This window comes from Euphorbia lathyris, chromosome 7 (assembly GCF_963576675.1).
Source record: "Euphorbia lathyris chromosome 7, ddEupLath1.1, whole genome shotgun sequence".
In the NCBI taxonomy this organism is placed as follows: domain Eukaryota; kingdom Viridiplantae; phylum Streptophyta; class Magnoliopsida; order Malpighiales; family Euphorbiaceae; genus Euphorbia; species Euphorbia lathyris.
The window spans coordinates 21,244,344-21,307,190 of record NC_088916.1 but is presented as its reverse complement, the minus strand read 5'-3'; the positions used below and the strand labels follow the sequence as shown (position 1 = coordinate 21,307,190).

The 62,847-nt window shown below is 35.7% G+C and overlaps 1 protein-coding gene and 1 pseudogene across 2 annotated transcripts; both read right to left on the bottom strand.

The window, feature by feature from the left end:
• Window positions 1-8,894: 8,894 nt before the first annotated feature.
• LOC136200729 (putative receptor-like protein kinase At3g47110) lies at window positions 8,895-12,330 on the bottom strand. 2 transcript variants are annotated; one of them, XM_065991156.1, is made up of 4 exons: window positions 11,569-12,330; window positions 9,622-10,107; window positions 9,123-9,518; window positions 8,895-9,045 (listed from the first exon to the last, which is right to left on the bottom strand). In XM_065991156.1, the coding sequence occupies exons 1-4, from the start codon at window positions 12,041-12,043 to the stop codon at window positions 9,029-9,031; spliced, it is 1,374 nt and encodes a 457-aa protein (XP_065847228.1). In that variant the 5' UTR covers window positions 12,044-12,330; the 3' UTR covers window positions 8,895-9,028. The 2 variants fall into 2 exon arrangements, with proteins under 2 accessions (XP_065847228.1, XP_065847227.1); XM_065991155.1 differs by having other exon boundaries at window positions 9,622-11,685.
• A 22,144-nt stretch (window positions 12,331-34,474) lies between these two features.
• LOC136236033 (ABC transporter B family member 25, mitochondrial-like) lies at window positions 34,475-48,371 on the bottom strand (annotated as a pseudogene).
• Window positions 48,372-62,847: the final 14,476 nt, after the last annotated feature.

Genomic DNA, 62,847 nt, shown 5'->3' with positions numbered 1-62,847 from the left:
ATAAATTTTTTTCATAGCATGATATAAAATTATTTAAAAGTAAATATGTCAATTTATTTATTTATCTAAATTATATAAAAGTTCCATACCTCGTGCAACGCACGGGTTTTCGACTAGTATATATATAGAGGAGAGATCAGGTGTGACACATCTCTTATGGTATGACAAGGACCAATTTTGTAATTAACTAGGGGAAGGTGGTAAATTTATAAATAATAGGAAATAAAAATTTGTTTTATTTCTTTTCTTTAAAATGCATTTTCCCAACCTTTTCAATCTTGTTTTTCAAAAAAATTTATACCGTTGGACTCGTCTTAATTAGACGGTCATTTTAAGATCCCAGAAGTTCGGGTAAAAAAAATTTCGGTGAATGGAATCCGGAAGTATCCATAAAATTCTCAAAAAATTTTAGAAAATGTAAAACATTATTTGGAGAAACTTTAATTCTTGAGTCGAAGTAGGATTTCTTACGTTTTAGTCCCAATAAAACTTTTTCCTTAATTTTATCCATTTTACATCCTTCAATAATTTATTGGGTCAAAACCGTAAAAAATCCCGGTTCGGCCCAAGAATTAAAGTTTCTTAGAATAATGTTTTACATTTTCTAGAATATTTTGAGAATTTTCTGGGCACTTTTTTTCTTGCCAGAAAACGCCCACCCGGATTCCGTTCACCGGAATTTTTTTACTTGAGCTTCAGGGATCTTAAAATGACCGTCTAATTTAAACGAGTCTAATAGTATAAAATTTTTCAAAAAAACGAGGATAGAAATGTCGAAAAAATATATTTTAAAGACAAGAAATAAAACATTTTTCTGTTGGAACAATATAAGTATTATGTTGGAACAAATGGTACACTGATTTGGAACAATATAAGTAGGACAAAAAAACGTGTCCAGAAAATTATCAAAAAATTCCAAAGCATATAAAACATTATTTTAAGAAACTTTAATTCTTGGCTCAAAGCGAGATTCCTTATAGTTTTGACCCAATAAATTGTTGAATAATGTAAAATGGATAAAATTAAGGAACAAGTTTTATTGGAATTAAACCGTAAGAAATACCCCTTCGACCCAAGAATTAAAATTTCTTAGAATAATGTTTTACATTTTCTGGAATTGTTTGAGAATTTTCTGGGTACTTTTTTTCTCGCCAAAAAACGCCCACCCGGATTCCGTTCACCGGAATTTTTTTACTTGAACTTCAGGGATCTTAAAATGACCGTCTAAATTAGACGAGTCTATTAGTATAAAATTTTTCGAAAAACGAGGTTAGAAATATCGAAAAAATGTATTTTAAAGAAAAAAAATAAAACAATTTTCTGTTGGAACAATATAAGTATTATGTTGGAACAAATGGTACACTGATTTGGAACAATGTAAGTAGGACAAAAAAAACATACCCAGAAAATTATCAAAAAATTTCAAAACATTTAAAACATCATTTTAAGAAACTTTAATTCTTGGCTCAAAGCGAGATTCCTTACAGTTTTGACCCAACAAATTGTTGAAGCATGTAAAATGGATAAAATTAAGGAAAAAGTTTTATTGAGACTAAACCGTAAGAAATCACGCTTCGATCCAAGAATTAAAGTTTCTTATAATAATGTTTTACATTTTCTGGATTTTTTTGAGAAATTTTTGGGCACTTTTTTCTCGCCGAAAAACGTACACCCGGATTCCGTTCACCGGAATTTTTTTTACTTGAGTTTCAGGGATCTTAAAATGACCGTCTAATTTAGACGAGTCTAATAGTATAAAAAATTTCAGAAAACGATGTTAGAGATGTCGGAAAAATGTATTTTAAAGAAAAGAAATAAAACAATTTTCTCTATCATCTCTTTCATTTTATTTACAAATTTGCCACATTGCCCTTTTTAAATATCATCAAAACTACGCAGTTTTGTTATGTCACACAATAAGCTTTTTGTCACACTCCAACCCTTTGTCACACATATATATGAGTTCATTGTGTTTACATAATAAATTTCTATTTTCAGAATATATTTCTTCTTATGGAGAAGAGAAAAAGGTGTCTTGAAAATGAGTACTCATTTTTTTGAATTATCCTTGTAAAAAATTACTATTGTAAGTTTCCATTTTTTCGCACTAGGTTTTTCCTTTTCGTTTTGTTTTTTTTTTTTTGCCCTAGATCTGCGTGTTTTGGCGTGTGAATTTTTATTTGCATCTGAACTGCTTTTGTTTGTGTTTTTTTTTCTCCTATTTTGTTTTCGGTTGTAAGTTCCCAATTTTCCATTATGTCTTTTGTCTAGGATTTTTCGTTTTTGTTTTTTTTTTTTTTGCTCTAGATATGTGTTTTGGTGTGTGTGAGTTTTGTATTTCATTTTCAAATGTTTTGAAGATTATAGAGAAAATTATGAAGTTCTTGCGGATGCAATTTTCAAAGAGGATAATTTGAACGTGAGTATTAAGAATGCAGTTCGGCCGTAATGTTTTGTGTTTGATTTTTGTTAGAGATGATTCTATGGTGATTGTATGTTTTTTATTTTCGTGTGTGGTTTTCGATAATTAGATTTTTCTATATTCTGGTGTAAAAGTTTGAATGATTGTTGTGCATGGTGAACCTAAGAAACCACTAAAACGATCATGATCAATGAACCAATATGTGAAGATACCAAAGGAAGTAGAAATATCATATCGTGATCGTTTTGGAGAGTGAACCAGTTGATCATGTGAACCAATCAGATCGTGGTGTGAAATCACAATATCAATTGAAGCAATGGAAGATTGGAGGAAGTAAACGAAGAGTTGGAATTTATCAAACTCTATCTTTACTTCCTTTAGTTCTTTCGGTAGTTTTAGTTGATGATAAATGTAACAATGTGAATAGCTCAGTGATTGTTATTCATGTGTAAAACCAATATATACAGAGTATGTGATTACATTGTAGTGAAATACTCATCCTATATTCTAGGCTATAACTAAGGAGTTTAGTTGTGTATTGAATATACAGATAAGTGCAAATAATATACTCTAATACTCCCCCTTAGTCTTAAGGTTCGGAGGATGAACGTTAAGACTATCTCTAAAATCTTCAAATAGAGGTTGAGGGAGTCCCTTGGTAAAGATGTCAACGATTTGATACCGAGAGGGGACATGGAGGACGCGAACTTCTCCTTTGGCAACTTGTTCGCAGATAAAATGAATGTCCATCTCGACATGTTTGGTTTTGTGGTGTTGAACTGGATTTCCTGTGAGATACACGGCGCTGACATTGTCACAATAAACAACCGTGGATTTGAGAATAAGGCAGCGAAGCTCAAGTAGAAGGTTGCGGATCCAACACGTTTCAGACACCACATTGGCAACCCCGCGATATTCAGCCTCTGCGCTTGATCTGGATAGAGTAGGTTGTCGTTTGGCGAGATTGTCCCCAAGAAAAACACAGTATCCTGATGTCGAACGACGTGTGTCAGGACAGCCCGCCCAATCCGCGTCAGTGTAGGATGTCAATTGACTAGGGGAGGATGCAATTAAAGTAAGACCGAGGTCAATTGTACCTTGAATATACCAAAGTATTTGTTTAAGGGCAGCCATATGAGAGGTCTTAGGGTCATGCATGAACAAACAGATCTACTGAACAACATAGGAGATATCTGGCCGGGTGAGTGTCAGATATTGCAAAGCCCCTGCTAATTTTAGGTACTCTGTGGGGTCATGGTAGGCTGAACCGGAAGAAATGCTAAGCTTATGTTTAGTGTCGACAGGCGTGATCGCTGGATTGCATGATTCAAGACCGGCTTTAGCAATTATGTCAGAAGCATATTTTCGTTGTGACAGAAATAAGGAACCAGGTGAGTGAGTAACAGAGATTCCCAAGAAGTAGTGGAGCTGACCCAAGTCTTTCATTGCAAATTCTGATTGTAATTTGGAGAAGATAGAGGTTTGAAGCTTGTCAGAAGAAGTAACCAGAACAAGGTCATCAACATATAAGAGAATATAAGCTGTGTCGGTGCCATGGTGATAGACAAAGAGTGAGTGATCTGAGATACTGTTTGTGAAGCCCATTGAAATTACAAATGTGGCAAAGCGTTGATACTAGGCCCTCAGAGCTTGTTTAAGGCCGTAAAGTGATTTTTGGAGGAGGCAGACATGATCAGGATGCTTCGAATCTCAAAACCCTAGCGGCTGATGCATATAGACTGTTTCATTAAGGTTGCCATGTAGGAACGCATTTTTGACGTCCAATTGGCGAAGGTTCCAATTGCGAGAAACAGCAATACTCAAAACAGCTCGTATGGTTGTTGGCTTGACCACAGGGCTAAAAGTTTCACCATAGTCTACTCCAGCCAATTGTCCTGATCCATTTCCCACTAGCTGTGCTTTGTATCGTTCATATGATCCATCGGACTTGGTTTTGTGCCTGAAAATCCACCAACTATGAATAACATTAGCATTTTTGGGACGGGATACGAGTACCCACGTCTTATTTTCAATAAGAGCCTCAAACTCATCAGTCATGGCTTGTATCCAATTTGGGTCATGCAATGCAAGGGCTGGTGTTTTGGGAATTGGAGAAATAGCAGGTGACACAGAAGCTGACAAATTAAGCATACGGTGTGGTTTGTGGATGCCGTGTTGTGCGCGTGTTACCATGTTATGAGTATGTGGATTGGGAATGATGGGGTTGTAGGACTCGATAGTACTTGTTGTGCGAGTGGGAGATGATAAATCGGGAATGCTCGACGGGGATAATTGGGGAGATATGGTGGAAGTGATGGCAGGAGATACTAAATCAGACAAGGAACCGACTGACTGACGGGACGAATTTGTGGAGGAATTCTATTTTGACATGGACGAGGGAGGGGACAAGACCGGACTGGTCGACGCAGACGGACGGGGAGATTGGACAGAGATGGGTGACTCGGACGGACGGGGAGATTGGACAGACGAGGAAGACGCCGGGTATGAAACAGAGGGAAAAATAGGGGTGGACGACCGGGAAGATGATTGGACGGGCGACGCTAGGGACGGCAGTAGGCCGTCGGATTGGGACGAGGTGATAGGCGCCTGATGGTTATTTTCTGGTTGCGGGAGCAAGGGAAATCGCGTTTCGTCGAACATGACGTGACGAGATACAATGATTTTATTTTTAGATAAATCGAGACATTTGTAACCTCTATGATTTGCTGGATAACCAAGAAAGACACAGGGGTAGGAACGAGCCTCTAATTTGTGTCGAGATTGAGTAGGAATGAGAGGGAAGCACAAACAGCCAAATGTCCTTAAATGTGAGTATGAAGGGTCCCTTTGGTATAGTATTTTGGTGGGAGAATGGTACCTAGGATTCGGTGAGGGTAAATATTAATTAGATAGGTGGTGATTTCTAGACCATGTTGCCACAAATGAAACGGAACAGAAGCATGATTCATTATAGTGCGAATTACATTATTGATGGTTCTAATTGTGCGTTCTGATTTCCCATTTTGAGGTGAAGTATAGGGACATGAGAAATGAAATTGGATTCCATTGTTTTGACAGAACTGATGAAATGAATTATTATTGAATTCACCCCATTATCGCACTGAAATGTTTTAATGTCACGCTCAAATTGTGTGCGGACAAATGACCGAAAGTGAAGAAATACGGAAAATACTTGTGATTTTTGAGCTAAAGGAAAAGTCCATAGAAAATTAGTGTAATTATCTAGGAATATCACACAATATCGGTGACCACTAGAGCTTAAAACAGGAGATGTCCAGATATCACTGTGAATTAAATCAAAGGGCATACAAGCAGAATTATACGAGGACTGAAATGGTAATTTAACCTATTTTCCATTAACACAAGACGAGCAAACAGAAATATTCTTGATCCTATTACAAGAAATCAAATTTTTATTCAACAAGTTATGCAAAATTGGCGGTCCAGGATGTCCCAAACGATTGTGCCAAATATCGGAAGTTAAAGCAGGAAAAGATGAATGAAAGGACGGTAAGGTGGAGGAGGTAGACATGACTGGATAGAGGTCCCCGGTACTATTACATCTCATGATAAAAGTCCCCGTCTGTAAATCCTTCACAGAAAAACCCAACGGATCAAATTCCACAGAAACTTAGTTATCAACAGTAAATTGACGGACTGAAATAAGGTTCTTAATGAGTTTGGGTGCATGCAAAACATTGTTCAACTTTAATGGGTGAGATTTAGTGTTTAAGGATGCATTACCAGAACCACAAATAGGAATACAATGACCATTATCGACAATTATTTTATCATTGAGGCGCGAATCAAAATAAGAAGTGAGCGTACCTTTGTGAGTCGTGGCTCTTGTGTCCATGTGCCACTGATCAGGAGGTGGTGTGATTGACATAGTATGCATGGCAGCGGCAATATCAGCTGGAACATAAGCCGGATTGGCTACATTAAGATGTGCTTGGTGCATATTAGGCCGAGGACCAAGTATCCCTGGTTGAGATGGACTGCCAGAGGGCATTGGGTTAGCCCATGTGTTTGTAGGGTATGGGCATGGCGGGGTAGCCCATTGTTGTTGTGGTGGCCATGGAGAATATGAAGCCCATGGTTGACTGTATGGGTACCGCGGGTGGGATCCGGCGAAGCGGGATTGGTATCGTCCGCCATGTCTGACGCGACTATACCGCCCTCTATTTCTACTGTCGCGCGAATAATAGGGTGCACGGTGGTGCGGCGGCCGCGCAGGTGGCAGCAACCAGTGCGACAGAATCCGTAGGGGTGACGGATTTTCGGGCACGGGCTGTTTCTTCGAGAATCAGCATTGAACGGGGTCTCCGTGTCGGATCTGTGTTCCAACAGTATCATAAGCTTCGGTCAGTCCAGAGATGAGTTGCAGAACCATCTGATCATTAGTGACAGGGCTGTCGACGTTGGATAATTGATCAGAAATAGATTTGATGTGTTGACAGTAAGATGAGATGTCAGAAAAGTCATCTAATTTGATTTTGGAGAACTCTTGTTGAAGGAACAGGGCGCGGGAATGTTTGTTGTCAGAGAAGATATCTTGTAGGCGGGTCCAGGCTCTAGCGGCAGTGGAGTCAGGTTCTATGATGGTGTGAAGCAAGTCAAGAGAGATAGTGTTGTATATCCATTGTAGGACAACAACGTCAATTCGAGACCAGAGATCAGGGTTTGTGGTTATCATAGGGTCGGCGGAAGCAGGAGGGATGATGTGGTCCAGGACCTGGAAAGCTTTGGCATGAAGCTTAAACAGAGCAGCCCAGGTTGGGTAAGGTCCTTTTTCATTGTCTAAGGTAATTTTGATGAAGGTCGATATATTAGAAACTGTGAGGGATGGGTGAGTGTTGTTTCATGTTTCTGGATTTGTGTTTAGGGTTTCGGAATTGTGGGTTTGAGGAGTTTCATTGTTCGAGCTTGCGGAAGTGTTTGTCATGATTTTCGGTGGGGAGGAGATGAAATCGGCGACTATGGCCGAGAGGAGAATGGGTGATCGGCGACGGCGGCCGAGAGGGGATGAGCTCTGATACCATGTAACAATGTGAATAGCTCAGTGATTGTTATTCATGTGTAAAACCAATATATACAGAGTATGTGATTACATTGTAGTGAAATACTCATCCTATATTCTAGGCTATAACTAAGGAGTTTAGTTGTGTATTGAATATACAGATAAGTGCAAATAATATACTCTAATAATAAAGATCACGAAGAAGCAACAGAGTCATATATTTATTTTCTGTTGTTTAAATTGAACATTATTGTACAAAGTTGTATTTAAAAATAATATAAGTATTTGATAATTTTATTTAATTTGATACATATATAGGGTTAAGTAATGGTTACATATATATTTGTTTAATGTTTATTATGATTCGGTTTGCACTTTGTGTCATATATATATATTGTTTGTGTTTTTAGTCTTTATATTTTTATTTTTGTTTTTTGGTACATTTTATGACTTATAATATATTGTAAAATGCACAAAATAAAATCTAGTAAAATTCAAGTTCATTCCTCTTAAAGATGTGTTGCATGGCAAAGGCGTTGCTAGTGATAATGTGTGTGGTCTCTGTAAGGGTGTGTGCTCTCTGTAAGGAGCAGGGGAGCATACGGTGCACCTCTTTATGGATTGTGATTACTCAGCCCAATTTTGGCTTGCCATAGGGATTGACCACCATGTGCCTATAACTGATTTATTTTGTGGATTGGTTCAAAGGTTTTTTACAAACTTGGAACCTAAGGATTGTCATTTGCTTTGTATGGGGCTGTGGGAGCTTTGGTGCCAACAAAATTCCTTTTATTGGAGGGCTCATTTGCTTTTCCTTCTATTACTTCTCGCCTATGCATGGAATTTTTTCGAGCATTTTCTGAAGGCATCTGAGCCGAATTTGATGTCCGTCTCTATCCATTGTCAGAAGCATTGGGTGGCGCCAGGAGAAGGGGTCCTTAAGTTGATCATTGACGCTGCGTGTCGCTAGAATCAGGATCGAATTGGATTATGAGGTATTTTTTGTGACCACTCTGCAAGCTTCGTTCTTGCGTATGCTTGGCCGAAGGTGGGTTTCTTTCTTCCACGCCTTGCATAGGCATTGGACCTTCAAAGGGCTTTACAAATTATTATGGAGCAAGGATGGTTGAAGATTGTGGTAGAAATGGATGCGGAGGAGAGGAGGTATTCCGTCCAGTGCAGTTTCACCCTTTGAACTTTTTTGAGTTTGAGGTGGTTATCGATTCATGTCATCGTTTGCTTCTTAATTATGTAGATGTCTCAGTTAAGTTTGTTAAAAAGTCCGCCAACCAAGTTGCTCACTCTTTAGCTACACCTATGATATGGTTCTTTTAACGCTCTAATATTGTAGGATGTATCGTCCTTAATTTAATAATATCATTCCGGTTTCAAAAAAAATTCAAAACAATGAAACAATAATTGCCTATACAATCATCTTATTATTATATAAATCTTTCTTCTAACAAAACAAACTATTTGATAAGCATATGAAACTTGATACAGAGATGTCCATTTAGCTTCTTTCTAGTTAATGCAATCTCACTTCAATCAAGAACAAACCTCATTTACACAACCACGTTTTCTGCCAACAAAATCAGTTACAAAGATCAGTATAATTATCATTTACACAAACTAATTACCATAGCTAATTCTCTATACCTGTATATATGCTGTTGCGAGGCATTGCCATAGATTTTTCAAAAGTATCTCTAACCTTGAACAGCTTTTGGACAACCAAACTCATCTCCATCCGATCTATAGGTGAATCCATGGAGCAAGCTACTCCAATTTCAACCATGCTACTTATGCACTCTTCCAATATTCTTCCAGCATTTTGGTCGTTGGTCACTTCATTTTTATCATCTCTGACAATTGTAGGATCCACAATCTCCATAACATTTTGATCAGATAGAGCATTCATAGCAAATATATGTAGATTCAACCCATTCTCAAATATACTATCAGTAGGTCTCTTGCCTGTCATGATTTCCAATAATAGTATCCCATAGCTATAGACATCTCCTTCTCTTGATACTTCTCCTCCTAAGCCATACTCTATATGGACCAAAAATATCACATTAAACATGCACATTTTGTTAATGAAACATCAAACAACATAGATTATATTTAAGCTCATAAGATTGACATAACTGGTTACCTGGTGCAGCATATCCAATAGTTCCCTTTACTCCAATTGAGCTACTTTCATTTGGATTTGTGGTCTCCTGAAGAAGAATTTTAGCCAGCCCAAAATCTCCAACATGTCCGGTCATCTCATTATCGAGAAGAACATTGCTCGGTTTCAGGTCACAGTGAATGATTGGTTCCTGACATTGGTGATGTAGATAATCAAGTGCACATGCCACATCTATTGCAATGTTGAGTCTGCTACGAAAGTTTAGTTTCTGATCGATTTCGTGCAGCCATTTTTCTAAGCTCCCATTTGCCATATATTCATACACTAGAGCTTTGAAATGATTCCCTTGAAAATCAATGCTGGAGCAAGAAGTTGTGATCTTTACAAGATTTCTATGTCTAATATTTCTCAAAGCTTCACATTCAGCTACAAAACTTCTTGATGCACCTCGACGTTGAAGGTTAAGTACTTTGATTGCTGCTAATTCTCCATTTTCGCGGATACTGCCTTTATACACAGAGCCAAAACCACCAACACCAATCAAATTAGATGGAGAGAAGCCATCAGTTGCTCTAAGAATTTGGTCATAAGAGATTTGGGGATATGGTTCTTTCAAAGAAGTTACTGAAATTCGGTCTCTTCTTTTCTTTCTTAACCAACAAAACAGGATGGTTAGTCCAAGAAAAAGGCAGCAGCCTGTTATGATTGCAGACAGGAACAAAGCAGAAAATTTCTGCTTCTTTGTTTCCTTGGAGGGGCACTTAGGCAAGAGTAGCTCAGGTATGCCTCCACAAAGTCTAGCATTTCCAGCAACTGAGATAACACTACTGTTTCCAAAAAGCCCTTTCGTTGGGACCTCACCGTCAAAACTGTTAAACGACAAGTTCAAATATAATAGCTTAATTCTTTCTAGATAACCTGGAATTGGACCTGTGAGGTTGTTATGGGAAAGGTCAATGAATTGAATGCCCATCAAAGAACTAAAAGTTGAAGGAATGGAGCCTTGAAAAATGTTATGCTGCATGAATAACCGTTCAAGGCTTATTAAGCTTCCAAGGGTACTTGGAATTTCACCTGATAACTTGTTCCAGGAGACATCAAAGTCCCCTAAACTTTGTAGTTTTCCAACATCTAAAGGTAAGGAACCAGTAAGTTGACTGTGAGATAAATTCAATGAAATTGACAGAGATGGAACATTAAAAATTTGTTCTGGTATGCTGCCATTTAAATTATTAAGAGAAAGTTCCAACTGCAATTAGTTTTTGCAGTTGTCAAGGGTACTAGGAATAGGTCCTTGCAATCTGTTATCATCCAAGAAAAGCTTGCTCAACCAAGAGATATTTCCTTGAGAAGAAGGAATGTTTCCAGAGAGCCTGTTGGAAGCAAGTCTCAAAAACCTTAAGACTTGAAGCCGGCCTATAGAAGTTGGTATTGGTCCAGTAAGTTGATTGAAATACAGATCCAGGCTAGCCAAGTTAACTAGATTGCCTAAACCTGAAGGAATGATTCCATATAAATGGTTAAGTCCAATTGCAAGATCAGTCATTTGGATTGAAAGGTTGCCAATTTCCATTGGCAATGACCCTCCGAATCTGTTAGCATTTAGTCCTAATCTCTCCAGCTTACTGCAGTTTACCAAAGAAGCAACAAAATCCATGTCATTAGGTCCTCCAGTCCCAAGATCATTGTAAAACAAAACCAAAGTTGAGAGGTTCTGTAAACTCCCAAAATTTAGAGGTACTTTTCCAGTGAAATTGTTGTCCCCCAACCTAATGAATTCAAGTTGAGAAGCATTGGGTAATGATACTGGAATCTGTCCAGTAAATTGATTATCAAGAACATCAATATGTTGGAGGTGAGGGAACAAAACCCCCAAATTTGAAGGAAGGGTTCCTTGGATTCTAGAATTTAAAGCAAGAGAAAAAATTGTAATCAATGATAGATTATACACAGATGAAGGAACAATACCAGATAGATAATTATCACCAATAGCAAGTGTTGTTAACCTCTTCAATTTACCAAAAGAATCAGGAATACTCCCCTCAAGTAAATTAGACCTTGCAGATATAACTTCCAGGGAGCTGAGATTACCAATAGACTGAGGAATCTGTCCTTGCAATTCATTATCATTGATGGTCAGCACTTGAAGCTTGGACAAGTCACCAATTTCTGCAGGAATTTTCCCTTGTATCCCATTGAAACCAAGATAAAGACTTTGAAGATTGATGCAATGGGACAAGTTTGCTGGAATTTGACCTGTAATTGAATTATTTGTGAGTCTCAAAACTTGCAACCTGAACAACCGACCAATTTCTTCAGGAATTTGGGTGTGAAATGAATTATAGGAGAGTCTAATCTCTCTGAGAAAGCTGAGATTTCCAATGAAAGGAGATATGGAACCAATCAAGGCTTTGGAGGTTAGATTGATTGCTGTGACCCTCATGTGGCGGCGGCTGCAAGTGATGCCGGACCACTCGCAGAAATGGAGAGAATGGTTCCATGATGTCAATACTCCTGAAGGGTCCTCAGTAATTTTGGTTTTGATGGCCAGTAATGCTTCATAGTCAGTGTTATTTCCAGTGGTGGCTATGGCAGAAGGAGAATTTGAGAAAAAATGAATAATCAGAAGAAACTTCCATTGCAGGAGTGTAACGAAAATAAAGGATAGACAATGGTTTGTAACGAAAATAATTTTTTAAATGGGGTGTCTGAGTTTAAAAACTGTATAAAGGATAGGTAAATGTTTGTGATGGCTCTTAATCTACACAACGATCGATCATGATCAGACTTGAAAGGATTTGGAACGATCAATAAAAAGTGTCTGAGTCCAACGTCCTTTCTTCGATGCTTAAGTCAATAATGTACTTAAAAATAGTATGTGTTTGGAGAATGAATGTGTATCTTATGACGTTTGTCAATGAGCTATTTATAAAGATCTGAAAATATATATGAGATTGAGTACCTTTCCACGTGTAAGCAATTAATTGACTCTGGTACTATTCTCTTTTCACTTTTCCGTGAGATACTGTGTGTTATTGGGAATATAAGCGTACATTTGAAGTCCAGAAAGCTTATTAGTCCATGTGTCCAGTTAGTTATGCTTTATAATAAAACTTCTGATTGATACATGTATCCAGATCCATTCTTTTTATTTTGTGCTATATCAGTTTGCAAAATTTGATTTATTTTTGTACTAAAAAGTTTTTTTAAAATAACACTTTCTTTTATTATACATTATTAATAAACACATTCAATTTCACATAGATTTTTTTTTCACTTTAAATATGCAGTTATTGATACAAAATATTATCTATTAGCTTTTTAGATGCAAAATCATTATACATCAATATACTCTAAACGTAACATTCATATATATGTTTTTTTTATAAAAATGTTACTTTTTAGACCCTCTACCCTTGGATCGTGGATGTGTGTTGTGATTGTTTAGACCTTTGAATTATTGTATTTTCATCTTTTGAAATTTAATTCTATACTTTTTTTATTATAAAAATGTTACTTTTGGCCTCCTCTGCCCCTTTGGCCCTAGACAGACGCCCCTCCTGCTTTGGCTAAGGATCGACCTTGAATGGTGGGTGACTACTATTTTCAAAAAATTAAGAAGAAATGGAGTATGGGTCAAAATGCTTAGGAAAACGTTTTACTTTTTTTTTAAGAAGGTAAAACGTTTTCCTAACTTTCTTCGTATATTGTTCTGTTAATTAGCCTAAAATTTTCGATTGACTTATTTTCTAAACAAATAAACACCAAAAAATTAGAAAAATATTTTTCTGCCACAATATTTTCCAGCAAACAAATGGTGTCTTATATTACATGGATTACATTTATTACAAAAATGGCTTAATATATTAGGAGTCTATCGAAATTGGTTTAAAAAACCGATTGACCCATTAAACTTACAAAATGTTGTTAACCTTCTGAATTTGTTTAAAGTGACATGATTAACACTCTAAGTTTGGATTTGAACAAATTAAAATGTACATCACTTTACACGGCTAAAGATCAATATAAGCAAATTTATGGGCTAATATGTCACTTTAAACAAATTTAAGTAGCAAATAAGTTCCTTTAAGAAAGTTTAGGAAACTAACTAAATACTTTGTAAGTTCAGGGGGTCAATCGATTTTTTACGCCAAGTTCAGAAGGGTCTTAAGCCTGATAGAAACAAAGACTTAATTCTTAAAAGGGATAAGGTGCAAAAATATCATAACATTTACCATTAGGAACAATCCTAACATCTAAAATGATACAATTTTACCTTTAACGTGGACAGTCTAGAGCAAGTTTACCCCTAACGTTTACAAGTTGGGTCAATTTGGAGAAATTATTCATCAAATTGTCTTCTCGGTCATGAATTTTGTCATCTATACTTCACATGTGTCTCATTTTATCACTCATTAATAACAGATCACAAACATATGATTAAACGTGAACTTCTTTTTAAAAAATTTTAAAAATATATTGTATTTTGTACGAGTTGGACAATAAAAAAATTCAAATATTTCATCGAATTAGTGTATAATATTATTAAATCATAAAAAATATGAAATATTTTTTTTAGAATTAACTTACATGCAATTAGTGTATAATAATATACAAAATATCTGTGTTTTATAATAATTTCTGAAATTGACCAACTTTCCAATGTTAGAGGTAAAATTGCTCTTCGCTTTCAATGTTAGGGGTAAAATTGCATTATTTTAGACGTTAAGAGTAAAATTGCTCATACCCATAAACATTAGGGGTATTTTTATACCTTATCCATTCTTAAAAAGGAAAAGTATAAGGTGTTGTTTGATAAAACTGAAAATTAAGTGCTGAAAAAAATAAGTACTGAATTTTAAGTGTTGAATAATATAAGTGCTGAAAGTATTGAATGATTTAACTTTTATAAAAATATTAGTTAATGTTTAACTTAAAATGTTAAATTAAATATTTTGACTTATCAAAATAAATGATTTTTAACTTACTTAACTAATTTAAGTAACGGAGAAACAACCGTTATCAAATGCACTTAAAGTAAATAAGTGCTTAACAGTGTAATTTAAGTGATTAAGATGGTGCTTGTTTCAGCTTTTCGGATGAGCGTTTAGCATTTCATTCCAAACTGCAGGAAATATAGCGTTTGGTTATGTTTATATAACCGCAACGTTTAGCATTTTCTTTGAAAACTGCAGCGTTTTACGAAAAACTCATATTTGGAGCTTTTAATAAACAGTTGTTTGTAGTTATTTGTTCTTGACAAAATTATCCTTCTTATTTCTACAAAATATGTTTATTCTTTAACATTTTTTATATTTCTATAACATTTTTTTCATAGAAATTGGGACGAGACAGAACTTGGGCGGCGTGAGCACCCATGGCCTAAGAATTGTCAAACCCGCAATATATTAATAAAAAAAGTGAGTGTTTGAACAAGAGAGAGGAAGGAGAACAAACAAAAAGAAGGGGGGAGGAGAAAAGTTTAGGAAAAGTTAAGAAAAACGCAAGTGAAAAATACTATAAATATCATCATTGATAAACTTGTGGCAAAAAGCAGGAGCTGAAGACCACCAATTGATCACTGAGGAAGAGACTTCAAACTCTGCCAATGCATCAGTAACTCTATTTCCTTCCCTAAAGATGTGTGAAAAGAGAATGTTCATCCTAGAGCAAATACTGAGACAATGCAACCACTCTTGTCGAATACTCCAAGGAACATCCATGGAACGATGTCTAAGCAGACTAACTACGTACATTGAGTCTGACTCAACCCAAAGCTGATGCCAATTTTTCTCCCAAGCAAGTTCAATTGCGAAAATAGCGGCTCTCAATTCAGCCATATAAGCAAAAGAATGAGGGGTAGAAAAAGCAAAACAACCTTTGGAAAAGCCTCGATAGTTGCAAAAAATACCTCCGGCTCCTGCCTCACCAGGAGTGCCAAAAGCAGAGCCGTCCATATTGACTTTAACCCAGCCCGGAGGAGGTTTAAGCCAATGGACCAGAATAATATTGGGAGCAGAAGGCGGCCTAAGAGAAGCCAGAAAGCGGGATAAGATAACAACATCTCTCCGCGAAGAGCAAAAACCTTTAGAAGTGGCAAAGGACTCTCGAATTATTCGAAAGAAGGTGATCTTCGAGTGCTAAATAGAAGGAGAAACTGCCTTAAAGATTACTTCATTCCTGCAATACCAGATTAACCAGATGCAAGTGACAGCTGCAACACGCCAGATCATCGACACCTGTGAGCCAAAATGAATGCTACGAAGAGTGCTGAAGAAGTTGATGAATTGGGAATGACGAGGCAAATAGCAGTCAAAATAAATCTCAAGGACCCTCCAAAGAGAATCGTGTCAGAAGTGGGACCCCCATCGTCGATCCTCAAATGATGAATGTCAGTCCATGTCTTTCTACCTCTAATGTTAGCAGCCAAAAGCAATTTTACCCCTAAATGACAAGTTGAGTCAATTTGAGAAATAATTTATCAAACTGTCTTCTTGGTCATGAATATTGTCATCTTACACTTCACATGTGCACCATTTTATCATTGTTAATAACAGATCACAAACATATGATTAGACGTGATTTTTTTTTAAAAAAAATATCGTCTTTTGTACGAGTTGGACAAAAAAAAATTAAATATTTCGCGGAATTTATAAATATTAATTTTCAATTTCATTATTAAATCACAAAAGAATATAAAATCTTTTTTAGAACTACGGATATGTGCAATTGGTGTAAAATAAAAAATAAAATATCTACGTTTTCTAAGAATATCTAAAATTTATCCAACTTGCCAATGTTAAGGGTAAAATTGCTCTTAGCTGCCAGCGTTATGAGTAAAATTGCACCATTTTAGACGTTAAGAGTAAAATTATTCCTAGTTGTAAACGTTATGAATATCTTTTCATATTTTCTCTTTTATAATTTCATCGTTGATTAATTTAAAACATGTCCATTTTAGACATTTTAAATCCGAACAGCAACATTTCAATATAATTTTACCAAACACTAGTAATTAAACAGCTAACAATTTACTGCAACTGCAATCAGCTAACAGTAACCTTAACAACTATAGTTAAACCTCAATAAATGAATATTCGATAAAGTAATAACCTCGATTATATAATAAATTCTTCCGGTCCCGACTTGGGCCAATGGACTAAAGTAATAACCTCGCTAAATGCATTAAGTAATAAAAAATATTTAAATCCTTAAGGGCCCAATGAAAATATAAAGTAATAATTATTAAATTACATACTATATATATATATATATATATATATATATATATATATATATATATATATATACCAAAACCTTTTAATCAATCAACTAGAAGTCATTTTTTCTGAAAAAATGCATCTATAGTTGATTGTTTTTTCTTTCCACCTAAACCAAAATGAACACCATTCTTAACTTTTTATAGTGCAAACACAACTTCTGGTATATTTTGCTCATGTTGTAACAAGTAGTTGTTTAAGGTGATCGTTGCTTGAAAGCCCTCCTTTGACGATACATTTACAACAACACAACTATCATCTGGCTCTGGATCATTTTCATCATCATTGTTCATTATTGACTGGATAATTTCTTCGTTTGTAGGCGATTTCATAACTGCATCATTCTCGCTAGGATAGTTCAAAAGATGTTCGACATCCATCACATTTCTATAGCATAAATTAGAAATGACATCACTTAATCTTTGGATATCTTCATCTAATTGACTAACTTCTGGTTCAGGAACATTAGCATCTTCTGAACGAATCTTGCAATTATTTGATTGATTTGTAATTATGCTAATGTGATAATTACAAATCAATCAAATAATATATTTCCTAAACAAGATAATTACATACAGTTAAACCTCGATAAATGAATATTCGATAAAGTAATAACCTCGATTATATAATAAATTCTTCCGGTCCCGACTTGGACCAGTGGACTAAAGTAATAACCTCGCTAAATGCATTAATTAATAAAAAATATTTAAATCCTTAAGGGCCCAATGAAAATATAAAGTAATAATTATTAAATTACATACAAATATATATATATATATATATATATATATATATATATATATATATATATATATATATATATATATATCAATATAACTACCCAATGAAAATATATATAATTATTTGATTGATTTGTAATTACGCTAATGTGATAATTACAAATCAATCAAATAATATATTTTCTAAACAAGATAATTACATATCTAATGAATATTTATCGATAAATGAATAATTTATTAATTTATCGATAAATGAATAATTTATTCATTTATCGATAAATAAATAATCTCGCTTAATGAATATTTTTTTCCGGTCCTAAGGATATGCATTTATAGAGGTTTTACTGTATCTAATGAATATTTATCGATAAATAAATAATCTCGATTAATAAATATTTTTTCCGATTCCAATGATATGCATTTATAGAGGTTTTACTAGCTAACAGGCCCTAAGTAGGTTATCAAGCAAGGTCTAATTGTATAAATAATAGGGATAAAGTGAGAAAATAATAGAATTGAACATTAATATTTTAAATCCAGCGAAATAATGGGGTTATCATACAATATATTTTTATTATAATTTTTTTAATGTCTAATAATATATTTATGACTTTTTACTTATTACTTTTTTTTTTTAATTTGCGCAATGCGCTTACATTAAAGAAGGAAGAAAAATCTCTATCAGATCCGGATTTTTTACTTATTACTTATTTAAACGAAACATGTTTGAAATGTAGATAATAAACTAAAAAAGATAATTTGATAAATTATTTTTTAAATTCACACAACTTGTGAATATTAAAAAAAATTGTTATTCGCCACTAACATTAGAAATAAAATTATACCTTTAAATAGAGGTGTCAAAATGGCTAAAAAGATTGACCCAACCTATTTAATAAATGGGTTGACCCAATCCAACCCATTTAATAAATGGGTTGTAATAACCTATTTGTATAGAGGTCAAAATGACAACCCATTTATTAAATGGGTTATATGGGTTGATCCATTTAACCCATTTAACTAAATCTAATAAAAAATTAAACAAAAAAATACGTAGAAACATAAAAACATGAAAATGTAAAAATTACACGGATCGACTCATTTAACCCAATTAACTAAAATATAATATAATATCTGGTTATTCATCCTGTTATATGATATAGTCTCTTAGTGTAATTAAAATTCAATTTAAATTCAACTAAGTACAAAAAGAACTAGCGTAAAAAACCTAGAAATTTGTTCATTTGAATTTCAATTAACATACACGTAAAAAACTATTAGTCCAAATAATGTAATGTTCTATAAAATCAAACAACAACGTAGTAATCATCCAAATCATCAAGAATTTTTGAAATTCCAGAATTTTTGAAATTTCGGAATTTTCAAAATTTCAGAATTTTCGGAATTTCAGAATATCTAGAATTTCTGAAATTTTTGAAATTTCAGAATTTTTGATATTCCAGATTCTGAAATTTCAGATTTTGGAATTTCAGAATTTTCTAAATTCTAGAATTTTAAATTTTAGAATTTTTGAAATTCCAGAATTTTCATATTCTGGAATTTCAGAATTTTTGAAATTCTAGAATTTCAATTCTTTAGATTCTGAAATTCTAGAATTCTAGAATTTTTCAAAATTCCAAAATTTCTGAAATTTCAGAATATCTGGAATTTCTGAAATTTCAGAATTTTTGATATTCCAGATTCTGCAATTTCAGATTTTGGAATTTCAGAATTTTCGAAATTCTAGAATTTTTAAAATTTTAGAATTTTTGAAATTCCAGAATTTTCATATTCTGGAATTTCAGAATTTTTGAAATTCTAGAATTTCAATTCGTCAGATTCTGAAATTCTAGAATTTTTCAAAATTCCAAAATTTCTAGAATTTTTCAAAATTCCAAAATTTCTGGAATTTCAGAATATCTGGAATTTCAGAATTTCAGAATTTCAAAAATTCAGAAATTCCAGATATTCTGAAATTCCAGAATTTTTGAAATTCTAGAATTTCAGAATTTTCATATTCTAGAATTTCAGAATTTTTGAAATTCTAGAATTTCCAGATTTTGGAATTCTTCAGATTCTAGAATTGCAGAATTCTTCAGATTCTGGAATTCTAGAATTCTTTAGATTATGGAATTCCAGAATTCTTCAGATTCTGGAATTCCAGAATTTTTGAAATTCTATAATTTTTGAAATTCCAGAATTTTTGAAATATGAAATTTCAAAAATTCCAGAGCTATATAAATAAATAAATATATTATTTCAAAGGAAACTATATATAATCAATTGAAAAATCTACTAATATTAAAGAATAAGTATGAAAAGAATAATATGAAGAGAATAATTCTAATTTAGTGGAGGAATAATTCAAATTTCATTCAATAATTCAAATCTACTAATATTAAAGAATAAGTATTTGTGGTTGTTTTAAGATGAATAAGAAAGTAATGGGTGATTCAAAAAAAAAAAACTAATGGGTTATTAGGTTGATCCTGCCAAAAACCTATTCAACCCTTTTATTATATGGGTTAAATGGCTCAACCTCTTTATAACCCAGTCTACAAAAGGGTCAACCCTAACCTATTTAAATGATGAGTTAAATGAGTCAATAAATGGGTTATGACTCATTTTGACAGCTCCACCTTTAAACTTTTGCTAAAATTGCTACGGGTATATTTTTTTTTCTACTGAATTTTTGTAATGATTAGATATCCATGTAATTCAACGGAGATTAGATTTATTTAGGAAAAAAACAAAAACATTAAATATAGCAGGGTATTGTTTATAAGACAATTATGTGTTTCATACATAAATGTCAACCATAAATGACTTTTATGGATAAATATAGACCATACCCTAATATGAACCAAAAAAAATGTATTTATTATTATTATTGTTACATGTCAACCATAAATGTCTTTATATGGTTTATATTTTGCTGCGTTTATGCAGCTGGCAAGATTGACAATATGAATGAAGCCACACCAAGAGGAAAAAAAGAAAAACCTTATAGCAACGAGTCACTGTTCAAAACGAAGGCCACCTGGACCGTTTAAACGTTCGAAATTGAGAATCCGTCGCGATTTTCTCCAATTAGTCCCTTTAGATGTTTTATTAATTCCTAGGTGATTTTTAGCTGTCTTGCCTCCGCCTAGATCGTCTCGACGCTGCCTAGACCGCCTAAGTACCGCCTAAGCGACAATAAACAAAAGCATTTTTTTACTGTGAATTTGTTTTTTTGGATTATTATAATTCAATTTTGAGTTGTTTCAATGATATTATTGTTGAAATGTTGATGTTTGTACATTTTTAAAGATATGTGTTGCAAATAAACATGTTTTTCTATATTAAATAATTTTATATTATTATTTTTAGATAGTATAATACATATTTTAATTGAATTTATATAATAATTTGTTGATTAACAAATAAAAAATGTAAAAATACAAATCCGATTAATCCCCGATTAATTCCGACTAATCCCTGATTAATTTTTGAGGGCCCTGTCCGTCCGACTAGCGCCTAGCGTTTTTTACAACCTTGCGAGTAAGTTATTCGTGCGTAGTGACAATCTCAAATCCTTATTCGTTTATTTTTTAATTATTTATATTTATCTCATTATCCTAACATGTATACTTTTTACATCTCGTATCTGTCCTATTTAATTCGTTGGTACCCGTGGGTATCGTTATCTGTTAAAAATAATACATAAAATAAAAAATATTACAAATTTAACAAAGCATAAATTTAATAAATCATCCATCTAAAAATGGAACAAATTGAACCTTAATCAATAAGAATAAAGTAGCTTAATGATATCATTGAATGGTTAAAGAACAAAAGGTTGAGGCTTGAATCCGACATCATACATCTAAAAATACAATAATATTTTTTAAATATATAAAAGATTTCTGACGGATAACGGGTACCAGACAGTGGCGAATACAAGATTACTCGGTTGGGGGAGCCAAATTTACACGTGCGTTCGAAAAAAAAAATTTGCTAAATCGAATTTGCTCTTTTTTTTATATATATATGCGTGTTATAATTTAAGCTAGATTTTGTTTAAGATTCCTAACATGTAAAAAAAAGTTAAAAATTTTGATTTAAGAGAGCCTACCGGGCCAAAAAATTAATAATTTGGATTTAAGTATGACCTAACAGGCCAAAAAATAGAAATTTGGATTTTGGGAGACCTAACATGCTAAAAAAATGAGATATTTGGATTTAGAGAGACCTAATAGGTCCAAAAAAAAATTAGAAGTCTGGATTTAGGAATGACTAACAAGCCAAAAAATTTAGAAATTTGGATTTAGAGAGGCCTAACAAGCAAAAAAAAATAGAAATTTGGATTTAGAGATGCCTAACAGTAGGGATGCAAACGGGGCGGGGCGGGGCGGGGAATGCATTTCCCATCCCCATCCCCGACTAGTCGCGGATCCCCGTCTTGCGAGTTTTACGGTGACAAATTTGTCCCCCATGCCCGTTTAAAAACATTTTTTTCCTATTCCATATCTCAGTCTCCCACAGGAATCACTATTTATATATATTTTTTTGAAAGTCATCATTTATATTTTTAAAAAAATAAGTATATATTTCTTTTGTCATCTCCTTTCTAATTTTAAATTTTGTATGAAAGAATGACAGAGATAATATGCATTTCGTTTAGTTATTAGCTAATATTTTATTTATTCCATTTAATCTATAAATTATAATATTTAAAGTATAATTTTAATTATAATGTGAATAATTGGGGATCCGTCCGGGACGGGGATACCATTCCCCATCCCTGTCATGGGGGATAAAATTATCCCATCCCGTCTCATGGGGATTCTTACCAGTGATTCCCCGTCCCCATCGGGATGGGTCACCGATGGCGACGGGGAATGCCCACCTCACTTGCATCCGTGCCTAACAGGCCTAAAAAAAATTAGAAATTTGGATTTAGGGAGTACTTAATACGTCCAAAATATTAAAATTTTGAATTTTGAACAAACCTAACACTTAATGGACTATCTTGGGGGGCTAATTCAACACCCGATAAAAAAAATTGAGATAGGAGTCCGAAACTACCCGGGATCAAGGTGGTTCCGGCGGCCGGAGGGGCCCGGACCCAGGCCCCCCTGTCTACGCCCTTGGTACCAGGTACCTTGGGAGTATTTTCATATCCATCACGGGTAATGTGTTTGACTCATACCTTTTTATACAGGATACATGTAGTCCCAATAGAATCGGGTAGTATCGGGTAACTGCGAATACAGTACCCGTTGCCATCTCTAATTTAAACTATTAAGAGATAATTCAATTGATGAGATAAAATTTCATTTTCTACTTTATCTCTGTATGCATTTAATACCTAACCTATAGTATTTATCTCCACCACACCCAAAAGCTAGATTTGTGATACTGGAAAAATAGAATTTAGAAGAGAATGAGAAGAAGCTTAGAGAAAGAGAGAGGAATTCTGCTAATTTTCATTGATAAAGATGAATGTTTACACCCATGGCAGCTTAAGTAACCGTTAGACCTAGGGGCTGCATACAAACAAGCGGAAGGAGCCACACGTGTCCATTCCGTATAACAGAATTCACTAAACAACAAAATATGAAAACGCAGATATAAAAGCTAAAACGACAGCAACTAATTATTCATATATCAATCCATCCCCCTTAAAACCTTGTCCTCAAGGGTCAAGATTTGCCTCTGGAAAACGCTTCTGAATGTCGAAAGCGAACTCCCAAGTAGCTTCCTCTGGAGTCCGGTCAGACCATTGAACCAGCAATTTAGTGACAGCTTGATTGCCACGTTTCACCATCTTCCTTTCCAAGACTGCTACCGGAACAACCTTTGGTGCTTCAATTACAGGGAGTTGGGTTGAAACCCTTGCCTGAGTTGACACATTCTTTTTAAGCTGTGAAACATGAAATACAGGGTGCACAGAACTACTATCAGGCAGCTTGACTCTATAAGCAGTTGCTCCAATCCTATCCTCCACCTGATAAGGACCATAATACAAGGGAGCAAGTTTCTGATTTGTCCTTTGGGCTACACTTTGTTGCCTGTAAGGCTGGAGCTTAATAAATACCCAGTCTCCAATTTCAAATTGTCTGTCTGACCTGTGGGAATCAGCTTGCTGCTTCATCCTATGTTGGGCTCTTTATAACTGAAACTTCATAATTTGCAATGCTAGCTCCCTGTCCTTCAAGAATTTATCTACTGACTCGATTGATGAGTCTCCAGGAAAATATGGAATGTGTATGGGGGGACAGGTACCATAAACTAGTTCAAAGGGTGTGACTTGAGTGGAAGTATGGCAATTGGTGTTGTACCACCATTCTGCTAAGGATAGCCATTTCTCCCACATTTTAGGGTGCCCATGAGTCATGCACCTAAGGTATGTTTCCAGGCATCTATTGACCACTTCTGTCTGTCCGTCTGTTTGTGGATGGTAGGCAGTTGACTTCAACAAGGCCACTCCCTGTAATTTGAACAGCTCAGTCCAGAATGAACTTAGAAAAATTGGATCCCTATCGCTTACAATGGAAGCAAGCGTTCCATGAAGCTTATACACATTGTCTAAGAACAACTTAGCCACAGTTGCAGCAGTGTAGGGATGGGATAAACTCAGGAAATGTGCATACTTGCTTAGCCTGTCCACCACTACCATGATCACTTCCTTACCATTGGATTTGGGCAAACCTTCTATAAAATCCATGCTTATGTCTGACCAAATATTCTCTAGAATTGGCAGAGGTTGGAGTAGCCCGGGGGTGCTGACATTCTCATACTTGCAAGTCTGGCAGATGTTACAGTTTCTGATGTAGTTCCGCACGTCCCTCTCCATTCCTTTCCAGAAAAATAACAGTTGCAATCTCTTATAAGTTGCTTGCATACCCGAGTGACCTCTGTTGGTCCCTAGTAATTAGTTCCAAAGGGGGGATAGGAACTAATGTAACTTTTTCGCTTTTAATTATGCTGACTTAATGTTATTTTAAGAGTTTGTTAACTCAGCGTGTTGGTCAGCACGGCCGATTGATTAGTCAGACAGTTTTAGTTCTATGCTGACTAAGATTGCTTGACTTGAAAGTTGGGAATTGACTCTTGAGAGGTCAGCTTCCAACTCAGCACTCAGATTTACTCAGTTTGAGTTTTAACAATTTATAGGCTGAGTAAATGCCACAAGTAACACATGCACATATATATATATATATTGAGAGAAAGAGTTTAGAAGTTACTCAGCACGACTTATCCTGGTTCGGCCTCTCTGCCTACGTCCAGTCCCCAGTTCCTCCTAGGATTTTCAATCCAATACTGAGCTCTTTCAAGGTAGAGCACAAACCCTTTACAAGGCAGTGAGTATGCAAGAGTACGTCCTCTATTCGTCTACTCAGCTCCTACTAAGTACTACAACCCAGCACTTAGATTTTTCTACCACTGAATGCTTACAACCAAGCACTCAGCATACACTCTCAATATTACAATTGATAAACTTGTTCTTTCTCAATAGAAGAACACTTTAGATGATTACACAACAATCAATCTAGCATTTACATAAAGAATAGAAGATTTGGTGTAAGATCTTTGTATTTGAGTGCTTTGAAGATTTCTCTCTTGGATTTTTCTTCTTTGTAATTCGGCAAATGTCCAAGTGAAATCCTTGTCCATTTTATAGATGAATTCTGGAGATTAGACCGTTTGAATTTGGTGTGTCCGTTGATTTCAAAACGGCTCTTTTAGTAGACAGCTTCTGGTCAGCTTCAGTTTTGCAGGCTAATCCTGTCATCTGTTTTCTTCAGGTGTCAGCCTTGTCTTCTTCCTACAGACTTGTCTTTTTGTGGCAGTTGTCTTTTACCAATAATCCATTGACCCATGTTTCTTGGAATTAGTCTTCTGTGTATTTTCGAGGCTTCAATTATTGGTGCAGAAGATTGGCAGACTTTGTCCTTTAGTGATCGGATCCTTCATGCTATCCTGACTGTCACTCAGCTCCATTCGTTATCTTCGAATGTTCAACTTCCATGCTGAGTTCCTTCTTAGTCAGCTCCGTTCTGTTTATACAATTCTGAAGGAGTCTTCTAATTTAGTCAGCCTCGTTCTGGCAACATTGAAAGAGACTTCTGATACTGAGTTCTACTCCACTCAGCTTCTATTCTTTCATGCTGAGTTCCGTTCCACTCAGCTTGGCTTATGCTGACTTTTGTCCTGTCTAACTTTATATATATATATATTTTTGCACTCAATATTGAACAAACACATTAGTACAATTAAATCAAAGCATTTAAATTTAATTGCCTCTTAATCATGGATGATTTTGTCAAATCAAAATCTTGTGGAAAGGTGTTTCAACAACCTCCACATGCTGAATCATGCATTAACTGTAATAGTTTTGCCTTGAGTTGAGAATTGTTTCCCACTACTAATCTCCCTTTCCTTCTAAGTAAATTGCCTTGCCAAGAATATGCTCCCTTTTGAAGATTGCCATCCTTTAGACCTTTAAGAATGTCCTGCAAACCTTGGTCATCTTCCCAACTGGCTTCAATTTTAGGCAAAAGGCTTCCTACTGGTGTTGACACAGTCAAGGCAGCAAGCTCAGCTACAGGTAACCTGGAAAGTGCATCTGCAGCTGCATTTTCCCTTCCCTGTTTGTATGCAATCTCAAAATCATATCCAAATAGTTTAGCAATATACCTCTGCTGGTGGGATGTAGTGATGCGCTGTTCCAGCAAGAATTTCAAGCTCTTGTGGTCTGTTTTAATCAAAAACTTCATGTGGCCCACATAATGGTCCCACCACTTGACTGCATAGACTACAACCAACAATTCTTTTTCATATACAGAGAGATTGGTGCCTCATAGCTAGAGCCTTGCTTAGATAGGCTATGGGATGAGAATCCTGCATCAGTACAGCCCCTATGCCAATGTCACAAGCATTTGTCTCAATTACAAATAACTTATCAGGAGATGGTAAGGCTAATACAGGAGCAGAAGTGAAGGCCAACTTTAAGGTTTCAAAAGCTGTGGTAGCTGTTTCAGTCCATAGAAATCCATCTTTTTTTAGTAAGTCGGTTAATGGCTTGCTAATAATTCCATAGGACTTAATAAACCTCCTATAGTACCCAGCCAAACCTAGGAATCCTCGAAGTTGCTTAAGATTTGAAGGAAGAGGCCATTTGGAGACTGCCTCAATTTTCCTAGGATCAGTAGAAACTCCCCCCTTATGAATCGCATGACCAAGATACTCCACAGAACTACTTCCAAAAGTGCACTTACTTTTCTTAGTAAGCAGTTGGTGTTCTTGTAATTTAATGAAAACTTGTCTAAGGTGCTTCACATGAGTTTCCATGTCTTGGCTATAGACTAGTATGTCATCAAAGAACACTAAAACGAACTTTCTAAGATAAGGTTTAAAGATTTCATTCATGAGGCTTTGGAAGGTGGAAGGGGCATTTGTGAGGCCAAAAGGCATGACAACAAATTCATAATGGCCCTCATGGGTCCTAAAGGCAGTTTTATGAATGTCTCCAGAATGCATTCTAATTTGGTAATAACTTGAAGTTAGGTCTATTTTAGTGAAAACAGAAGCAGAATGTAGCTCATCCAATAACTCTTCAATGATGGGAATGGGAAATCTATCTTTAACAGTCTTACTATTCAGTTCCCTATAGTTTATACACATCCTCCAAGTGTTGTCTTTTTTCTTGACTAGGACTACGGGAGAGGAATAGGGACTCACACTATGTTGAATTGTGCCATTATCCAACAATTCTTGTACCATTTTTTCAATTACATCCTTCTGCAAGGAGGAATGTTTGTAAGGTCTCACATTAACAGGTGAAGTTCCATCCATTAGGGGAATTTTGTGGTCATGAGCTCTGTGGGGAGGAAGAGAAGTGATTTTATTAAAAAGGAACTGGAATTCTGTCAATAAGGGTACTAGTTCCTTGGCTGGTTCAATGGATTCATTTGTAGGTGAGGCTACCTGTATTTGGGCTAGGTATGCTGAATAACCATGGTCTAGCATTCTAAGTATGTTACTCTCAGAAATGACCCTAACTGAGGTGTTTGAAAGACCCTGTAAATGGTGTTTAACAGTCCCCAAAGTGAAGGACATGCTAAGGGAAGTAAAGTTCCAAGTGATATCCCTAAGTGTACTAAGCCATTGGACCCCCAAGACCATTTCACATCCCCCTAAGGACATAGCTAGAAAATCAGTTATGAATTGTTGCCCCTGCATTTCCCACTTAAATCCTTCACATATATGAGAACATAGTATTTCCTAGTCATTAGCCACAACAATCCGCACAGGAGTGATTGATTTCAATTTGCATCCCAAACTTTTAAGGACTGTAATATCAACAAAGTTATGGGTACTACCTGAATCAACAAGTATGTGCAAGGTCTTTCTCTTAAAGCTGCCTACCAACCGCATAGTCTGAGGTGAATTCTCTTGCAGCCCTCCCATTGCACAAAGTGAAATAGTTGGGATCTCCATGGTCTCAGTGCTCTCAGTTGCCAAGTCTACCTCGGGTTCCCCCTCCTCTTCAGGGCACTCTTGCACCATAATCATGTGCATATATTTTTTTTTACACCGATGGCCAGGTGTGAACTTCTCAACATACCAAAAACATAAGTTCTTAGCCCTCTTGTCTGCCAATTCTGCCTCCGTGAGTCTCCTGGCTTTAGGTTGGTTATTTGGGCGAGTAGGTTGTGATTTAAGGTTGGTACTGGAGTGAGGATAATTGGTCAATAATTTTGGGGCATTAGGAGTGGGTAGGAGTGGTTGTGATGGTTTTTGGGTTGAAAAGGAAGGGTTGGTGTGTGTGTTTGATTGAGTAGTGAAAGTCTTGTTACTGACTGATCTTCCAAGTTTGGTAGAGTTGAGATAAGCGTCCCCAAACCTTCCTTTAACAGAGGTGACATATTCTTCCTAGGGAGGCTCAGGTCGCATTCCCCTGTTCTTCAGATAAGACTGATGCCAGTCTAATGCCTTTCCTTCCAAGTGCAGTGAAGCTAATTTAACTCTGGTACTAGGTGGTGTGGAATCGATTTGGAATAACCGATCACAGCGGAAAAGCCACCCTTCGAGATCTGAACCATCAAATTTTGGGAATTCTACCTTAGTGAAACGGGTTGCCAGATGGTAAGATTGATTTTCAGAGTTGTTTCCATTCAGGCCTGAGTCACCATTTAAATTGACTCCCTTGTTTGGCTGGAAACTAGAGCCTGTGTTGTTAAATAGAGTTTTGAACTCCTCCATCATCTAGCTCTGTTGTTTGAATATTTCTTCCATGATTGTCCCTTACTGCTTGGACATGAGATCTGTTAGAGCTTGTTCCTGTTTTTTATTATTTTCTGCAAGCATATTCTTCACCATCATTTTGGATATGGCGGGAGCTAATGGGTAAAATAGAAAAGGGATCGAACTGCTCTGATACCAAATGATACTGGAAAAATAGAATTTAGAAGAGAAGGAGAAGAAGCTTAGAGAGAGAGAGGAATTCTGCTAATTTTCATTGATAAAGATGAATGTTTACACCCATGGCAGCTTAAGTAACAGTTAGACCTAGGGGATGCATACAAACAAGCGGAAGGAGCCACACGTGTCCATTCCGTATAACAGAATTCACTAAACAACAAAATATGAAAACGCAGATATAAAAGCTAAAATGACAGCAACTAATTATTCATATATCAATTTGGAGTTCGTTTTGGTACCTCCTACCTCTGTATGTATCAACATTGTTATTCATTAGTATCTATCAATACAAGTAAATATACTTTCAATTATTCTTCCCTAAAACTTATATTTTTTTAAGCAATCAAACTAAAAAAGAAACAGCAGCAAAAGAAGAAAGAAAAACCGAAAGGGCAAAAAAACTCAAGCAATCAGGCTGCCTTCAGCCTGGTTAAGGCGTTACCCATCAGATCCTTTAACAGAACAGTTTGCATATCAGCAGCAGCAGGAGCAGCAAGGATAAAACATATGCACTTTGATTTCCTTCTCGAAGAACATGACTTAGACGAGCATAACTAAAACCGGACAGCAGCATTTGAATAATCATTTTGAAACAACCATGTAAGTTCAGTGACCAATAGTGCATTTAACCCCTTGAATTGCTTTGAATACATTCCTTCGCGAAAGTTTAGCATCTAGTTCACTTTGGGAAAGATATCTAGGAAGACACACTAGAGATATTGCATATCCAGTCGTTGCCCAAGAGGTTGGTAGTTGAATCCTTTTTTTCACACCAGGATAGTTTAGCCTCATAGTATCAAGAGGTTGGGAACAACAAGTCAAACTTACCAAATAATCCTTAACCTTTCCAACAATGCATATTTGTTAGAATTGCAGAGATATACGATTGATTTTTGATATGGAAGGGAAGAGCATTTTTTTATTGAAATATGATGTGCAGTTTTATACTGCTAAAACACAGTTACAAGAGAGTAAAAAAAGCCTAAAAAGTAGCATAAAAATCTTCCTAAAAAACAGTAAGAAAATCAGAACTAATAAACAAGAGAATCAGAACTGATATATGACTATTTTAAATTAAAAATAATCTGCAGCAATAAGTCATAAAAATCAACACTCCACCTTGACTTGATAGCTGCATATTCCAAGCTTCTGCCTGAGATATTCAAATCTTGCTTTAGGAAGTGGTTTTGTTAGAAAATCAGCAAGCTGATTCTCTGTCTTGCAATGAATCAACTTCACCTCTCCTTGTTCTTGCATCTCTCTTAGAAAGTACAACTTTATCATGAAATGCTTTGTCTTCCCATGAAACACTGGATTTTTAGCAATCGAAATTGCAGCTTGATTATCAACAAGTATCAGTGTGCTATCTTTCTGCTCCATATTCAAGTCAATCATGAGTTTTCTGAGCCAAAGAGCTTGATTTGCTGCTGAAACAGCTGCCACATATTCTGCTTCCGATGTTGACTGTGCTATGACTTCTTGCTTCTTTGAACGCCATGAAAAAACTCCAGAACCAAAACTGAAACAGTATCCTGAAGTGCTTCTCATGTCATCAACACTTCCAGCCCAATCACTATCAGAGTAGCCATAGAGACTAAAGTTTCCATGAAGACTGAAATTGTTTACATGTAGGAACTTAACACCATAGCCAACTGTGCCCTTGACATATCTGAGGATCCTTTTAGCAGCTTTAAAATGAATTTCACTAGCGCAATGCATGTATCTTGACAACAAACTTACTGCATACGTAATGTCGGGCCTGGTTGCCGTCAAATACATCAGACACCCAATTAAGCTTCTGTATAATTTTTCATCAACTTTGTCAGCTCCATTTTCTCTGCTGAATTTTTCATTGTGATTCATTGGAGTTGCAGTTGGCTTGCAATTCTCCATCTTGAATTTCCTCAGAATTTCCTTTGCATACTTTTCTTGGCATACAAAGGTTTCACCATTATTTTGATGCACCTGCATACCTAGATCAGTCATTTCAAAAACATCTTTCATTCTTTCTTTAAATTCCTCAATCAGCTCCTTTGATCCTCCTGTAATCAATAAATCATCAACATACAAGGAGACAACAAGCATTTCATGACCAATCTTCTTGACATATAAAGTGAACTCACTTAGACTCTTTTCAAAGCCTAAGCTGATCAAGTGTGCATCAATTCTACTGTACCAAGACCTCGGGGCTTGTTTTAAGCCATACAAGGCTTTCTTCAAGTGATAAACTTTCTCCTCTTGTCCTTGAACAACAAATCCCTCTGGTTGCTCCACAAATATTTCTTCTTCCAAGTATCCATTTAAAAAAGCCGATTTTACATCCATTTGATGTACAACCCAGCCCTTTTGTGCAGCAAGAGCTAATAACATCCTTATAGTATCCAGCCTAGCGACTGGAGCAAAAGTTTCAGAGAAGTCTACCCCGAACATCTGAGCGTAACCCTTCACAACGAGTCTCGCTTTATATTTGTTGATAGAACCATCAGCATTAAGTTTGGTTCTATACACCCACTTGACTCCTATTGCTTTCTTATCTTTTGGTTTCTCCACTAACTCCCAGGTCTGGTTTTTTTCAATCATATTCAGCTCCTCCTTCATTGCAATTAACCATTTCGAGTCAGTAGCAGCTTCTTTGTAATTTGCAGGTTCCATAACAGCAACACTACATCTTTCATAAATATCTGAGAGTGATCTGGTTCCTCTGACTGGCTGGTCATCAATATCATCTTCACTCTCCTCCTCAAACTCAATTGGCTTCTCTTCTTTGCTCCAATTTTTTGCCTCAAAGAAATGCACATCTCTGCTGATAATAACTTTATTGCTTTATGGCAAGAAAACTCTATAGGCTTTTGATGTTAAACTGTAGCCTACAAAGATTCCTGGTTCCGCCTTTTTATCAAGTTTGTCTCTCTTAACCTAAGGAATGTAACAGAAACACAAACAACCAAAAATTTTCAAGTGCAACATCTTTGGCTTAAAACCATACCAGGCCTCAAATGGAGTTTTTTCTGAAATGGCTTTAGATGGCAATCTGTTCAGCAAAAAAACTGCAGTGCTTGCTGCCTCTGCCCAGAATTTCTTTGGAAGATCTTTGTCATGAAGCAAGCATCTCGTCATCTCCAAGATTGTTCTATTTTTGCGCTCCACAACCCCGTTTTGCTGTGGGGTGTAAGGAGCTGTAAATTGATGTTCTACACCTGCATCTTCACAAAATTTGCTGAACTTTTTTGATGTATATTCTGTTCCATTATCAGAACGTAATATCTGCAATTTTATGCCACTTTGAGTTTCCACCCAAGTTTTGAACTTGAAAAAGATGTCAGCAACCTCAGCTTTAACTTTCATAAAATAAATCCAGCACATCCTTGTATAATCATCAATGAAAGCAATATAATACTTACTGCCATTCAAAGATGGTGTTGGTAGAGGTCCTCCAACATCCGTATGCACCAATTGCAGCTTACTCGATGCTCTCCAGACTTGCCTACTGGGAAAGGCAACCTTATTTGTTTGCCGTATTGACAAGCAGCACATTCAGATAATTCTTCTTCTAATTTAGGTAGCCCTTGTACAAGATTATGTCTTTTCAAATAAAGCAGAGCATTATGGTGGAAATGCCCCAACCTTTTATGCCAAAGCATTGTATTGTCTTCAACCTTGTGCACAGCAATTTGTTCTTCTCCAATCAAATTCAAAGCAAAGCTCTTGCCTTTCATTTGAATTCTGAACAGCTCTACTCCATTTGAATCTTTAATCAAGCAACTTTTGTCTTCAAAGAGAACTTTACAGCCTCTCTCTAATAACTGACCAACACTCAATAAGTTTTGATCAACTTCAGGAACATAAAGAACATCTGAAATTAGTTTCAAACCTGTGCAGCTTTTGATTGCTACGGTTCCCTTTCCTGCTACAGATATTTTCTCTCCATTTCCGATTCTGACTTTGGTAGTGTAGTTTGTATCAAGTTCTCTGAACAAATCTCGATCATAAGTCATGTGGTTCGTACAACCACTATCAATCAGCCAACTTTTTGCTAAGCTTGAAGTAGTAAGACACGATACTACGAAAAGCTCTTCTTCATCAATTTGTTCAATAGCAGCTTTTGCTTTCCCTTGTTGTTGTGAAGACTTACAGATTTTCTCCACATGTCCTAATTGTCCACATTTGTTGCATGTTACATCTGGCCTCCACCAACAGTACTTCTGCAGATGATTTGTTTTCTTACAATTAGGACATGGTGGAAAATTCTGAAAGTTTTTGTTACCACTGCTGATATTGTTGCTGCTCGAGTTTCCTGCCTTGAAGTTCCTGTTCTTCTTGTTCTTGCCACCATAATTGTTTTGAGTTTTGGCCAGCAAAGCTCCTTCTACAGAACCTTCTTTCCTTATAAGCCTTCTCAATTCTTGTGCCTGGAGTGCACTCAATAATTCCGTCAATGTGATGTTTGTTAGATCTCTTGAGTTTTCAAGAGAACTGATAGTTGCTTCAAATTTCTCTGGAATGGTAACAAGAATTTTTTGAATAATCCTTGAATCAGAGAAATCAGTACCGAGGAGTTTCACTTTATTGGCAATGCCAAGAAGCTTCATCCTTTGTAATTCGAATTCCCGAATCAGGTTGATAGCTTGCATCCCTTTGATCTTCTCACTTCCTTCATATTCTTTCTTCAAAAAATCCCAAATCTCCTTCGCAGTTTTTAATGTCATTATCCTGTTAAAAATAACAGATGAGACAGCAGTGAACAAAATCGATCTGGACTTCGATTTTCTGAGCTTCTTCTCTTTATGAGCTTTTATTTGAGCCATTGTTGGATTTTCAGATAAATCAGGAACTTCATAAACATTCTCCACAGCTTCCCATAAATCATGGGCATCGAGGTAGGCTTCCATCTTCACAGCCCACATTTGATAATTGGTTCCGTCAAATAACGGAGGTGACATCGAAGAAGAGAAAGAAAAATCTGAATCCATCTTTTGTGTTTGTGGTTGCGGTTGTGGTTGTGTTTTTGGTTGTATTTTGTTTTTTTAGGGTTTTTGAATTTTGAACTCACAAATTCCTTTAAATCAATAATGCTCTGATACCAATTTGTTAGAATTGCAGAGATATACGATTGATTTTTGATATGGAAGGGAAGAGCACTTTTTTATTGAAATATGATGTGCAGTTTTATACTGCTAAAACACAGTTACAAGAGAGTAAAAAAAGCCTAAAAAGTAGCATAAAAATCTTCCTAAAAAACAGCAAGAAAATCAGAACTAATAAACAAGAGAATCAGAACTGATATATATGACTATTTCAAATTAAAAATAATCTGCAGCAATAAGTCACAAAAATCAACAATATTGCATCACATATCACTGCAAACATATTACTGTTCTGCTCTCTTGGTGAGTAAAATATTATCATGGAATGTACAACAAAACTTGAGAGTTAATCTTGCTAATCCAATTTCATCCAATCTAAGGATCAGAAACTTAACATGGACTAAAAAAAACTAAGTTACATAATTTTCCTTTTTTTAAAGACATTTCATGTATCTAAAAGGCCAGGTTGTAGAGGTTTATGTGCATTTCACCAACCGTGACGAAGGATGCCAATTTGCATATAATGACACAAACCGCCTACGATGCACCCATAAACTGGTCGGTTGCAGTAGCTTCATTCCATGGGCTTCCTTGGAATGCAGAATCAGACACAAGGTGAAAGGTTTATTAGAAAGTATACCAACATAGTTACGCCTCCAATTTAATAGCTGCATCAATGGAATCCACAGTATTATTTTGTTGTGCCCATAGTTGAGCATATCTTCCTGCCTTTGCTAAGAGAACTTCATGGGGTCCCTGCTCAACCACCTTCCCATTCTCCATGACTATTATCTGAAACCCATATTGAAAGGAACAGAAGAATATATAACTATGTAATGAACATGAGAGAACAAAAAATAGTCTCAAAGTTTCCTTCCTTTTCAGTTATTGGTAATAAGAAATGTGTCATGTTGTTTGCATTAACACACGGGATTGGAATGGATTTATTTGAAAAATGATTGGCTACTTCCCTTATGGGAAAGAAGGCCACAAGTTTTAAAATGAGAATGTCATACATCTTTGTATTACCTATTACATTGAGGGTCTGCAATCCACATGCCGATTTTAGTCTTTTTGTTCAAATAAGATGGAAAAGAAAAGTAGTAAAAACCTGTGTCCAAAAGATTCTGCAAGGATCTGTTGAACGTTATAGGGGGATAGAAAGAGATGGGAGTGGCTTGTTTGATTTTAATATCTAATCGTTAGACAATATATAAGGTGAAAGAATTTTCCTCTAAACAGCGGGATTAGTTCCCAAATAGGATGTTTAGTAGACAATTTGCTTTGCAGATAGCATGAATTGAATCATAATTAGGGTCAAACCTGCAGCAATTCACTCTTTTCTAAATAAGCTTCGAAAAGTATTCTATCACTAACGCCCTTATTGTTCTTCAAATTGAGAAACAACGTCATTTACAATCCGTACCTCATCACATTGCATTGCAGTGGTAAGCCTATGAGCAACAAAAACTGAAGTTCGATTATCGGCCAATGACTTTAATGCACTTAATATCTCTGCTTCTGTTGTACTGTCAAGTGCACTAGTAGCTTCATCACATAGCCTGAATGGAGATAATCCAATATATAAGGCTAAGAAAGAAGAGAAAACTAAAAACTACATAGTTTTTCAAGCATTGTAGAACTTCCCTTCTGGTAACAACAAAACACTTCTCATCATTTTATATCGTAATCAATGTGAGCTGCTAAATATGATTCAATAAATATTAGTTTATCGTTCATTTCTCATAATATTGTTCCTCTATCATTTCATATTTTGGAGTACAAATTTCCTTTCTCCTCAATATCTCCCAAAAGTCATAGATGCAGAAATGAATCTAAAAAAGCTTGGGGACAACATACATTTTAGAATAGCAATCAGAACATACACACCATAAGGACTCGTGACAAAATCTTCACAGTTACTAAAAGTTCAATGGTTCACATTAACCAAGAACATAAATTCTAGAATACCAATGAAACAACATCAAAATAAGCACAAACTAGAACTAAAAAATAACTTTTGTTAGAATCATTTTACTTCCACTATTTGCTTTGTGAAGGAAGAGATGTGATTTTGATAGGAGAAATAAAGACATTCAGTATTCACAAGTTTCTTAAAAGTTGTGAGTAAATGCAAAGAAAACAATTAAAAAAAACTAAAAGATGAGAAAGGATGTAGCTGACAAATTAAATAGAAATACACATAAAATTGACCAATAAAAAGAGTGGAGTTCGTACAAAATAGGTGGTGCTTTCAGAAATGCACGTGCTAATGCCACCCGTTGCTTCTCACCGCCACTTAACTGAAAAAAGGTTGCGAATTAACCCCAATTCAAGATCCCACTAATCTGAAACCATGCATATATAATTGGGTCCTCGTGATGCTGCATTAAATACCAGATAAGAGCTATTTCCAATGCAGGTTCCTAGAATTACACATATCATTGTCTACTTTCAAATTCCTCAGGGCTACAATAGTTGTAATAAGAAAACTATGCCTCTCTAGTAAAATTAAATCAGCTACCAAAACAATTAACACATAGTAGTTTGTACTGAACTCTGTCACGCCATTTTATTCAAATTTGAGAGTGAAATGAGTGGTAATACAGCTGCAATTATATTACTCAAACCATGTGAAAAATGTTTCTCGAGTATTGCTAAAATGGGTGTCAGAGTAGCAATTATGAAACCTTATTCTATTATTCAACTTGACTCAATGCCAACATTGAGTATGCTTAGAGAAGAGTCAGAAGGAAAATCGGTTAGAAATGTACTTCGCATTTTTAAGATTTGATGTGTATGAAATGTAACACAAGAAACGAAATCCTAATACAAAATTGCCATTCAAGTCAGCAAATTATTTTAATGTGATCCAAGTGACACTGGAACTACATGGCAAGTTTATACAAGTTAATTGAAGTAAATCGCCCAAAATGAGACTTAATGCAAGGTCCATATATCATAGCCATAGTTATCCAATAAACCATAGGTTACAACAAATGTACCCGGTACAGCCTCCAAAAAATTTGGCTAATACTATTTGAGAACCATACAACTCAACTTTCCATGAACTATATACTGTCCAAATGGACAGAAACATAAATGCAAGGAAATAAGCATGTTGGCCACATGAGTGAAACCTAAGCCATCTTATCTTCAAGATGATGCAAGATATAAAATTTTGATTGAAGAATATGAGACATAATACACTTCAGCTAGCAAGAACAAACAACAATATAGTCCTGAATCAGATAGAATGAAGCATGTCTTTATGAAGTATAAACAAACAATGTAGCAGTTCCTAATTTTAAATTAAATTTTGTGATTGAGGTGAACATGGTAATATTTGAAACATAACAGCTACCTTACCAGCTTACCCAAAGCCTTGAAGTTGAAGTCATATATACAAATCAAACAGGTAATAAATAGACCTCTCACCTTGAGCCCTCGTTCCCCTACCACAGTAGAATACTTCCCAGGGAAGGTCATGATAGTGTCATGGATAGCTGCACGTCGACCAGCATCATACACCTTAGTGTAAATAATTGTTAAGAAAAATGCAACCAAGTAGAATCAACAACAATTCATCTCAAAATAGTTCTAAGCAAAATCAAAACACTTACTTCATCTTCTGTAGCAGAAAGGCGGCCATAATGAATGTTGTGAAATATTGTATCATTGAAAAGAACCTGTAATTGAATGAAGAGTATCTCAACATCAATATTACAATTTCGCAACATCCCACAAGAGAGCATTTGATATTCATGAAATCAACAAAATAAACACTTGAAAGGCTCAACAAAACTTACTGCATCTTGTGGAACAACACCAATACGCTTTCGTAAGCTATCCAGTGTGACATCCCGTATATCTTGATCATCAATTCTTATCTATCAAGAATCAAATGTCAGTTGCCAATCACAATGTGGAAGCCAATTTGGAAGATAACACTATCACAGACAAAAGAAATAAGTTCCAGTCTGCGAAAGTGAAGTGAAAAAAAAAATAGTAATAGTAATAATAGTAACTTTATTTTGTAGATAACTCCACCACATACACTATTTAGTAGGGAAAATACAACAACAACAACAAAGCCTTAGTCCCGAAATGATTCGGGGTCGGCTAACATGAACCATCATATAAAACCGTGAAAATCAAGTCGTGTCAGCGACACAGATTCGCTCCCTCCACTCCGTCCTATCCACTACCATATTTTCCTCAATTCCCAATAAACTCATATCACTCTCGATCACCCTCCTCCAAGTTTGCTTAGGTCTTCCCCTACCCCTCACCACTACATCCCTTTGCCACTCTTCGGTTCTCCTAACCGGCGCATCAAGCGCTCTACGTCTCACATGGCCAAACCACCTTAGTCGGTTTTCTCTCATTTTATTCTCAATAGATGTGACCCCTACTTTTGTCCTAATTATTTCATTACGCACCCGGTCCTTTCTCGTGTGACCACACATCCATCTCAACATACGCATCTCCGCCACCGACATCTTATGGATGTGGCAGTGTTTCACTGCCCAACACTCCGTACCATATAACAATGCTGGTCTAATTGCCGTCCGGTAGAATTTTCCCTTCAATCTATTAGGCATGCCGGGATCACAAAGGAAACCCGTAGCACTCTTCCACTTCGACCAACCAGCTTTAATCCTATGAGCAACATCTCCATCTACTTCTCCATCCGTTTGGATAATAGATCCTAAATACCGGAAGCAATCCGAGGCCTGAACAACTCTCCCATCTAGGATGATTGTCCCTGCCTCCCTACTCCTACGGCCGCTAAACTTACACTCCAAATATTCTGTCTTACTTCGACTCAACTTAAAGCCTCTAGATTCTAGAGTTTGCCTCCATAGTTCCAACTTCATCTCCACTCCTTCTTTCGTCTCCTCAACCAACACAATATCATCTGCAAACAGCATGCACCATGGTATACCATCTTGAAGTGAACTTGTTAGTTCATCCATAACGATGGCAAAAAGAAATGGGCTTAGTGCGGAACCTTGATGCACTCCAATCGTAATAGGAAACTCTTCAGTCTTCCCAACACTAGTACGTACACTCGTGCATACTCCCTCATACATGTCCTTTATGATGTCAATATATTTCCGCGAAATGCCTTTCCTTATCAAGGCCCACCAAAGTACTTCCCTTGGTACCTTATCATATGCTTTCTCCAAGTCAATGAAAACCATATGCAAGTCTTTCTTCTTATTTCGATAGTGCTCCATTAATTGTCTCATTAGATGGATGGCTTCCATAGTTGATCTTCCTGGCATAAAGCCAAACTGGTTTTCCGAGATCTTCACCGTCCTCCTTAGCCTTTGTTCAATCACTCGCTCCCAAAGTTTCATAGTGTGACTCATTAATTTGATTCCCCGATAGTTGGCACAATCTTGGACATCGCCTTTGTTCTTATACAAAGGGATTAAGGTACTTTTCCTCCATTCTGATGGCATCTTATTGTTTCTCCAAATTTTGTTGAAGAACGTCGTCAACCATTCGAATCCTCTTTCTCCCAAACATCTCCAAATCTCAATAGGGATGCCATCAGGTCCTACTGCTTTCTTCAACTTCATCTTACTTAATGCCATTTTGACTTCACCCTTTTGAATTCTCCGCAGGCATTCATGATTTATCATATCGTGATGGATACTTATATCTCCAACATCTTGTTGGCGATCTCCATTAAATAAGTCATCAAAATAGGACCTCCATCGTTCCTTGATATCCTTATCTCCAACTAGGACTTTCTGGTCCACATCCTTCACACATTTAACTTTTCCGAGATCTCGCGTCTTCCTATCTCTCATCCGAGCAATTCTATATATGTCTCTTTCCCCTTCTTTCGTATCCAATCTTGTATACAGATCCCGATTCACCTTTGCTCTAGCATCTCGTATGACCTTCTTTACTTCCCTTTTAGCCTCTTTGTATTTTTCGTAGTTCTCGTCACTCCTACATTTTCCCAATAGTTTATAGGATTCTCTCTTACTCTTTACTGCTTGTCGTACTTCTTCTGTCCACCAAGATGTGTCCTTACCCGGTGGCATGCTACCTTTAGATTCCCCTAGAACTTCCTTCGCTACTTCCCTTATACTATGCTCCATCTTATTCCATATCGAATCTATATCTGAATCCATATTGCAAGTCCAAATATCTTTTTTGGTCATCTCATCCACAAATTTTTGTTGATTCTCCCCTTGCAATTTCCACCACTTAATCTTAGTCTCTACTTGAGGTGTTTGTTTTCTTATACATTTCCTACTTCGAAAATCTAGCACCACTACTCTATGTTGGGTTGTCGTACTCTCACCAGGGATCACCTTACAATCAATATAACTCTTTCTCCAAGCACTCCTTACTAAGAAGAAGTCAATTTGGCTCGCATTACCGCCACTCCGATAAGTCACTAAGTGGGATGTTCTCTTCATAAACCATGTGTTCATGATACTCAAGTCATAGGCTGATGCGAATTCCAAAATATCATTTCCTGCTTCATTCTTATCTCCAAAACCATACCCTCCATGAACACTCTCAAACCCATCTCGCCTAGAACCCACGTGTCCATTGAGATCACCCCCTAGTACCATTTTTTCATCCCTAGGAACCTGTTGCACCACTTCCTCTAAGTCATCCCAAAAAGCTTGTCTTATAGACACATCTAATCCTATTTGTGGCGCATATGCACTAATGACATTCACAACCTCATCCCCTATCACTAGCTTAACACTCATAATTCTATCGCTCTTCCTAGACACCGCTACTACCTCATCAATATACTCCCTATCAATAAGAATACCTACTCCATTTCTACCCTTATCCTTTCCTGAGTACCAAAGCTTATAACCCCAAGGAGCTATCTCTCTAGCCTTAGCTCCAACCCACTTGGTTTCTTGTAGGCATAATATATTTATTCTCCTCCTCTTCATAACATCTACAATTTCAGCTAATCTTCCTGTCAAAGAACCTATGTTCCATATCCCAAAGCGTAACCTACTACCCTTACCCCTACCCCTACCATTACCGTGGACTAGCTTATTTACCCGCAACCCTTGCATATTTGACACCACCCCCGGGTCCTGGGGTGGCGCGCCGCTTCGGGGCGACGACCTAGCAACCCTTGCACATTTATCACTACACCCGGGTCTAGGAAGTGCAGCGCGTCGCTGAGTAGGGAACGCCCCAACGGTATTTATATTATGGTTCATGTCATAAGATGTGACTAAGTTTTACGCTGGCCGCCACAAACCTACCGCAACCCTCCTCCTTTGTCCGGGCTTGGGACCGGCTGTAAAGGCCACCAAGTGACCCTCACAGGCGGAGTTTTAGTAGGGAAAATAAAATGAAGAAATTCTGAATTCAATTTGAAACTTAAGGAATAAGTAATGAAGGTATGAGCCCTTACACTTCCAGAATGAGTGTCAAAAAATCTTAAAATCAGTCGGAGAATAGTCGACTTGCCTGCAAACACACACCAACTCAAATGAATTAATAGTCATCAAGAAAGGTAAAATATAAACTGATATTCTCTAAGCGTGACGGCAAAAAGTTATTTGATACATGCTTATCCAAAACCAATACTTCACTCAGTCAAGCATCATGACAGTGATTGTGACACTTAATAGGAAGAAGAAGAAATGTATGTGGTTCAGCCTCTTTTTGAATTTCTACTTTGCTTATTTATCAGTATTATGTTGTCAAAAAATGCAGTCCCGTAGCTAGTAAGCCATTTAGACGCATTAATTGCATATATCTATAATTGGATGCGTTCAGATTATCCAGCAAATAGGAGTGGCCGGAAAAAAATGAAAGTCCAGATCAATCTATGAGCACCCTCATTCCCAAAGAGCATAAGATTATTACAAAAATAGTTGTATTAGTTATCAATAACACCAAGAAAGGAATCCCAGACTCCTACGGGAGGCAACAGTGGGGAATTTTCCGCATTCTGGCGAAGCCCCCTCCAGGTCAAGTTCGTGAACTTGACTCTCTAAAAAGGGGCGCCTAGGCTTTCGCTTCCCAAATAAGGAGAGATAGTCCTCAAGTTTTCTTTCGCCTTCTTTCGCTTAGGAACCTACTCCTTCGTTAAATGGTACAAAATCATGTGTGAAAACCCCTATTTAGGCTTTCTTCCTTGACTTGGGGGCGCGGATTCCTATTGCTTGCTTGAGAATTATTCCAATGGAAAAAAAATTCATAAATACAGACTGGAATGAACTGAGCCTTACCGCTTCCACTCGTTCCAACAATTGCCACACTCTTTCCAGCTGGTACAACAAAAGATACGCCATCAAGAATCTTTCTTTCTACCAGGTAACTATAAGCTAGAGCGCATGAGCACTTAACAGGTGATTAAAACATCAAAGAAAATAAACTCAACCAATAACCCTTCATTGAAAATGTCATTACTTCAAACTTTTCAATGACAATACATAACAATATGCAGCTACAATTTCTAGAGTTCTTCTAAGAATCCGGAGGCTCCTAGGGAACAACAAATTGAAAGAATAGTAGTGGATAAAGAATGGATACTGCTTCAACAATAATTGAATGAAAATTACTATTGCGAAACTGCAACAGAATTTAACAAGCTGCCTAAATTTTGGATTGTGTTTTTCATTTAGTTATACCTTAGGAGCTGTATGTGCACAATATAACAATTGCGTTTTTACATAGTACCTCAGTGGAGCAGTAGAGAGATCCTGGGTTTGCTTGTCAGATTCAATGGATCTCAAAAGAATCTAGATGGCATTTCAAATGATGGGCTACTGTTGTTATAGCACCAAAGGCAGACCGAGACCTTAAGGCATTTGGTGCATACAAAAAAGAAAAAAAAATAGCGACTCCCAAGCTACTATTTTAACAAAGCTAGAAGATACAAAAATAACCATTGACCTAGAATACCAACTGTTAGTTTCTATGACTTTAAAGTGTATATCTTGATTCAAAAGAATTACAGGCGTAGTTGTTAAAGACACAAGGCGCACTAAGGCACTAAGGGGTCCTGGAGCCTAGGCGCAAGGCCCGCGCCTGATGAACATGAGGTGCAGAAAATAAAAATAAATATATACAAAATCTACATATCAATGTTTGATACTAATATAAAGTCATGATGAACCAAAAAAACACACTTATAACCACACAAACAAACAAAGTCATTACCGCCAGATCGGTGTTACCACTGGCTGGAAAGATGATGTGGCACGTCAAATAAAAATTTGACTCATCACACCATCGCCAGGTCACACCATCTGGATATGCGATACCAAGTAGCAGCCAATAGATGCCACATGCCAAAAAAAATCAATTATTCACAAGTAAATTTAGCAAAACTCAGAATTGAGATCTGTTGTGAGATCCAGCCATCCCTCTGATCTATATGCTGCCATTCAAGAGACGCATTTGAAGGATGACACAAACCTGCTTAGGCCTAAACCCACATTCAGGTCACCCTTACCCTCTAAACCATAGACCTAATCACATTTATGTGTTAATTGTAATTGATGAGCAAAAAGAAGATTCTCCTTAGTTAATTAATTGCATCCCTAATCCTTGTACGCTTTTGGTATATTTGCTTGCTAGAAAGAAACAACCCACTTTGTATTGTGAAAACATAAATAATGCCTGAGGTAGTTTTTTCTCAAATACTGCATCAGGAAAAGCTGGTCAAAGGTTGTTCACTTCCATACAGTTCCATTAACTTTGTTTCAAGGATTGAAAAAAAAAGGAAAACGAATCAAATCAAAGGGTTTCATTAGCAAATTTGCTGCATAAAAAGAATATCACATAGGATCAAATTTGCAGCAGTGGAAGTTTATAAACTACATAAGTAATTCAGATAGAAATTAATTGAGTAAATGACTTTTTATATCCAAGAAATAAACAGATGATAATATAAATATAATAATGCCATCACGTAAAATCTAACTGCATATGTATTTTGAGACTATACTACCAAGAAAATTTTAGTGAAAGAAAGTAACATTGTACCTGAAGTCTACATTGTCAAACTGAATGCTGCCCCCGTCCAACATAAATGGTTTTGCATCATCCTTATTTCTAATTTCAGCCCTCTCCTGGACAAGCCATTATTTAAGAATTTATGTTACAATATAATGCACAAATGATAAACCAATCACTTGTTGTAAGTTGCAACCATCAAAAGTTTGTTATTATCAAGAAATAAAACATAGTAACGGTGACCACTCGAAATGATATTAAATCAAATGGCATACAAGCAGAATTATACGAGGACTGAAACAGTAATTTTACTTGTTTTCCATTAATGCAAGAGGAACAAACAGAAACATTCTGAACTTTATTACATGAAAGCAAATTTTTATTCAACAGGGCATTCAAAACAGGAAGCCCTGGATGTCCTAAACGACTATGCCAGGCATCAGAAGACAAAGCAGTAAAAATAGAAGGAGATGACGGTGACGGAAAGGAGCTAGACGCGACTGGATAAAGGTCCCCGCTACTGTTACATCTCATGATATTGGTACCCGTCTGTAAATCCTTCACAGAAAAACCCAAAGGGTCAAATTCAATAGAAACTCGATTATCTTTAGTAAATTGACGAACAGAAATAAGGTTTTTGATAAGTCTAAGAGCATGCAACACATTATTTAATCTCAAAGGTTGGGTTCCAGTATTTAACAAAGCAGTGCCAGATCCACAAACAGGTACACAGTGACCATTACCGACAATAATACGTTCATTGAGGCTTGAATTAAAATAAGAGGTGAGTGTACCTTGTTGGGCTATCATATGCGAGGTGGCTCCTGTGTCCATGTGTCATTGATCCGAGGGCGGTGCAATAGACATGGTGTGCATTGCCTCTGCAATGTCGGTTGGAGCATATGAAGGATTAATCATGCTTAAGTGAGCCTGTTGTGTGTTCGAACAGGGACCCAAAAGACCGGGTTGTTGCTGCTGGCGGCCCTGATAAGGCTGATTAGCCCAATTATTTGTTGGGAATGGATAGGGAGGTGCCGCCCATGGCTGCTGCGGACCCCATGGCATGGAGTAACCCCACGGTTGGTTGTAATCGCCTCGATGAGAGGGACCAGGATACCGTTGATTTCCGCGATAGTGGTTTCAAAGCTGCGTCTTGGTACCCTGAAGTGATTATATGAAGTTAAATGAGAATTAAAGATAAATGCTTATGCAGAAAACCACCTTGGCCTTTCTTTCTAATATGGGACACATTTCATATCATGACAACCATATTCTATAGGTTTTATAGCATCAAACTAGCTTCAGTAATCCACATTAGTTTTAAGTTTAATGGTTAGATCAGAGCAGTCCAACTTTAACATCAAGAAAGTAAATTAGAAGTACAATTAAAATAAAATCAAATTAAGCAACTTACTCTTTAAGAACTCCTCGTATTTGTCAGCTTCATAAGCTTCATTGCTAAAATATTTGACAGTCTAGGAAACAACAAAAGGGACAAAAAGAAACGAAGAAAACAAAAGAGCTGAAAGCTTTTAATATGAAGTCAAACAATAGTTAAAAATGTAACAAACAAACATATGCAACAAAAAAAAAAAGATATCAAAGATAATCATGTTCTGATGTTCCTGAAAATTAGATAATCAAAGGTAAATTTAAGAAAGTGGAACATCAGAATCTCACCTCATAGTTTATTAGGGAATCAATTGCCCTTGTATTAGCATCATTATCAGCTTTATTCATGGCCTCCCTAAACTTGGTTCGCCACTGAAAATAATTAAGTACATGAATATATGATTGTGATCAACGTAGAAAGTCACTCACTTAAGAAATAGAGACAACGTTATCAAAATCCTGCCTATAACCTAGCCCATTCTAACCAAATAAAAAATGGGAAGAAGCAGAAACAAACACATGCTCAAGCACAGTCTTTCGCCCCCAACAGAACGCTACATGAAAAAGAAAAAAAAAGCATTTGATATGTTCCAACCCCGATGGACTAGGGTGGATCGCTTAAGCTAGTGACGAACATTGACCGAATGGGTGGCAGAGATCCAACGCATAAGGGTCCCTGTCCCCTATACTATTCCTCATACCAACTTAGGGTTTGCCCCCAACGACCGTTGATATCTTCCATCCCCCACTGCTCCTAGAAGCCTCCTCGTAGCCTTACCTTTGCTTGGGGCTGAGTCTGCCTATCGGCCAACTCCCCCCTTACACTTAGCAGGTCCCAAGCCCATGGATATGTCTAGTTTTTAGCTACTTTTCCATTTATAGGACCCTCCCATGGAGCATAAGTAAATGATTGAAGACAAATATCCAGTCTAAGACCTAAGCACACCTACATGCAATTATTCTTAAGGGTATACATATGCATGCAGCAGAACATATATTACCTGTGTCACAGACAATGTGAAAACGATATATGCAGCTACAGAAAGAGAAGTGATCCATGCAAAAGGGGCTCCAAATTTGTATGCCAAAATACCTGATACCATAAATATCTGCGAGGACAAACGTGAAAAAACTTTGAGAAAGTCGAGAAAAAGGGACTGATAAATGCAATTTCAATAAGTTCCAAACAAAACAACTGAACAAGAAAGTAAAAGATTCTCATGGGCACATATCAAGCATCCAAGAAATAGGCAAGTCTATTGTCAAATATAAATAGCATAATACAAAATCAAGTATAATTTGCATGAAAAAGATGTTCAATAAAGTGAAGAGCATAAAGTCGTACCTCTAAGATAGTTGGTACTACATTGAGCACCATTGAAGACAAAATAAAATTTATTGCACGGCTACTACGATCAATTATTCTATTCAAGGCACCAGTTTCTCGACTAAACAGAGAGTGATTAGATGCAAACAGAGGAATCCAGTAAGTCAATAGTTAAAAGAACCGCAAATGTAACAATTTATCATTACATACAATTGGCTTCTCCAAAGCAAATACCTGAGATGATAACGAAGGTCCAAGTCATGTAAATGAGAAAAGACCTGATAATTCCTGAATAAAAATTTTAAGCAGCTCATGAAATGAAAAAACACAAGAACAAAACAAGCACTAGACATATGCATCATTTACCTTCTTAGATACTTGACGGATTGTTCCCAGAGCTACTTTAGAGAATACAGCTGTCCTCAATTCTATCAAAACGTAATTTCACCAAAAAGTAAGAAGAAAGGATGGATGATAAATTCAACTAAACCAGTGGAAAGGAAAAGCAAGACAAAATGTACCAAGCACTAATAGAAAAAATACCATTGAAAGCGGAAGTCCCAGTACGGGCAATTCCATATCCAATGAGAACAGAAACAGGGGTTGCAAAGAGCGCAAGGAGAGTAGAATTAGCAACAGTGAAGGAAGCAAGGGCACTAGCATTGCCAGTAGTAGCTATGGTCAACCAATCAACAGCAAGCTTGAAGAGGAAAGGAACCTGAACGTTCAAGACCTTAGCACCAACAAGAAAGGCCAATGCAGCCATGACCCTTAATCGAAATTCTAGGTTATCCTTCATCCATAAGTAATTGGCAAGGGTTCTGAGTATTTTCCTATCAGTAACTTCTTTCTGCTCCAATTAATCAGTAGCAATCGATGATTTAGCTCCATTCTCCTTATTAGCATTAGAATTTCCATCAGCAGAGCTTGAAAACGATACTCCCCCATTCAACATTGCATTCTATTAAAAAAGGAATACGAAAATGTCATCAGGGCAAGTTCGATCAAAAGGAAACAAAGACACAAGCTATGAATTGCTGGACTAACCGGTGGCATCAAAGAGGTGGGGAAAGAGACACCCGAATCGGAGAGGAAAGAATTGACATTGAGGTTTCCGGCCGAACCAGAACCTGAACCTGAATGAGAACGGCAGGTGCAAGTTCTGATATTCTTCCATGGAAAGACAGTGGAGTATAAAACGTTACGATTACTAGAAAGAAGCGGATTGGGACTGGGATTGAGATTGAGATTGAGATTGAGATTGTGATTAAGTGAAGGAGAGCGAAAATAGCTGGTTAAGAAGATTGGCTTCTTGTAGGAATCATTTCGCAGGATAAGTTGCCGAGCGCTAAACTGAAAACACCTTGACGGAGCATCAGCTCCCGACATTCTTAAAAGTGACGGACGACAGTGGTGGTGATGGGGGCAAAGATTGAGCTTTTAAGAGCTGTATTTGTACTAAAATTGCAGTTCCGATCAACAGAACCAAAAGTCAATGATTGAACTTGGTGCTAGCTTCATTGAAGTTTTGTTTTTTCTTTTATTTTTCAGTTTTCGTACTAGCTTTTGTATTTTTGACAACGTATTGAGTTGTCGTTGATTGCTATTTTTGTCTGATTTTTCTTTTTAGGAAACTCACAAGTATGAAAATGACAGTGTTGATGACAAAACTGGCTAATTTGGAACCAAATCTATGTATTTAAACTCATTACACAACACATATATTTAGGAATTTCCAACAATATTCTTCATATATATATATGGAGTTGGTTTCAATGGTGAGTACTAAATTATCTCCATGAGTGGTGAGTGATTAATATCCATTGGATCAAGATTTAATGGTCCATAATTTAAGTTGGCATTTAATATTAAAATTGGTTTACCTGATGACATGTCAGTTGTAACTTGGAATATTATGCTTTGAAAAACGTTTCTCTTTCCTCAAGATATAAACAACTTCCAAGAAATAATTTTTTTTTCCGCATATTTTTATTTTACATAAGAAGACGTCTTCTTTTAAGTAATTTTGTATCCGTCTAATCAATATTCTATGCATTAAATCTTAATAAATGACTATTCATTGGGAACACGAAAAGTTTGACATTAAGAATGTATAACATTATTTATGATAACCAAATACAACATTAATGATGTTCTAATTAATGGTGTTGTCCCCCTATTTATTACCTTTGAATTATAAGCTCAATTTATAAATTTCTAGGATTGTAAGCTCAAATTGTAAATCCATAGGATTCCAAGATCAATTTGTAAATCCTTAATTTTTTATTTATTTCTTTAAGCAATCATTTATTTATAAACAATCATTAAACTTACAATCTCTATATTCTAATGTCACGCTAATGACAATAATAAATGTCTAATGTCATTCATTTAGATTTTGTATTAAATACTACTCCCTTCATGCAATTGATTTATCCTCACACAAACATAATGTAACGTAACATAAATATCACTGAACAGAAAACTTTACGGAACTCAAACATCATTGAACTGAAATATTACCGAACTGAAATATTACTGAACTGAAACATCATTGAACTGAAACATTACTGAACTAAAACATCACTAAACTGAAATATTACTGAACTCAAATATTACTGAACTGAAACATCACGAAACTGAAACATCACTGAGCTGAAACATTCTGAACTCAAACATTACTGAACTGAAACGTTACTAAACTAAAACATTACTGAACTGAAACATCACTCAACTGAAACATTACTGATCTGAAATATCACTCAACTGAAACATTACTGAAATATTACTAAACTGAAACATTACTCAACTAAAACATCACTTAACTGAAATATTACCGAACTGAAATATTACTGAACTAAAATATTACTGAACTGAAGCATCACTGAACTGAAATACTACTAAACAGAAACATTACTCAACTGAAATATCACTAAAATGAAATTTACTAAATTGAATATCACTGAACCAAAACATCACTGAACCAAAACATCACTAAACCAAAACATCACTCAACCGAAACATTACTGAACTGAAATATTACTGAACTGAAGCATCACTGAACTGAAATACTACTAAACATAAACATTACTCAACTGAAATATTACTGAACTGAAACCTCACTAAACTGAAACATTATCGAATTGAAACATTACTAAACTGAAACATTACTGAACTGAAACATTACTGAACTGAAATATTACTGAACTAAAACATCATTGAACTGAAATACTACTGAACTGAAACATCACTAAACTGAAACATCGTTGAACTGAAATCACTGAACTAAAATATTACTAAACTGAAACACCACTGAATTGAAATATTACTAAACTGAATATCACTGAACCAAAACATCACTGAACCGAAATATCACTGAACTAAAACATCACTAAACTTAAACATCACTTAACTAAAATATTACTAAACTGAAACCTTACTCAACTGAAACATTACTGAACTGAAATATTACCGAATTGAAACATTACTGAACTGAAATATTACTGAACTAAAATATTATTGAACTAAAACATCACTGAACTGAAATATTATTGAATTAAAACATCACTAAACTGAAACATCACTGAACTGAAACATCATTGAACTGAAACATCACTGAACTGAAACATCACTAAATTGAAACATTACTTAAGTAAAAGATTACTAAACTGAAACATTAGTGAACTGAAATATTACTGAATTGAAATATTACTGAACTAAAACATCACTGAACTGAAATATTACTGAACTGAAACATCACTGAACTAAAACATCACTGAACTCAAAGATTACTAAACTGAAACATTACTGAACTGAAACATTACTAAACTCAAATATTACTGAACTGAAATATCAATGGCTTCAAACATAATTGAACTCAAACATCACTCAACTGAAATATTACTGAACTGAAACATTACTAACCAAAAACATTACTAAACTGAAACATTACTGAACTGAAACATTACTGAACTGAAATATTACTGAACTAAAACATCATTGAACTGAAATATTACTAAAATGAAACATTAATGAAGTAAAACATCAATGAACTGAAATATTACTGAACTAAAACATCACTAAACTGAAACATTACTGAACTAAAAGATTACTAAACTGAAACATTACGAAACTCAAATATAACTGGACTGAAATATTACTGAACTCAAACATAACTAAACTCAAAAATCACTCAACTGAAACATTACTAAACTGAAACATCATTCAACTGAAATATTAATGAACTGAAACATTACTGAACTGAACGTTACTGAACTGAAACATCATTGGACTAAAATATTACTAAACTAAAACATTAATAAACTAAAACATCACTGAACTGAAATATTACTAAACTGAATATCACTGAATCAAAACATAATTGAACTGAAACATCACTGAAATGAAATATCACTGAACTAAAACATTACTGAACTGAAACATCACTTAACTGAAACATCACTTAACTGAAACATTACTAAACTGAAATCTTACTCAACGGAAATATTACTGAACTAAAAAATCACTAAACTGAAACATTATCAAATTGAAACACTACTAAGCTGAAACATTACTGAACTGAAACATTACTGAACTAAAATATTACTGAACTAAAACATCACTGAACTGAAATATTACTGAACTAAACCATCACTGAACTGAAATATTACTGAACTGAAACATCACTAAACTAAAATATCACTAAACCGAAACATCACTAAACTGAAATATCACTGAAATAAAACATCACTGAACTAAAAAATCATTGAACCGAAACATCACTAAACTGAAACATCACTAAACTGAAACATCACTTAACTGAAACATCACCGTAACGTAACGTAACTTGACATAACCTAATGTGACGTATCCTAATGTAATGTAATGTTTCGTAACATAAGTAACGTAATGTAACGTAACAGAACGGAACGTAATGTAATGTAACATAACATAATGTAATATAACGTAACTTAACGTTTTGTTACATTACATTATGTTATGTTACGCTACGAGAAATTGTATTATGTTAAGTTGCATTATTTTATGCTAAGTTATGGTACATTAAGTTAAGTTACGTAAAGTAACGTAATATACTGTAACATAATATAACTTAACGCATAAAATATCCAGTTAGTCCCCTGAACTTGTGTAAAATCTAATCAATTAATCACTCAGTCGTAAAAAACTAAGTTAAATATTCAGTTAGTCCCATGAACTGAAACATCACTGAACTGAAACATTACTGAACTAAAACATCATTAAACTGAAACATCACTGAACTGAAACATTACTGAACTGAAACATCACTAAACCGAAACATTACTAAACTGAAATATTACTGAACTGAAACATTAATAAACTGAGACATCACTGAACTGAAACATTACTAAACTGAAACATCGCTGAACTGAAACATCACTGAACTGAAACATTACTAAACTAAAATATCACTGAACTGAAACATCACTAAACTGAAACATTACTCAATTGAAACATTACTGAACAAAAATAATACTAAACTGAAACATTACTGAACTGAAACATTACTTAACTGAAACATCACTAAACTGAAACATCACTAAACTGAAATATTACTGAAACAAAATATTACAAAACTGAAACATTACTGAACTGAAACATCACTGAACTGAAACAACACTGAACTGAAACATCATTGGACTGAAACATCACTAAACTGAAATATTACTGAACTGAAACAATACTAAACTGAAACATTACTGAACTGAAACATCACTAAACTAAAACATCACTGAACTAAAACATCACTGAACTGAAACATCACTGAACTGAAATATTATTGAACTGAAACATCACTAAACTGAAACATCACTGAAGTGAAACATTACTTAACTAAAATATTACTGAACTGAAACATCACTAAACTGAAACATCACTGAACTGAAATATTACTGAACTAAAATTACACTAAACTGAAACATTACTAAACTGAAGCATCACTGAACTGAAACATTACTAAACTGAACTATTACTAAACTGAAATATTACTGAACTAACACATTACTGAACTGAAATGTTACTAAACTGAAACATCACTGAACTGAAATATTACTAAATTGAAATATTACTGAACTGAAACATCATTGAACTCAAAATCCTTAAGATTGTAAGCTCAATTTGTAAATCCTTAGGTTTTTTTGTTTCTTTAAGCTTTCAACTTAGTGTAATAACATAACGTAATTAAAATTAGCGCAATTTAACATAACGTAACCTAAATTAGTGTAACTAATCGTAACGTAACTTAACACAACGTAACATAACATAATGTAACTTAACCAAACTTAACATAATACAACTTACGGAACTTAACGTAACATAACTAAGTTATAAAGTAACTTAATGTAAGCTTAATTTATAAATCCTTAGGATTGTAAGCTCAATTTATAAATCTCTAGGATTGTAAGCTCAATTTGTAAATACTTAGAAATATAAGCTTAATTTGTAAATCCTTTGGGTTTTTTTTATTTCTTTAAACTTTCATTTATTTACAAAAAATCATTTAGCTTACAATCCCTAACGTAACATAATTTAATAAATATAAGCTCAATTTATAAACCTTTAGGATTGTAAGCTCAATCTAAATCCTTAGGGTTGTAAGCTCAATTTAAAAATTTGTTAATGTTAGGGGTAAAATTACTCTTCACTGCCAATGTTAGGGGCAAAATTACACTATTTTAGGATTATAACCGAAATATTACTGAACTGAAACATTACTAAACTGAAACATTACCGAACTGAAACATTATTAAACTAAAACATCACTAAACTAAAAACATTACTAAACTAAAATATCACTGAACTGAAATATCACTGACCTAAAATATTACTCAATTGAAACATCACTGAACCGGAATATTACTAAACTGAAACATCAATAAACTAAAACATAACGTAACGTAATATGGCATGATATAACGTAACGTAACGTAACGTAACGTAACGTAACGTAATGTAACGTAACATAACGTAACGTAACGTAAACGTAACGCAACGCAACATAACGTAACGCAACGTAACGCAACGCAACGCAACGTAACGTAACGCAACGCAACGCAACGCAACGCAACGTAACGTAACGTAACGTAACGTAACGTAACGTAACGTAACGTAACATAACATAACATAACGTAACGTAACGTAACGTAACGTCATGTTATCGAACGCGACGTTCTTAAGATTCCCATATCTCGGTAGAGATCGCGATCGAGATTCCCAAATCTCGATTGCGACACGCCTTTTTCAGGCACTTCACCTTTGCGTTCCGAAGACCAAAAAATTGCTCCCCTAATCTCGGCATGGATTCCATGATCTCGGTAACATTAGAAAATTTGGCAGCACATCCTTCACATGTTTTAATTCAAAAAAACGCGTCCATTCGGGTGGATAGAAACGTCTCTTCACAGCGGATACGACTCTTCACAATGGACACGACCTTTCAAACACGAATCTTCAACATCTAGAAATAAAGAGTTGATTTCAGAGTTGTGATATATAGAGAGAGTTAGATTATTAAGATTAGTGCAGAAGTTATGCAGAAACTCTGACTCAGAAATGAGTCAGAGATTAGATTTCTTTCTTGTAAAAGCAATATGATGTACACACATTGTTCTTAAATTAATTAAAAACACAGTAGCAATTAGATTTATATTAAGAACTGTTCTTAGATTAGTTGACATTTTGGTAGTAGAAGAGCCATCTCTTCATTCTGCCTGCGTATTTCCTCCCTGATCTGTTCAGCTATAGAGCCCTGATTCCTTCTTGGGCGTCTCCTACTATAAGATCTACTCCGCTGAGAGGAGGAGGAGCTAGATTCTGATAAGGGATCAGAGGGTGATCTTCTTCCACCTCTACCATAGCCTCTTGGTGGGGGACGTCCGCCTCCTCCTTGATCTAGTGGCGGCAGCGGTATCTCCTGGCGGGGTGATCCAGCTCGGCGTCCGCCCTCTCCTCGTTCCAAGGGTGGTGGTTACCTTCTCCGGTGGGGTGATCCAGCTTGGCGTCTACGGTGAGAACGTGATTTTGATCGTCTTTACTCACGTGATCTGGTCTGCCTTTTGTGTCTGTGATCATCACGTCCGCCGCACGGGTGACCATGATCCGTGGCCTCACTAATTTGCCCTTGACCAGCCTGTGTTCTAGTATGCTTCGAAGGGATTCGAGGACCACCAATAGTGATTCCTGGATTTGTTGTATTCCCTGGAGGAGCCTGATCATTCCTCTGACTTCCTTTTGGAATGTCCTCAAACAGTCTCCTATTCGTCGGTAAAGCACTCCCTAACTCAAGATTAGTGACCACTGAATCCGTGGGTTGAGAGAGAAAAAATGCTGATCCAAGACGAGCCTCTGGCCTAACAAAGGCGGGCTGCCATGTTGAAGCCCGAGGCCTTAGCAGGGGACGGTTAAGAGGAGGAATAGTTCCCATTGTGGGTCCACTTGCAACGGGATTCACCAGAGAAGCCCTTAATCTATCCGTCATGATTGGTCCATATAGGGTTCCCACCGCGTCTGCACATATTTTCGAAAAAGACTCGGGTGACATTCCTCTTTCATCATGGACAATTGGTGCATCAGGATCTACATGGTCGGTGTTTGTTTGGGGATTGACTGAAGGGGGTACTATTGTTGTTGTCATTCCAATAGGGGGGTTTGGCCCTCCACTTGCCATTTTTGCAACCGTGAACTAAGTCCTTTTTTGAATATCTGGATGTTATCAGGTTTATAGAAAGTATCAATTTAGGTCTCATGTACAAAATAGCACCAATATAGGCTTAACGTTTACAAAATAATACGAATTTAAGCTTAACGTTTATAAAATATATCCAATTTAAGCTCGTCACAATTAATCATATTATATTCTTTTCCTATTAACTTTATAAGTTATCTTTTTATTTAGTTCTATTTTCATATTTATTATAAAATAATTAATTAGTATTCTTACCCATTAAGATCTTATATTTGTTTTTCATCAATGATTCCATGACTCATGGCCTAAATTGATATTTTCTATAAACCTTAGGCCTATGCTGAATTGGCAGACTTAACGGATGATGTGTCACATTCTGTTAGTAATTCCTAAATTGATGCTATATTGTAAATGTTAAGCATAAATTGATGTTATGTTGTAAACGTTAAGTCTATATTGGTGCTATTTTTTACGTTGAACCTAAATTGGTACTTTTCCAAAAACCTTAAGCCTAATTTGGTACTTTATCCTAATTTATTATGAATGTTTATAATGGAAACTATGAGTGGAATTAATAGTTCATAAAAAAAATTAAAAAGCATAATAACATTAATGGTATTGAATCCAAAAATATGTTATTAATATTAGAAAATTTTAAAAATTGCCAATAGAGCTGTGTGAATGGAGAATAGAAGAGGGGGGTAATGAATAACGGTTGTGATAGAAAAAAATGAGGGTGATGAAGAATTCACACAGTTTTAGTTTTTTTTTTTAATGATTTTCATATATGATTTTAAATGATTTCATGTACACATTATTTTTATGAATTTATTATAGAGAGAGTATTTTTGAGAAATGTAGACAATCATTTATTATAGAGAGAGAAATATATATTTAAGTAACCTGATAACTTTTTGGTAACCTGCTATAGCAGGTCATCTATTCAAAATATAATAGTCTCCATGGATGGAGACTCACCATTGAGAACTCTTCCATATATATATATATATATATATATATATATATATATATATATATAACAATTTAACTTTTTTTTCTTTTTCTTTCTCTTTCTAACTTAAAGACATCATTGTGTTTATTATCAATTTCAATGGCAAAAAACGGGAAGAACGTAAGTATATGTATTTGTGTGATTTCTATGTTTTTAGAGTTCTGTGATTCATATTGTCTGTAAGTGCGATTTTGGTTTAGAGATTAAGGTTTAGTTGTTTTTTATCGTACAAAACTTCGAAATAGTTGAAAATGATAGTATGGAGTTCATTTTTCCTAGAATACTACTTCGCAGAGATGATTTTACTTCGCGGTTATCGCAAAATGCGAAACAAAATCTATGCAGTTGGGACAAAATCGTGAAGAAAACTCATGTCTGCGAAGTAGTATTTCTCTTTGCGGTTGAGTTAAACCACGAAGCTATGAGTGAATCGCGACTTCACAGTCTTTTTCCTGCTTCGCGGTTTTGCTCAATCGCGAAGAAAATACACATGATTTACTTCGTTGTGAGAAGTATCACATAAAATTGTGAACTATTTTTCTATCATTATTTCCGTTAAATGAGCTACATTTTTTTGTGAATGTTGATAATTCTAAGAAGGATTCAAAGAAGATGAAGAGATAAGCAGATGATGATAGTGTCAAAGGCATTAAATTCAAGCATTTAGCTTGAATACAAAGACATCAATCATAGTGAGGGGTGATTGGGATGTGATGACAAAAAGTGAAGACTAAAATAACTAAAGAGAAAATGTTGATGTTTAGGAAAACTTGTTTTGGGCATTTGGCAGATATGGAGGGTGTGTAAGTTATTAACTCCTCTATGTTATGAGGCCATCACTGGAGAGATTGATCCACCAAATTCAAAACATAGAGAGATGTAGTTTAATGGCAATGGAATTGAACTCAAATTTTGTGATTTTAAGTTTGGACTTATCATCGGGTTGAGATTTGGTGATCCAGCACCAATTGTGAAGTGAATGAGTAAGTTAAAAAAGACAAACAGATTAAAACATATGTGCTTCGAAGGAAGTCATAGCTTAACTCACAAACAAATATACAATACCATCGAAAACACAAATTGGAGCTGTGAAGAAGACGGTGCTGTGGTCTTTATGGCTATGTTGTATGTTATACACATGCTTCTATTCACTACCGATCCATATGATTCAGTTGATCTTAACATCATCGGCCTAACTGATTTTTTGAAGTTGTTTGATGAGTTTCCATGGGGATGTATTTGCTTGGGTGAAGATGTATAAGACGATGCAAAGGGCCATATCTGGTTTGAGCAGAAAGGAGAAATTTGAGGCGTTCAACGAGGGTACGATCGATAAGGCTGTTTCATATCAACTAGTTGGTCTAGCACAAGCATTTCATGTATGCTTCGTATATTTATTTGATCTACTTGATGTTAGATTTCCATTGTATTTGGATTGAATTGAAATGTTTTATAGTTTTGGATACTTGAGGCATGGAGTGCACCTCGTGATTCTATATGAGGAAAGACAATAACGTACTCCCATGTTTAAGGCCATGTTCTTTATCACTTAATTTTAGTAACAATCAGTTCAGTTCAGTTCAGTTCAATTCAATTCAGCATCCAGTTTCAGCATTCGGTTTCAGTATTCAGTAATTTATTATTATTTATTATATTATAATTATTTATATATAATTTATTATAATAATTATTATTATTTATCTATAATTTATCATTATTTATTATTATTATTATTATTTATAGTTTATCATTATCTATAAATTAGATAAAAGTCAAGAAATGATAGTTTATTAAAGTATATATCGTTTAATAAAAAAATTACAAATTTACATTTAATTTCATAGGCTTTAAATTATATGTAAATTTGTGTTTGTATGTAATTTGTATTTTTAATTTAAATTAGACTCATTTTTATTTAATTTCATAGGTTTTTATCGAGCCAACATTTTATCAACTCGAGCTTTTATTTGATATTCAATCTAGTTTTATCTTTAATAATATATTTATTTATTATTGATATTATTAAATTTATTAGAACCATTATTATTATTATAAGTTTATTAATATCCAAAATTATCATTAAAATTATTTTCAAGTCTAATATCATCATTATTGTTAAGTTCGGTTAAGTTCAGTAGTATTCAGTTAAGTTCAGTAGCATTTAGTTAAGTTCAGTAGCATTCAGTTCAGTTCACTATTCAGTAGCATTCAGTTCAGTTCAGTTCAGTTCAATTCAGTAGCATTCAGTTCAGTTCAGTTCAATTCAGTTTTTTTCAGCGATAAAAAACAGAGCCTAAGTAGATGGATAACTTCCAAAAATCCAACATTCAAAGAAGCATCAGACGTCTTTACTATAAGTAATTGGTTTTCGATGTTTATTGGTGTTGTGTTTATCGCTTTTGTGTTTTCCGTTTTATGTTTTTCAGTCATCCGATGGGCCAGAAGCTGCACTTGTGATTGAGGAAATTGAAGAAGCATGCAAATGGTTGAGCATGTCCAGCATAGCTCATCTAAAACCTGTTTGTTGAATCCACAATTAGACTATTATTTGGAACTGACTCATGTTCTGGCCCATGATTTATGCCTCATTCATAAGCAACTCTCATATTAATTATTCCATTACAGTCGTCAATAGTCTAGGGGAGGCTCCAGGGGAAAGCCGCATAGGCGGCCGCCTAGGACCTCCCGGCTAGGAGGGCCTCCGATAAAAAAAAATTAATTTTTTCTTCATAAAATTCAAAATTAATTTTAATTATAATACAATAGTACATATTGTCTCCTTTTTTTATTAGTCATCGTCTCTTAACAACAATAACATAACAAGAAGCTTCAAAATTCATTTTACAACTTTTCTCTTAACATTAATAGATATGCGTTACAAATTTAGTTATATGGTTATTAGGGAAAACAAATTCAGTACATGCTTACAAAATATTACAATTTTAAAACAAATATTCACTAGATAATACTATTTAATTGTCATTCACGAAGGATGGGTTTTTTTCAGTAGCAGCAAAACTTGACTGGGTGGTCAGAATGCTAAAGGTTGCAGATAGCCAGAACATAAAATTGCACATGAAACTAAAAATAATATTTCATTAACCACATGGATAAATTTATACATAATCTAACAATAATATATCAATTAATTGTTTCGTTCTTTGCGAATTGCGAAAAAGTTTGATCTCCGATTGTTTTTTTCCTTTTGAGTAAAAAACTAATTATATTTCATATATATTAGATTTAAATTTGTAAAAAATGGAGTATGGGAGTTGCCAAGGGTTAGGATCGGCTTGAGCATAGGTCAGGATGACCGCCTAAGGTCTAAGCCAAAAGGGGCTCAAATTATTTTTTTACTATATATATAACGTAATTTTTTTAAATGTCGTTATAATACTCATACATACCTAGAAAATGACTAAATAATGTGATATTTTAGGTATAAAATAGGCCAAAATTTCTATTTTAAATTTTTAAGCATAATTTTTTATTAAGAGCTTTTTATCTCTTTTTTTGTCTAGGGTCTATAAAAATATCAGGACCGGCCCTCTCTAGGGCCTCTAAAATACTGGAGCCGGCCCTGCATTAGTCTCACGATTAATGCCACTAAATATGAGAGTTTGTTCAACCATTTTTGTCATTTCTCTAGTAACTGACCCATGAATTATGTTTCCTTCATAATTAACTGCCCTATTAATTGTTCCATTAATGTTGTCATTAGTCTCACTATTAATACTACTAAATATGAGAGTTTGTTCAATATTTTCCATAGTAACTAATCCATGAGTTACTCCTCCTTCATAATCAACTGTCATATTAATTATTTTACTAATGTCGCTATTAGTCTCATCATTAATGCAACTAAATATGAGAGTTTTCTTTCGGATCTTACCACCATGCTCACCACCACTCCCTGATCACCGCTGCTGATGTCTCACTAGACCTCAATAACCAGCCATTTTGCACCTTTGTTGGATTGCTTCCTTCCGGTCTGAACAAACATATGAGAGCCATAGAGCTTTTCAACTTCTTCATCAATCGAATCATAAACAAAACAAAATTTCTTGATTCTCTCGTAGCGAAATTCTGCACAGAACCCATCTCTAGTTGGTCGTCTTATTCTCCTCATAAGCGGTTTTCAGATATCAGGGAGGAAATTACCAACAAGACACCATCTTAGATCCACCTGCTCAGAATTGAGATCTCTATTATCAATCAAAATACCTCTACCTTCCTCTTCCTTCAGACTCAAATTGGTATACATAGTCTCGATACTACTTGACGATGCCATGAAGCAAAACAACACAAAACTTGTTACCGGAAACAAGAGAAAACAAAACTTGTTATCAAAAACAAGAAAAAACAAAACTAGTTATTAGAAACAAAACAAAATCATGTGTGATCTAAAACATATATGGGCTGATGAGAAGAAAGACAAGCTTCCTTTTTTAGGGTTTTTCCTCCTTTAGGTCTAAAATGTTTTAAATATGATTTATAAGTTAGGAGTTTAATGTATAATTTTTAGAGTTAGAATTTATGAATTGGGGTTTAAAATTTATAAGTTATAATATAAAAAAAAATACTTATTTTAAAATATATAAAAATTAATTACATATTTAGAATTAAATTTTGTATATATTTGATCTTCTCTTTTTCAGATCTGTCTTCTCTCTCTCAGATCTGTTGTCATGGTGAAGAATTTTTATGAAGATTGAGAGTTTTGAGATATATCTCTTCTCTTTTAGATCTATCTTCTCTTTTTCAGATCTGTCTTCTCTCTCTCAGATCTGTTGTCATGGTGAAGAATTTTTATGAAGATTGAGAGTTTTGAGATCTATCTCTTCTCTTTTAGATCTTTCTCTCTCTTTTAGATCTATCTTCTCTTTTTCAGATCTGTCTTCTCTCTCTCAGATCTGTTATCATGGTGTAGAATTTTTATGAAGATGGAGAATTTTGAGATCTATCTTCTCTCTCTCAGATCTATTTCTCTCTTTTAGATCTATTTCTCTCTTTTAGATCTATCTCCTCTCTTTCAGATCTCTCTTCTCTCTCTAAAACACAGGATCAATTTTATAACTCAATTTTTCTCTCTCTCTCTCTCTCTCTCAATTAGTTATAACTAAATTAACTATAACTAATAGTAGAATTTAAGACCTAAATCCTAAAAACAAACGGGCGATTCTTTTGGTGATTTTTCATGGCGAAGGAACGGGAGGCTAGGTCTAGGGTGACGATGGGAGGAGCGGGCGGCCGGGCTGCGAAGGAGGCGGCGGCTCGTGTGGCGATGAAGGGGCTGGGCATGGATCTGGATCCGGATGGAAGATTGGCGGAGGAGGCTAGGAGATCGGTGGATATTTCTCCGCGGGTTAGACGGTTCAGTACCGACCGTATCCGTGAAAGGTCGAGGGAACGGGTTTCTGTTCTGAAGGAAGGCGTTGCTGGGGCGGGGCTTGGTGGCTCGGAGTGTGGCCAGATTACGACCGCGGCTTCGGGGGCGCTGGGACTGGTTGACGGTGTAGGCGGGAGCGCTGGCTCCATTTCTCTGCCGGCTGCAGGAGAGGGAGAGCATGAGCGGGGGGCGGGATCCTTGGCCTGCGTTACGGATTTTATCGCCCCGGCTGGGGAGGGCGGTAGGCCTTCGCCTGGCGCTCCTACGAGTGGAGGCAGCGACGCGGGGTTGCCGGCACTAAAGGTGGATGCCCAAGGCGAGGCCCCGAAGGATGGCCGGAGTTTAGGGATGTTGGGGATTTTGTGGCTCCCCCGTTGAGCGGGGCTTTGGCCCAGGGGGCTGCTTGCATAAAAATCTCAGTTCCTAGGTCTAATCCCGGTATTCATGGTAACCCTGGATTAGGGCTGGGGAATTTATCCTGGAAAGACAAGGTAATGGGGGTGGTAGAGGAAGAACCCATGATTGAGGATGATATTATCGAGGAGGTTTCTGAGGGAGATGTTTCTGACTCAGATATTGAGGATGGTGAGCAAGAGGACCCTTTGTGTCCTGTTATCCGGCTTTCATCGGAAGACAAGCGGGTTCTTAGATCCAAATGGAAACTCTCCTTAATTGTCACTGTTCTTGGGAAAAGGATAAGCTTCAATTACTTTGCCCAGAGGATCCAGGCCCAATGGGCAAAGAAAGGGAAGGTTACCATCACGGATCTGGAGAATGACTATTATGTCATAAAATTTACAAGGGCAGAAGATTACAATTCAGTGATTAATGGTGGACCTTATATCATATCCAAT

Coding starts and splice junctions, on each gene's coding strand:
- LOC136200729 (XM_065991155.1), bottom strand. CDS start 10,624: ATGCAGCATAACATTTTTCAAGGCTCCATTCCTTCAACTTTTAGTTCT. Junction 9,519..9,621: donor TATTGGATATGCTGCACCAG/GTAACCAGTTAT, acceptor TGGTCCATATAG/AGTATGGCTTAGGAGGAGAA.